Source organism: Tachypleus tridentatus, chromosome 6, assembly GCF_004210375.1.
Source record: "Tachypleus tridentatus isolate NWPU-2018 chromosome 6, ASM421037v1, whole genome shotgun sequence".
In the NCBI taxonomy this organism is placed as follows: domain Eukaryota; kingdom Metazoa; phylum Arthropoda; class Merostomata; order Xiphosura; family Limulidae; genus Tachypleus; species Tachypleus tridentatus.
The window spans coordinates 153,202,227-153,274,315 of NC_134830.1; the positions used below are offsets into that span (position 1 = coordinate 153,202,227).

The following is a 72,089-nucleotide window of genomic DNA, read 5'->3' on the forward strand; positions in this document are numbered from 1 at the left end:
CGTTAAACCATCTCAAACTCGATCACATATTTACACAAGTCCTCTAAGAAAACGTTATTTCTACAACACTTGGACCAGAATTTAATAAATTTTGTTTCAGTTTTCATCAATTCCCTAAAATTCCGTTTTCATTTAAACACAATTATATTAATTAAAATTGTTCAGTTTATGACGTGTACTTTGTTTGGTTGTTGACTACGAAGCAACATGATGGGCTATCTGAGCTGTGCCCACCACGAACATCGAAATTTAGTTTTTAGCGTTATAAGCCTTCAGATAATCTATAACATGTGACGTACTTGCTATATACACATCTCGCTCATTTACATTAATTTTTTTGCTCTTTTAGGAAAATAGCATCTTACAAAGAAACATTTTATACCGTTTATACAGAATTTTTAAGGCTTTGGTAGCCATTTTGCTGGGGAGGGGGACCGACCTTAATGCTATGAAGAGAACCTCAAATGACAATTTTTAGTCTAGCTGGATTAACATATACACGTAAATTATGTCGTAGCATATTTTTCCAGCTGTAGTGAAGAGCTCATGCGAGGTTAATCTTCCTTGCACACTACTAAGCCTTTTGTGAAATGACGCTTCTGCATCTGGCTCTTGAATTTTATTTTCCATTGTAATTTGTTTCTCGCTATCGTTCTCCTTGCCATCCTTCTCCATAACTCTCTCTATATATAAAATTCAAATACCCCATTTTTATCAGAAAAGTAATTAAGATCCACGGTTTCTTCTCGCATCTTTTTATCAACCAAACACCATAACAGATAGACCAAATTCGAACCATATACGCCTTCAATCGTTTTCTTATTTCAAAAGTAAGCAGTTGTCCAAGCCCTAGGTTGTTAGTTTCAGTGGTTAAAATACATTCAAAAATATTTTATTTTTCCACCAAGTCGATGAAGAAAGTTTCTTAAATATCATAACAGAAATGACATTCCATTTTTCTTTCAAGTAAAGTGACCACTTTTTACCTTAAAATTGATCAACCATGTAGGTAATATAAAGTCAAATAATAAATCAACCTCTTCATTACTTTAATTCTTTCCTTGGTAAACTGATACACCACATGCATTGCATTGTGGGATGGGGGTAACTATTTGCTTCTATTGTCCTTGGATGTTGTTCACTTGGGTGTACTTACTTGTGCAGCATTAGATAATATAGTTTTGTCATCTGATGACCACGTCACAGGATGAAGAATCTGGTTTGAGTTTATTTATAGCAAAGCCACATCGGGCTATCTGCTGAGTCCACCGAGGGGAATCAAACCATAGATTTTAGCGTTGCAAATAATAGACTTACCACTATACCAGCGGGTTACGACGAATCTGGACAGATTTTGCTCAGAGAACACTCTTCTTTGGAAATATGAGTTTAGAATACAGAAATGGTCTTTTCTAAGCCGTTGATGGCTGCTTTTTTCTTTTTGAGGTCTTTGGGACATTTAATGAATGAAGCCGATTGAATTAACCAAGACTTACCAAGTGTTTGTGGAATGAAATGTTAATGTAAGTTTTAAGGTATTTAAATAATTTTTTTTACTAATGCTATGACGCCAGTTTTCTAATTTTCTGCATTGCCTTGGGATTGGTACCTGTGCGAAACACAGTCTCACAGCACTGTTGTGTGGATCTTCATTAATTAATATTTCTCTGGTAGTCTTCATATGAGTTACGTTAGTTATCATAATAATCGTGTTTCCAAATTGATTTCCAGTGTAATTTGTGCTAAGGTTTGTCAGTGCTAGTGAATGAACAAAAGACCGTCTATTGTGTGGTTGCCATAAAACTGATTACTCTTGTTTTCAACACTGGGATCCTCAGAAAAGTTTTACTAATTAGAACTGTGATGTTTTGTTGGGCATTCTACTCCGAATAAGAACGTTTCCTGCTAGAAGTTTATAGTTAAAAGGTTTGTAGGTTGGGTACAGCTTGTGAAATAAGTCCTTTGTAGAAAAAGGTACCGTGTGCATAAGTAGCATGAGAAAATTTAATGATCAACTCTTCTGGTCAGCCAACACTCCGTCCACGAACCCAACTTAAGATTTTTTCCACTTGGTATCTTACAGTGATTTTAAAAGTTAATGAAATATTTTCATCTCATCCATGTGTACTAGTACTTATATAAATGATTAATTTCAGTAAATGTACTCTGTTTAGGAATGGTTAAGTTGCTCCTGTAGAAACAGGAGTTGAAAGAAGTATTAGGAATGGTTAAGTTGCTCCTGTAGAAACAGGAGTTGAAAGAAGTATTAGGAATGGTTAAGTTGCTCCTGTGGAAACAGGAGTTGAAAGAAGTATTAGGAATGGTTAAGTTGCTCCTGTAGAAACAGGAGTTGAAAAAAATATTTTGTGATGAGTTCAGTTTGTTACAAGCTCAACTGAGTAGTCGTGCACTTTTAAATATGTTACTGTCTTAACACTGATTAAAAATATCCAAAACACTTGGGATTCAAACCCGCAACCCTCCAAGCTCAACTGAGTAGTAGTGCACTTTTAAATATGTTACTGTCTTAACACTGATTAAAATATCCAAAACACTTGGGATTCAAACCCGCAACCCTCCAAGCTCAACTGAGTAGTAGTGCACTTTTAAATATGTTACTGTCTTAACACTGATTAAAAATATCCAAAACACTTGGGATTCAAACCCGCAACCCTCCAAGCTCAACTGAGTAGTAGTGCACTTTTAAATATGTTACTGTCTTAACACTGATTAAAAATATCCAAAACACTTGGGATTCAAACCCACAACCCTCCAAGCTCAACTGAGTAGTAGTGCACTTTTAAATATGTTACTGTCTTAACACTGATTAAAAATATCCAAAACACTTGGGATTCAAACCCGCAACCCTCCAAGCTCAACTGAGTAGTAGTGCACTTTTAAATATGTTACTGTCTTAACACTGATTAAAAATATCCAAAACACTTGGGATTCAAACCCGCAACCCTCCAAGCTCAACTGAGTAGTAGTGCACTTTTAAATATGTTACTGTCTTAACACTGATTAAAAATATCCAAAACACTTGGGATTCAAACCCGCAACCCTCCAAGCTCAACTGAGTAGTAGTGCACTTTTAAATATGTTACTGTCTTAACACTGATTAAAAATATCCAAAACACTTGGGATTCAAACCCACAACCCTCCAAGCTCAACTGAGTAGTAGTGCACTTTTAAATATGTTACTGTCTTAACACTGATTAAAAATATCCAAAACACTTGGGATTCAAACCCACAACCCTCCAAGCTCAACTGAGTAGTCGTGCACTTTTAAATATGTTACTGTCTTAACACTGATTAAAATATCCAAAACACTTGGGATTCAAACCCAAACCCTCCAAGCTCAACTGAGTAGTCGTGCACTTTTAAATATGTTACTGTCTTAACACTGATTAAAAATATCCCAAACACTTGGGATTCAAACCCGCAACCCTCAAATTACAAACCAAGTGCCTTAACCACCTGCCCTTGCTGGGCCTTAAACTAAGTGACTAGAAGAAAGACAGCTAGCTAGTCAAGATCACCCACTGCAAACTCTTGGGCTACTCTAACTGAATAGTATAATTTGACCAATGTGCTTTTAAAATATGTCTATGACCAAAAAGTATGAAGTGAAAACCATGGGTCCTCAGACCCACATTCCAGCACAGAATCACCAAGTTCTTTTCAATCTATTCAGTTCAGTATCTTTCAAAGTGATTTACAGAAACACTTGATAATAATGAAATAACATGTGTATTTGTTATTAGTTTATTCAACATAAAACTGAGATACAACATATACATAAATTAACACAATCTGTGCTTCACACGCTTGTATTACTGATCCCATTGTATATAAACAAATAAAAAGTTTCACAACACATTCTTATGTAACATTTTTCTTTTAACTAAGAATGTCTCAGAGTGGAAAACAGTTATTTACGTGTGACATTGAGTACCTATTTTTAAAATTATCATGGATAGTGGGACAGATTTTTTCAGTTTAACTTCACTGAAGCAAGAGACAAAATATGTTCTCTCTTTAGGTAATTACATTTATCAGCAAAAAAAAAAATATTCAAATTTCTACATTTTTTTAAGATCCTAAAATTATGACAATAGAAAAAAAAAACACTTAATATTTTTCTGTTGCAAGGGAAATGATAAGAAACTTTGATATAAAACATTTTCTATCTGTAAAGAGAGTATTTAGAAGTCAATTAGAAAACTAAAATACATAATGTTTGTGAACAATAAAAATTTAAATTACAATTAGACAGGTGTTCATAAAGATTGTTGTAAAGGCTTAAGGCTAACTGCCCTGTTGCAGGAATAAATACACCCATCCTTCTCAACTGAGTAACCTTTAGCAACCCAAGTTCAAATGGTTTTACTTTATTTTTCAATGCAAACATAACAGGAGTAGTCACACCTGGTGGGAAGATAGGTTAATGGAAAACACCCACCACCCATTTTTACCTTAAAAAACGAATAACTGGATAATTCAGTAACTATAAAATCCAGCAGGAGTATGAAAGTTTAATGTTTTATAAATATCCAGAGAAAAATGCACCAAAAATCATATATTTTGTCTTAGAAATCCAAGTATTATTTTTCAAATGTGCTTCTTCACCTTAACATTTAGCACCGTTATGTATACGGATTGAACCAATACTGACAAAAAACCTGTAACAAAATACAATGTACAACACATAGTTTAACAAGGTAAAATTTCACAATTACAAAAATGATTAGAGTTACTAATTCTTAAAATGTTTAATACACAATACCTTCACTGCTAACACAACCTTTCTTGCTGGTTTTGATTTTTTAGTACAAAGCTACACACAACCAGCTATTTGCACTTTATCTGCTATGGAAAAATTAGCTTCAAATATAGTGATTAAGTCCAGAAACTTATTGCTGGCCCACCAGTGGATCTGAAGGAAATGTACGATTGTGAACATGAATGAACCATATTTTGACAAAACTTAAGGGTGACAGCTGAAACGTTTTTGAAGCTAATTTACCCCCAAGTTCAAAATTGTTCTGGTTTTAAAAAACAAGCTGAAGAAAATGTTCCCATTATAAAGGAAGTGTTTTTTTGCCATTTACATCACATGCCAAAAGTACAGTCATTGTAAAGCTTATGTACTGAGATAAAGCTTACAAAAAACATACTAGTTAATGAAAAATTCCACATTTTTTCTACAATATTCTGTTAACCTCACCTTATTTTACAACACACGCTAGACTGAAATTATTTCATACTATTATTGTAACTTGGGGTCAAATTATCTAAACCATACCTATAACAGATCATAAATATAGGTTCAATGAAAAGTACTAAATGTAGAGTATAATCTGCTCCCCACAGTTTCTACTATTATAATATATTAATCCCTATCTATGAAACACCAAACACTAGAACTTGTGTCCTAAAGAAAGAGTCGAACGTCCACTTTAAGCTCTCCTATCTTCTAAAGGTCTATGATAATGAGTTAATTCTTTATCTTGAAACATTTAAATATGCAAATGTTTTTTTTTGAATTTATTTATGTCACCATGAAAATATGAAACATTAATGGCCTTGTACCCCAACATAAGAGATTGATGTTAGCTGAAAACCTTGTAACTTAAAAAAAAGGTTCACAAGTTTACAAAATACCTAGAGGAAGTTTACAATACTTTTGTATTTTAACATGAGTAAACTTTAGAAAATAATTCTCCTAGCATGGATCAGGATATTATCTCCTTACATGATAAATAAATAACAGCTAGATAAAACTGAAAAATAGCTCCAAACTGATTATGCTTCATTAGGTATAAACATTTCAAAGTGTTCTGGACTTTTTCATAAACTTATGAAACTTAAATGTTCTCTTAGGATAAAAGTAATAAAACAGGCACGAGATAACTTTACCACATCTTGAGTACTGACACACTAAGTGTTCACAGTAATGGCATGAACCACCAGGAGGTCAAACACTTAACTCAATCTTGTTTAATTGCAGTGCAGTATTACCTAATCAGTAACAACTGGATCTTCTAAACATTTTTCTCTTGAAGACAGTTGATGATATTAAGTTGTGAGCATTGTAAGTGGTAAGCAGTTAATAAAAAAAAACACCTAATGAACAGGTGGTGAGCTCAAGCCAGTTGACGACAAATACTGAAAGAGACTTCAATAAATGCAATGAAGGAAAGTATTAGAAACTGATAAAGACAAGATAATCTGAGTTCATCTTCTTAAATGATGACTGTAACACTTTTTCTGCTACACTAAGAACAAAATTCTTTATCATATTTTCTTTTAAAAGATCCAACAATATTTATCAATAATGTCGAAAGGTTTTTCTGAAGATTGTTTCTCACTGGATATTTATAACTTCTTTAAAATAATTTACAGTGCTGATTTTGTATTAAAGTCAACTTATTTTCTTTTACTGACAGGTGATTAACACTTGAACCAAAGCTGGCATGTCGCATTGTTAAATACCACATAATACAAACAACTATAATGTAATTAAAGGACATATTTTAAGATAATTCAAAATTGCTACAATATCCAACAGCATCATTACCTGCATCTGAAAGATGAATTCAAACACCTTTCCTACATTTTATCGTGTGTTATTTTCCAGTAATAACAGATTTATGTTAAATTTATATGCTTATACTTGAGAGTACAATGACTCATGTTCTTAAACTTATTTTACTTTTTCTAAAATTTAACCATCAAAGTCACACAGTTTTCTTCAGTTGCGGTGTTGTCTTATTTCTCTACAAATTATTATTTTCTATTAATTTTTGACAAATCTTTCCAATATTTATTTTGCCACTCTTTTCAGAAAAGTATTAAAGATGTACAAGGTCTTTACAATTACTTCCCTTTTGGAAAAACAGACATTTATAACAAATCCACCACAAATATGTATGCAAAAACGGCTTGTTTGAGTTGAGAAAATATTTTACGTAGAAGAGCGAACAGCGTTTCGACCTTCTTCGGTCATCGTCAGGTTCACAAAGAAAAAAAGTGGGTTTTCTCGACATCACTGAAATCCACCACAATATGAATCCTAGTCTGGTTCTTCCAACTTGCCATTGTCTGGAGTTGTCGACAAGGGATGGAATTCCTCAAAACCAGTACAACTCAGTGATAGGTGGTGAATTTGGTAATATCTATTTTTATTAAGCTCAAAAGACACTGATATAGAAGAAACCAAGTCTGTAAAGTAAACCAGCTGTTTCCTTCACTTGTTATCAAAAATGTTTAGATTTCACTGCCTTTCTTGATACTGGAAAATTCCACAGTTGTACAAATCATTAAAGCAACTAAAGTTTTGATCAGTGGATCAAAATACATTGTTTTAACCAACTAACAAGTTACTAATACCTCTTAAACACAACAAACAAGGAAAGATTCTTTGCTGTGCAAACTTAGCAAATAACAAAATCAGACTTACATAAGCCAGGAAACAAAAGTTGAGGGAAATGTGGATGCAAAGTTCTTGAATTTAAGCAACAACAGCTAACTGAAATACAGTAATTCATGTAGAAATGTTTCCTCATCCTCAGTAGAGATTTAATTGTATGGAAAGAAAGTTTTATGGAAGTTCTATTTTGTTACCAGGAATAAAATATATTGATGCCAGCAAATTATTATAAAGAAATTTACATGAAAATTACCTTACATATGATTATTTTATTCAGTTCTAGTGACTCTACATATTATAGAAAACATTGGTACAATTCAAAATGTTATATTCATTCTGTTGGTAGTTTCATCTAACTTTTCAAACCAGTTTAGTCACATTTTATTGTGCCGCAAACACCTATAACCAGACTGTCACCTACAAACACCTATAACCAGATAACACTGTGCAAAAGATAAACTGTTAAAAAAGGTAATGATACTTGTACATGTAAAAAGAAAATCTTAAATCCCAGCATTTCTAATAGATCACAGAGGAAATAAAAAAACACATGGAACATTTGTACAATAAAAACATGTGGTCTGATGTTCTTAGAAAAAAAACAAAACAGTCACCAGTCAATAAAGCGTAACATCGATAAAAATATAATCCCCTAAAAGCTCTTTCTGGAATGAACAGTAAATCATCATATGGACTTGCTGTCAGATTTCACTGTCTCTCATCTTTCATGGTATTGACTAATAGTGCCCTCACTCTGGTAATGTCTTCTGCTTAATGACATATGTTGATGGATATTCAATTGAAACCATTAATCATGAAACTAAAATAATAGGCATACTGTCAAAAAAAAAGTGACAGGCACATTTAACAACAGATACTGTGACAGGATGCAGTTGTATCACTCGGAACACAAAAACAACAACCAAATGTTAGAAACAAATGTGATTCAGTTGAAAGGAACATTAAAACTACACCAAAAAAATACAACTAGCATATTATTAGTCAATTTCTTACACTACTTAGTTACATATTAAAATAGAAAGTCAAACAGTAGAATAAGAAAGCATGTTACTGAAACATAGCATCCTCTTACAAGGTATTGTTAATCTTTGTAAAACTCCACCGTCTTTCAATACTGGTTAAGCATGTTTGTTTTATGATTTAAAGTTTTTTTTTCTTCACAGTTTACACCAAATAAAGTCCTTCTACAGAGCTGCCAATTGTTTTTTAATCACCATAGCAGAACCTATTTCTTGACATAGGAGCACTAATGTACATTTGTTTCATACAATTTTCACTTAACGCTTAAAAAAACAAAAAACAATTTAATGGCACGTCACCACTCTTTTAGAATGTTCCCTTCACAGGGTAACGTGAAATGTTCAATTTAACATTTTTACCTTGTGTATTCACTACAATTTTCTGTGGCCTTATTATTATCTACGATCTTGGTATAATAAATAGCTTTTTAGAGCCGTGGGTAGATTGAGCTTGTGGATGTGGTTGAGACGACTTCTCCCAATCCTCTGCCTTATAACTCTACGACAAATGTCTTTGAGGGGTAGAGGTTCAGCTGGAAAAATGTAAGAGTAAACACTTATTGTCTACTGTAGTTCTAGTATCAACAAAAATTAGGTAAATTTATAAAAACAGTTTTATTTATAGTGAATGTTACTTGCATAAAAATGAATTATACAACTCAAAAAATTAGTTACACTTCAAAAGTTAATAAATATAACTGAAATAATGTGAAGGTACAAAATTTACATACCCTATATTAAATATGACTAAATACTAGATGTAAGAAGTCTAATAACCTCAAAATATATTGTATGCTCCCAACAGATCAAAATAAGTGGACAATATATTTGTATATATGAATTTGTTAAGAAATCACTGCTATAACATTTCTTTAAAAAAAACCCAGTAAAAATACAAACTGTTATATATTGATCAATATATAAAAAAAAATATCTAGTTTTGGGACGGTGGGAATAAGAAAGGTTATTTTCATCACTAGAAAGGTAATCTAGAATATAAAAACTGCTACAAATTTTACTAAAAATATATTTTTACATTATTGAACTTGATGAAACTGAATACTTTTTACAATTTTGTTTTTAAATATGTGCAGTTAGAGAATCTGCTTTACAAAAATAACTTTGGAATACTAAGGAAGCATGACAGCAAAAGGTTCTAGAGATAAATTCTTTCAAAAAATGAATATTAAAACTACATAGCTTCTCCATTAGGATGGGAACCGAAGAGAAACTGATAATGTGCTATCAAGACTGGAGCAGATAATGTGCTATCAAGACTGAATTCTAAACTACCACATACACACGTTCTCTTTTTATAACTTTTGTAGAAACAAACAACAACTTGTTGCCCGATCTTTAACTTACAACTTGTTCAATTTATGTCTCATATCAAAGAAACATTAAAAATAACTTACTATAGCTCAAAGAAAATCAACAATGATAATAACATACAGATACTCAAATTCAGTGATGTCGAGAAAACCCACTTGTAGAGAAATATATATGCAAAAACGGCTCATTTGGGTTGAGAAAATATTTTACATAGAAGGTCGAAACGTTGTTCGCTCTTCTATGTAAAATATTTTCTCAACCCAAACGAGCCGTTTTTGCATGCATAGATACTCAAATTATATCTCAATGTTTAATGAACAGTTCAACCAACTGTCACTGAACCTGGTAGGCAACCATAGGATCACCCAGGAAGTGACACAAGAGGGCCCAGTATTCCTTTTAATCTCCAGCCTACTCTTACTTCAAGATCTGCATTTAATCATTTTTCTTTCAGTCTTCAACTTTTATGCTACGTGGCAAATAGTCTTGTAAAGTAACAAATTTTCAAAATAACAAATATATTTTGTACATTCGAACACAAACAAAGACAAAACCATTGTAAGATATATCTTGAGATAGAAGTGTTTAATGTAATAGTAAACTAAACTTGTTTACCTTGTGTTGTTCAGTTTTACTGCATGTTACATAACACAATGTAAAAATGACCTTATAACATTACCCCTATATTGTGAATTCTGAGGATTTTAAGACACAAATATATTTGAACTTTTTCAATATCAATTGTAATAAGTTACTTTTATCATTTTAAGCTAATATATTATTTCTGTTATCTGTATTGAAGAAAAACGCACTTAAAGTAAAAATGTAGCTCAGGACGGTTGGTGTTAATACCCATACTAGCTGTCAAGTAAAAATGTAGTTAAGGACAGTTAGTGTTAATACCCATACTAGCCGTCAAGTAAAAATGTAGCTCAGGACGGTTGGTGTTAATACCCATACTAGCTGTCAAGTAAAAATGTAGCTCAGGACGGTTAGTGTTAATACCCATACTAGCCGTCAAGTAAAAATGTAGCTCAGGACGGTTAGTGTTAATACCCATACTAGCCGTCAAGTAAAAATGTAGCTCAGGACGGTCAGTGTTAATACCCATACTAGCCGTCAAGTAAAAATGTAGCTCAGGACGGTTAGTGTTAATACTCATACTAGCTGTCAAGTAAAAATGTAGTTAAGGACGGTTGGTGTTAATACCCATACTAGCTGTCAAGTAAAAATGTAGTTAAGGACAGTTAGTGTTAATACCCATACTAGCTGTCAAGTAAAAATGTAGCTCAGGACGGTTAGTGTTAATACCCATACTAGCCGTCAAGTAAAAATGTAGCTCAGGACGGTTGGTGTTAATACCCATACTAGCTGTCAAGTAAAAATGTAGTTAAGGACAGTTGGTGTTAATACCCATACTAGCTGTCAAGTAAAATGTAGCTCAGGACGGTTAGTGTTAATACCCATACTAGCTGTCAAGTAAAAATGTAGTTAAGGACAGTTAGTGTTAATACCCATACTAGCCATCAAGTAAAAATGTAGCTCAGGACGGTTAGTGTTAATACCCATACTAGCCGTCAAGTAAAAATGTAGCTCAGGACGGTTAGTGTTAATACCCATACTAGCCGTCAAGTAAAAATGTAGCTCAGGACGGTTAGTGTTAATACCCATACTAGCCATCAAGTAAAAATGTAGCTCAGGACGGTTAATGTTAATACCCATACTAGCCGTCAAGTAAAAATGTAGCTCAGGACGGTTAGTGTTAATACCCATACTAGCCATCAAGTAAAAATGTAGCTCAGGACGGTTAATGTTAATACCCATACTAGCCATCAAGTAAAAATGTAGCTCAGGACGGTTAATGTTAATACCCACACTAGCCGTCCTGAGGATCAATTTTCTTATCGTATATTTTGTATCTAAGAAATGTTTAGTGACACAACCTTACACTGATAATATTGAAAACAGAAATATGAAGTGTGGACAGGTTCGTTGGAGGGTAGGGACTACGTTATTGCACATTTGTTTTGGACTTCCGGATTAATAAATACCAAAATGAGGAACCAGCATATGTAAGCTTAACAGAACCATAAGTTTATTTCAAAGTTTTACAGTCACAACTATTATATGTTTCATATTCTAATCTAATTTATTTTGTCTGTAGTTAGTAGTGCACGTGTAGCTGATTTAAAGTATTTGATAAACAAAAGTTTAGTAAACGAAGTTTTGATTTTAATAGTGGGTTAATAACTACTTCTGTTCTTTAAGTATTTCAGTAATACCCCTGATGTCAGTTCAACTACAGGAGTCATAGAAATACAATTATACCTTCGTTAGGCTTTAACAATCTGTAATACAATACGTTCTACTATCTTAGAACATAAGAGTTCAGATTACTGCAAAGAATAATGAAATTGCTTTTACGTTATAATTAATTCCATTAAACTGTATTTCCAGAACGTCTAAATTAACAATAATGCATTAAGAGCTTCCTACATAAAACTATTCTATTTTGTGGTTTTTAGTTTTAATGGTTTCGATCTGTAAAAGCAGACGTTTTGATTTTTTTTCTTTCTTTCTAATCTCACACGTGATGAATGTGAGCTGCTCACGCTAGCGACACGCGACTAAACCGAGCTAGCATTATAGCCTATAGGCGCAAACCAAGGCTTTTAACGCCTAAATTAACAACGAGATTTCCTGCGATGCCCAGTTACTAACCCTTACACACGAATGAAGTAGCAATATGCAAGAATATTTATGTAAGTGCTGTTTGTGCTGCAGGTGAAGTACTGTGTATTTAGGAAAATAATAAGAAAAAAACATCATATGTCGTTATAACCCGGGGAGACGGTTAAATGCAGCGCTATTATAAACCATGTGAGAAATAAACATGAAAAATGCTCAAAAACAAAATTACTACCCAACTATTCACTAACTAATTATTTACATATTAGAGTTAAGAAAAATCAAACAAACATTAAATAACTACGAACTGGGTAATTTCTGTTTCAGGAAATATAGTTTAAACAGCGGATTACGTCCCATATCTAATAATCCTGACAAACTAAGAGAATTCTGTGTAGTACGTGGGAATAACTGTCCCTAATTAAGGATCTCTGATATAATCTGTGTGTTTTTCTTATAGCAAAGCCCCATCGAGTTATCTGCTGAGCCCACCGAAGCTGATATAACGGCCGCAGTCGAATTTAGTCGAAAAGCGGCCAGTTAAAAGCAACCGCCGCCTACAAGGGTGCTCCAAATGGAAACGACTGTAATTTTTTATATAACGCATCAACAGATGAAAATTCAGAACAGGTTCAAAGACATATGACGGGCTCGAACCTTGAGCCTTTTCGTTTCGCAACCCGGCAAGCTAACCACCACATCACACTAGGTCAACACAGACACATGAACTGATTTTCAAAGTTCAACTCAAGCCGTTATCTTTAAAGTTCAGTGTCAAAAATAATTTTTACTCAAATCCAGACTTATTCAGAGACAAGTTTGTAATTCGAAAAATATTAACTCGTATCACGTGGCGAAATATTGATAGCGAACTGAAATCTAATTTAAGAGTTTTACGTTAAGGACTTTCACCCAGCAATTTCTACAAGGTTCTAACTGAGAATCATAAATCCGCGAAAACAAACTTACGAAAAGAAAAACAAAAAGACAAAAAACATCAGGGAATAATGTTAGCTCAGAAAATGTAACATCTTCAAAGGTTACGAGGCGAGTATGTTAAATGGATAATTACATAGATAAGATATACAACGTATAACAACACTTGGTGACATCAACTAAGTACAAGTTGCACAGGAGTTAGCTTACAGATGTCCTGATATTCGTTATCTGAAATAAGTCTTAGTGAAAAGTTTAGAAAAAACACTCATTACACTTCAGGTATACATAACTTTTCATTACAGCCAACGTTTTGTCTTTGTGTATATTTACCCCGATGAATCCGCAAAGGCGAAATGTTTGTTGAATGTGTTTTAAAATCTTTTATATACGTTTGTAGGATCCACAGCATCCACCGCTAACTTTTGACTTACTCTAACCCAACAGTGGGACTTCACTGTCGCTCTTATAACGCGATCATGGAAAATGCGTTTTTCGTTTTTTTTTTCGTAACAAAACGCCAATAATCGACAGTCCGGCATGCCAACACTTGGCTGCGTCCAGGATCCAGATCACAAGATATTCTTGGTAGCAGTGGATTTTTCTCAATTGATTTACATGAAAGAACGGATATAACCGTTGCATTTGAACTTACGAACGTACGATTTAGACAAGTCTGTGTACAAATAGTCGTTTTAAGATCTATTTAACTTTCGACAGTAGAATTTATATAACCACGTGAGGTTGTTTTGGAAACAGAAGTGCAATTAGTGACACGCGCGCAGAATACATTCAAAGAAAGAATACGCGCGCATCAATCCCTAATGGAAGGTAACTTCAATCCTTTTCTTTTTCTCCTTTCAGCGCCACCTTTGATGAATTACTGGAACGTTGCATGAAATCTTTATATAGTTAGAGCCAGTTTCAATGCAGAGATGTCAGTAATACAAGAAATATCTCTCACAAAAGTTAGGATAGGCTGTTAGATGGAAGGTGTTAAGTGTTAAGATAGCCCAACAGTATCTATTATACGAAACTACGCTAAAACAACGCATTCTTTCATGGCCCAAGAGAACACCTACACAGGGATCGAAATATAACATTCCCATATTCCCGGTGAATTCCATCTTTTTCAGTTGACTTTCCTGATCGGGAAGAAAAGGTACATCCATAATCCTTTATTTATGACCAAAGAAAGTGAATTTACACGAAAATCAATTAGCGAGGAAGTACAACCTTTCTTAACAGCTGCGCTGACAGCTCTCGTGTAGCTTTGGCGAAATTAAAAAACAAAACAAAACCAGCCCTAACAGCTTTCCCTCGAGTGAATGTAATCTTCATTATTTGTATCGCTGTTACACGTTATAAACAAGCCTATTTGTTCGTTAAATTCCGCGGAAAGCTGTTCTACGGCTATCTGCACTTGTCATCCCTAACTGAACTTACAATCTACAGGAAAGGCAAAACATACACTGCCAACTCTTGAGCTACTCTTTACCATCAAACAGTGTGGATTGACTGTTATATTATAACGTTCCCCACGGTTGAAAAGAGTGATTGCGTTCGTGGTCGGATTTCGATCCAACTATCCTCAGCTTGAGGTGGGGGTTGAGCTTTTTGGTTTTTGTTTTGAATTTTGTACAAAGCTACACCAGCCCTAACAGCTTTCCCTCGAGTGAATGTAATCTTCATTATTTGTATCGCTGTTACACGTTATAAACAAGCCTATTTGTTCGTTAAATTCCGCGGAAAGCTGTTCTACGGCTATCTGCACTTGTCATCCCTAACTGAACTTACAATCTACAGGAAAGGCAAAACATACACATACACTGCCAACTCTTGAGCTACTCTTTACCATCAAACAGTGTGGATTGACTGTTATATTATAACGTTCCCCACGGTTGAAAAGAGTGATTGCGTTCGTGGTCGGATTTCGATCCAACTATCCTCAGCTTGAGGTGGGGGGGTTGAGCTTTTTTGTTTTTGTTTTGAATTTTGTACAAAGCTACACGAGGGCTATCTGTGCTAGCCGCCCCTAATTTAGCAGTGTAAGACTAGAGGGAAGGCAGCTAGTCATCACCACCCACCGCCAACTCTTGGGCTACTCTTTTACCAACGAATAGTGGGATTGATCGTAACATTATAACGCCCCCACGGCTGAAAAAGCGAACATGTTTGGCGCGATGGGGATGCGAACTTGCGACCCTCGGATTACGAGTCGCACGCCTTAACACGCTTGGCCATACCGGGCCCAGGTTGAGCTACACATCAGCTCACCAATACCTACAGTGAGGTATAAACAGCGAACGCAAGAGCAGATTTCCTGCCCAGGACTGATGATATTAAAGAATAAATGTTATTGAATACTCGTGCGTCAAACTACTTTTACGCCAACTATTTAGCAAGACCACAAACAGCAAACTTTACATTTTAGTTACCAAAGAATCCAATTCCTATTTATGGATTTGGATAGATAACCCACCAGCGTTGTCAAATAAAACAAAAAACCACAGAGTCGCCATTATCTCGATTAGCTACATCGCTATCTATTTACCTAACTACTGCTAACCCGATCCTCTCCATGCTAATAAATAAGTTTTTGACAAACAGTATTAACTATTCAACTATAAATCAAAGTATGCTTACGATCTAAGCCGCCGATGTATTTCATGGTGATCTCACAATGTCCCCAAACTGCACTGACAACAGGATAAAGTTTCTTTCCTTTTAGTCCACGAAAAGCCACACCTAGGTACTGACCATCCACTACAAATGATAACGTGCCCTCGTCCATGTCTAAAACCACTAGGAAAGAGTCTGGAACCACGAACGTTTCGTCACGTTTCAACAGACACGGGTAAGTAATTCCCGAATTGTTCTTCATGTCATGATACAGCTTGTTCCGCCCCAGATCCCAGCCCCAGGACTCTGGGTTACTCCCCACAAGCGATTGGTAACCTACACAGTGAAGGGACGCCTCGCGAGTGGCCACCCCCACAACAGCATGTGTTCCCCTCTGTCGAGTACTCCAGTGAATTTCCCATACGTGGATACCCCGAGTGTAGCCAACTTTCCCACGAATGCAGTCAGTGCTTTGGGCCACTGGGTGTCGGTGGAAAGTTAACTTGTCTTCATCTTTCACAAATATATTGATGGACCGATCCTCGGAATTCCATGCGTGCTTTATTTGCTGCTCATGGCTAACCGGAGGCATGTCCAAAAGCATGTCCAGTCTGGCAGGTCTCTGTATATCTTGGTTTATGGCCAATTCCCGAGTATGAGATCTGTAGTGAGACGCACCAGAAGAATCTCTGGTAATTGTTTTGACACCAACCGATGCCTTCTGCCCCATATTCATCGGCCAAGCGGCGATGACTTGGGCAGAAGGGACACTTTCCAGAAGACGTGAAGATGTTGGCACTATGGCCACTGGTTGATAGTACACCCGACGACCAACAAACAAAGGACTGTAGATGAAATACCGTAATTTACGTTTAAAATGACTAGATCTTATAGGTCTGCCAAAGGAAGACTTCAGTCGATATGATCTTACAGACGCCAAATCGGGCAAAAAAAGTTCATAGCCGCTGTACGCAGCAGCTACCGATAATTGCTGATTAGGTAAAGTATCCCAATGTCCTTGAACCTTGGATCTTCCAGCTTCTTGTCTAGACCTGTGGAAAATATGTAACAATATGTTAACAATTGTCCTGTAATACAACACACTCAATGTTTAAAAACCGCTCACCTTGGAATGTAGAGGTATATTTAAATTATAAAGACTCTTAGAATAAATCGTTCTTGAAATTAGGGTTAGTCAATGTTTATTCGTTTTGAAATTCGCACAAAGCTACACAAGGGATATCTGAACTAGCCGTCCCTAATTTAGAGGAAAGGCAGCTAGTCATCACTACCCACCGCAAACTCTTTGGACTGCTATTTTAACAACTAATATTGGGATTGATCGTGGATTTAGAACGTCCGCACGGCTGAAAGGGCGAACATGTTTGGTAGGATGGAGATTTGACCGCCATCCCCATATTACGAGTCCAACAACCATACCACCTGGCCTTAGTTTTAATGATATTTCGTAAGTAATAGTTTATTGAAAAACGATACAAACCTGGAATCCTTTGCCCCAAACTACCCAGTAGAAAATTTTTCCTTTTTTTAGTCTCTTCCTCACATCCCCACTGCCCCATGGTCCTTCCGGTTTTATTAATGTCCATATAAAGGCTGGTTAATTTCTCATTTCTAAACCATGGAAGGAAAATAAAGGTCCAGAATCAAAAAGGTCACAAGTGTTAAGGTCCTAAAAAGGACGGTATGAGTTATCTTTAAACGTTCATCACTCCACTCTTCACGAAACACATCACAAAAAAAAAAAAAAAAACACCAACTAAGGAATAAATTATAATAAGGGTAAGTGTCGATTTTCTTTATTTGGGCAAATTCCATAAGGGTGGGCCCACTTTGAACACATAAAATCTGAATAGGTAATGAAGCCTTTTTCACAAATTTAACTGCAATAAAATAATATTCTTTACCCAATTGGCAGTCTTGTAACTTTATGTCTCCGGTTACAAGTCTCTCCTTAACAGTTTAAAAATAGGCAAAATCGGTTATTATGCTCTCATAAACACATAACCATAGAAAAGAAAGTTTTCAATGAATTGTTTAATGTTGGTAAATGGCCTTTGTGAACTTGACCTTTCTGGGTGTTTGGTAATGATGTCATCTTTTTACAACTCAGTCTTTGGGCACTAAATAGAAATAAATGGTAGCGTAAAAGCTTCAATATATTCTTGGGTATTTTATTTACTTATAAAGCTCCGAGTTTGTATCCTAATTTTCTTTTAATTCTTTTTACCATGTATTTCTTTAACACAGTACAAATAGAATTATTGATGACGGTCGACTTTGAACGGTTTGCAGTTAGGGTATGGAGAAAGAGATGAAAGGCGGCTATAAGATGTCGTTTGAAAGTACATAGGTTGAAAGAGAAGAAATCCAGTTATTTATGTAGTAAATCTTCATATTACCAATTACGATGTTTGGCACTCTCCCCATTATGGAAGCACGACATTCGATTTTTTTTTTTTACAACCTGTTATTTCTGGATTTCACAAGCTGAAATAAAATTCACATACTTAAAACACTTGTGTGTGTTTTAGATGGAAAACGGATATATCACACAATTTAAGATTACTTACAAAAATGACTCGGAGTTACTGTATCTATCTATAGCCAGTGTAAACTAATATGTTCAATAACTGACAAAAGCAGATTCAATTTTCAAAAAACATGCCCACACATTCGTACTGTATTATACGTTTATACAGAAAGGATGTTAAATATTGTGAATTGTTAACATGTTGACGGTGAATTAACAAAGTGAGCACCTGAGAAAATGTTCGTAACACAAATGCTCAAGAAATGGATTCAGTCTCATAAAGGCAGGGCCAAGTGATTAGGGCGCTCGACTCGTAATCTGAAAGTCGGAGGTTCGAATCCCCGTCGCATCAAACATGCTCGCCATTTCAGCCGTGGGAGCGTTATAATGTTACGGTCAATCCCACTATTCGTTCGTAAAAGAGTAGTCCAAGCCTTGGCGGTGGATGGTAATAACTATCTGCCTTCCCTCTAGTCTTACACTGCTAAATTAGGGGCGGCTAGCGCATATAGCCCTCATGTAGCTTTGCACGAAATTAAAAAAATAATGGATTAAAGTTAAATAAATTGGAAATTAGTTTGTTTTAGGAAATACAGAACGTTGGAAAATACGGAATTATTTTGCCGCTGCAGATCATATTAATTTTTTTTTTCTGATGGACATGACGTAAGCATTTTAATTAATTATATAGTGATCGGGTTATAAGTTTTTTTTATCGTTTTACATTAAGACTTCTTGAACCTAAGTGTTTTTTCCGAAATGACACCATAAAAATTTCTTTCGTCGGTACTGCCTTGTGTTTGAAGAAATCAACATTAAAACATGGAAATGTTTTGTACACTTTCATACAAATACATTTGATAATAAAGTCGACTTCTCTTGTCATTGTATGGCCCAGCTTTCTAGCACATGACCCCAATTCAACTGGTGTGCAAATAAATTACCAGGCGGTTAAAGATCGCGGGGTGGCCATGCAGCAGAGCTTTGTATTTCGGTGCTTGAGAGCCTGATTCGATTATTTTAAAGTCGTAGGTGCGTTAAAAAAGTGACAGTCAATCCCTTGGCGTGGATGTACAGGCTGTTCGGAAAGTCACTGTGCACTTACATATTTATTAACAGACATGTTTCAATATAGAATACAGGAGGTAAATATGAATGACAATTATAAACAATATTGAAAGTGACCCCTGTTGGCATCAATACAGGCCTGGATCCTTCTTATTTCGTTTCTAAACACCGCATTCAGTTGCTGGCTTGAAAATAGACTGAATAAAATATGATTACAAAACTGCACACTGACTTTCCGAACACCCTGTAGTTTCCGCCCCTATGGTCAGCAGTAAAAATCAAGGACAGCAGCAGAGAGCATTTGATACCAATACGAAGTACAAGGTTATATCACACGTAAAGCAACTGCAAGGTCTTTGGTCAAGACCTTATCAACAATCTTATGCGTGCGTAGATGGAAAATGAGCAAGTATACAGGTATAATTACCAGTAACAAACAAATGATTCTCACAATGAAATGCAGTACAAAATACGTCACATACAAAAACAAGCATTATACTTCCTATAATAACGTCTTTCCTGCACTACTGCACACTGAATAAAAACAAACTCCTCAATGAATATTGATTATGTTTCGGAACTTTGATAGCCACACGTTTTTATGTCGTGGCAGACAAGTATCAAAAGCCCCAACTTCATAAACTGGAAGATATACCTTCGTGATTTAGGTCAAGTGCTTTGACACTTGGAAAGTTTTCTATTGTGAGGAAGCGCGCTTGTAAAAGAAAGTTATACTTTCCAAAGACGTAATTCTACAACAATGGTTTAAAACGGGGGCTGATGTTTGGGTTTCCTTAGTACAGTTGGTATGCAATATTGTTTATGCTACTTTTGTTGGCAGTATTCCTTATAATACTTAGTATTAAAATTTTTGTTTCGATTTGTTGTTTATAAGTATACTATTATATTACAAAGATTGTTCTGCAATATTAATTTAAAATATATGCTTGGGAATAACATAAATCTCCTAAGTTGTTCGAACTTCAAGAGATATTGTTGGGATGACGGCCGAAAATACCGTGATAAGAGTGCCCAACTTAATGAAACAATTCTTGATGACGAGAAACCCATTTGAAATAAAACTATCTCAAAACGGCTGGTATGGATACAAACACTTTTATTGATAAGTAGAGATTGTCTGTTTGTTTTTGAATTTCGCACAAAGCTACTCGAGGGCTATCTGTGCTAGCCATCCCTAATATAGCAGTGTAAGACTAGAGGGAAGGCAGCTAGTCATCACCACCCACCACCAACTCTTTGGCTACTCTTTTACCAACGAATAGTGAGATTGTAACATCCCCACGGCTGAAAGGGCGAGCATGTTTTGGCGCGACGGGGATGCGAACCCGCGACCGTCAGATTACGAGTCGAACGCCTTAACATGCTTGGCCATCCTGGGCCCGATAAGTAGAGAACAACGTTTCGACCTTCCTCTCTGTCAACCTAAAGATGACCTAGGAAGGTCGAAACGTTGTTCTCTGCTTATCAATAAAAATATTTATTGCCGGCCCTAATTTAGTAGTGTAAGACTAGAGGGAAGGCAACTAGTCATCACCACCCACCGCCAACTCGTGGGCTACTCTTTTACCAACGAATATTGGGACTGACCGTCACATTATAACGCCCCCCCCCAGCTGAAAGGGCGAACATATTTGGTGCGAGCGGGATTCGAACCCGCGACCCTCGTATTACGAGTCGAACGCCTTAACACGCTTGGCCATGCCGGGCCCGATACATTAATGAACCAATACTTTTTAATCTTAATAAACTGAAACGTTAGAAAAGTATATTGAATTAGCTATACAGATAGCTATGTTGAGTTTTGGTTTTAGAACAGTTATTGATATGGTAGAGAAGTAATAACAACAGCGAAATCATCAAAGGAAAAACTGTAATATCAAGAACATTTATTTCTTGGAGTGTGTTTTCCTAGAGCAAAGCCACATCGGGCTATCTGCTGAGCCCACCGAGGGGACTCGAACCCCTGATTTTAGCGTTGTAAATCCGGAGACATACCGCTGTACTAACGAGGGGCATTTATTTCTTGGAACGACAGTCGACTGTAAGAAGTATACGTATCTTAACAACCCCAGCTATCTATCCAACCAATGAAAATTATAGTTGCCTGTAATTTTATTACCTTACAATGGCGTTACACCCTATCTAAGCACGTGACCTACAATTAACCACAGCGGGAAAACTTAGTGTAAACAACAGATAAGGTTACAATGACGTGACCCAATTACTTGAGCTGGTCTCGTAAGGTTTTAAAATTTACGCTTTGTATTTACCTTCATAAGTTTATCTTTCTTCACATTTGAGTTATTTATAATATATATTTAACATTAAGTAAAACATGTACTGAAAAACAAAAGATTCTGAACTCACTTTATAACTGGCCTATAAACACCTACTCATGAAGGTATTTTTTAGGACTATATTGGTTCTTCTACAGTGACGACAACAAAGAACTTCAGATATATTTTAATATTATATTGAACCTAGAACTATATATATATAAACAACAGACATTAGAATAGAACGTTCAAAAACCAATATAATTTTTTACCTCACTTTCAAACTAAACCAATACAGGATAAAAAATGTTAGCTACGTAGAACAGAAAAAAAAAAAAACGAAACCAAGGGTAAGGATTCAACTTACCGGCTGCAAAACGACAGAACAGCATAAAAAATTTGCACTAAAAGAAATCCTGCTATTTCTATGGGTTATAAATAATCCATAAGCAATGTCAGAAAGGGAGACATTATTTGAAAGACAGAATGACATGGGAGAGGAATGTCATGTGGGCTTGATATATCTTCACATGCAAGGTTCTAAATTTATATTCTGGCTTGTCAATATCCACAGTACGTGTTTCAAAGACTCAAAAACCATATAGAGAAAGGAAAACAATTTGAAACGATAATCTAAACCGCAAATGAGTCACACGACACTAATAAACTTAGAGAATTAAAATATGTCATTTTGAAATTAAAATTTACATAATACAAAAATATGACATCAATTTATTAACATAAACCGATCATAAAGTCGTTTAATTAAACTTTGAAAGCAACTCTGCAAGAAAACGTCGCGGTATGTGCCCTTTGACCCTCCCATAAGCACGAGGTTAACGCAAACTGGGTTTTACTGCAAGACATTTCTATCCGTGTGAATAAAAATAACGACCTTTATCTCGTGAATGTATATTTGTTGGCTCAATGTTTAACTGGCAGATAGATCTTCGACGAGAGCTGTTTATGGCCTACAGGTTCGTTTACAAAGTTGAAACTGGATTAACGAAACTGTAGGTTTTGGATGCCTTCTGACAATGCTGGGATGGTGAAATGTTGATGTATTAGGAGTGAATTTTATGAATGTTGGTCGTTATTTTATTTATAATGTTGGTTATATAGTGTGTATACAAATACATAACATAAAATGTTATTATAAACGTTTTAAGTTAAATATGTCTGTAGAAATGGGGAGAGAGAGGGAGCACACTCATACCCACACTACTGTACATGCATATCACACACTAAAATAAGCTGCTTGATTCGTTCACCAGCGACTCTTTTAACCTTAAGTATGATATACTGTTTACTTACTGGTTCTTTCACTTACAGTTTTGGTTGTCCTAGTCAGCATACCAAATGTCTGATTTATTGTCCACTATTATACTTTCGTTACAAATACTGCTTTGCATTGTTAACTTAAACTATGTCTTTAGGGCTAATATAAAATTAATACCTTCTAGTCTGGCCGAACCTCGCAAGGTATTATTGGTATTACAGCAGAAAATATTGTTAACACTTTAGAGAGCCCAACTAATGAAACAATAAATTCTAATCTTTGTAAGTAGAAACGTAAGAAAAGTAGATTTAATTAGCTTAACTGTAAGGATATTTCGTTTCGCTCTAATAATCCGTCTTACTATTTTTAAACTCGACTTGTAATATCAAGTGATAACGTAAAGTTGTAACATTTTTATGAGCTACATCATGTGTTCTGACTTCATAAATTCATAACAAACACATGAAATTCGGTATATTAAGAGCATAAAATGTAAAAATGATTTCATTAAACAACGTTTAATATCAGAGATGAAACAAAGTAAGTACTCGAGAAAACAAAGGCCAAATGGTTTGTCTAATTAGAGAGAAACTGAAATTAATTGAAGGTTCCAAAACATCCAAACACATACCAGCGTGACGTATAGGTAACCGTTTAGGCAACCAGAGATACTGCTACACTTTACGACAAACAATGACCACTAAAACAAGAACAGATTCATATCAACCTTTCCATATTCTAACTTTGCCCCTTTCACCATCTGACCTGACCCTCGCTTTTAAATCAATTTCATCAACTAAACGTAGGTTTAAAATAATTTACTTTTTACTAACGTCGAGGTTCTACAAATAAACCTTAGTTGGGGAACTTGATTTCACTGAGGTGCTGAACGTACACCCACAAACATATCCAAAGGCACTGCATAATTATAATAAAATCTAACAGTATCTGAATAGTTTTGTATACAAAGAACACCACGTCTTTTTACTTGCTCCCTCACGGGGTGTCTCACTTTCTATGGGGCCTTGTTGCCATGTGGTCTCATGTTCTCCTGGATGTATCAGTGATGGCGTCGATAACAGCGTTCTTGTGTCCCAGTTACCCAAAATAACGAAACGCCAATTGTATGTTAATTATCAGAAATAATACGACTTAGAACCACACGACAGAGAGTGACAATACCTATTCTAGAAGACAATCTCGTTTAGACCACGTATTAACAGTTTTAATAAAGCTTAAACTTTTTTTTTTAAAAAATAAACGTTGTTTTTACGCTCTTAACTGACTTAATATATTAATAAACTAATTTTAATACCCTCACCATGTACCAGTTACTTCGGACATCTATCACATAATGACGACTTGATGTCCTCATACTAAGAATTTGTTGTTTTTTTTAGTCTGAACGACCTAAAACAAATGCATAGCCTACTAATCCATTACAACTTTCAATAAATTCGCCACCGTTCCTCCGTGGACGGATTACGTTTATCGATTACTCATAGGCTTTCACGTGCATATTATTCCGTCTGGCAGACAAGTCTCCTAACAACACACAACCTCGAGCAGGGGGCAACATACGCACAAACCCTCAGTAATGCGCATACATACATTGATAGTTACTGTGTGTGTGCATGCTGTAGTACAACAGCCATGACACTGGATGTTTGTGCGTGTGTGTTCCGGTAATAAGGTACATTTCAGTGGACTGTTCGACAAGAACCTAAGCCACAGAGCGAAGAATCTTTATAAGTCCAATATCTTAAAAAGAATCTAAAGTCCTGTGACTATCCGATAACTTTTGTGTAGCCTGCAAACTATATGTTATACGTACTGTAAATTACTGGTTTTAATTTTATAACAAGTTACTAAATTTCCTAACTTCTTTCGGTTTTAAGGTTTCTCACAAACAAGAACTATAAGTTACCTTGTTCTAATTGCACATGAGGTAAAATTATTTACGTATACAATTTCTCTGTACTGTCTATGTTTACAAGCACGCTGTGCGCCAATATTTGTATCCATGTGATGTGTGTCTCTACCACTAGGGTTAATCGATAAGAATCACGTAGCGAACCGAGTTGTCTTTGTTCTAGGAGTCGATCAATAACAGTCTACAGTCGCAACGTTCTTTTCTTTCACTTATTTTATATTAAGAAAGCAAGCAAGAAAAATCTAGTTACCTAGTGTCCATGCTGGCCCATGGGTTAAAAGTCCACAACTGACGGTACATGACCACAGGCCTTGCAAAACCAGTTAAAACAAGACATGATGGCGGCGCGGGAAAGACACAACCCAAGTACATTGTTCCATAACTGCTAGGAGAGTCGGTTTCAGCTTAGCCCTACTTCCCCTCAGTAAAACAGACTAACGTGTGACAAGGGAAGGTCGAAACAGCTGGCACTAGGAGATCAGGAGTGAGCGGGAGGTAGCAGCTGCCCCAGTCTAGCAGCTGACAGGATAAGGGGGCATGTGTGCATACACATCACGTAAAGAACAAAGGGGCTAAAATGACCAGCTTCTCCAAACGTACCTCGAGAACAGCTATAAGATATCTAGTACACTTCACCTTTGTTCAAGTACAAATATATCTTTCTTACAATCTTTCCGTACTTAAAGACAGTAGACGTCGCAATAAGTTGAAAAAAACAACAACACAAAAAAACATTCATCGACATTTGAAGTTTCGGACATAAAATAAAGTGGTATATTTACTTTATACAGTAAAAAACATTACCTTTTATTCCTTCGGATGTTACCCTTATGAAAATGGGAGAATATAGACTGTTATTACACCAGTATAGAAGGATTTTGGTTTAAGAATTCAATTTGGGTCACTAGTTGTTGTTTTTTTTTTATAAGCACAGTGCTACACAAGAGAATATCTGAGTTGCACCCATCACGAGTATCAAACCCCGATTTATCTAATTTTTTCTTCTGAGTGTTATTGATGGGTCGAGGATGGAGGCTATACTAACGGTTAATTTTCCAAACTTCAAATGTTACGTATGTTTTAAATCACGTGCATAGGTTACTAGATTTCTAGATTAAAAAACTGGGGCATTTTTCCTATGTGGGATGACACTGAAACAGTTTAAATTACAATAACACAATTTTTGCCATTTGCTAAATAACATGATCTATGATACATCACAATTTGAAACTATACACAAAAACAAAATTTGTTAAAATCTTATCTGGTTAAAAATACTAATGAATAAATAAATAAATCCCTAATAAATCTTGAACTCACACAGGAACAGATGCCCATTCTTGTTGGTTTTTTTTTTTCACAAGATAAATTTTCAAATCTGAATTCCTACTGGTGCCCAGTATTAGATAATGAAAATGTAGCAGATGGAGAGAACACACTGCTGTGTGATCTGTCTTTGCCAAGTGATTCTTCATGTAAAATGTGAAGGAACCTTGTATAATGACAACCGATAATATGAAACTCACAATAAGAAACTGAGAAGCTGCAATAATATAATACTTTTACCATTTCTGAAATGGCTGGTAGACCCAAATTAAACAGTATGTAAAAAAAAAAAAAAAAAAGACATATTTATCAGTCTTGATAGCATGCACTTAATATACAGATAAGACTTTGTACAACATCCCCTGGTGTAGCAGCAGTTAATTCTACATACTTACAGTGCTAAAATCCAGTGTTTGCTTTTCTCTGGTGAACACAAAAGATAACTCAATACGGTTTTGCTCTAAAACAAACTTTGTACAACCAGTAAAGCGACATGGTTACCTTACACAAGTAATGAGTGATTCACACTGTGTTCCAAAATTCAGTCGACACACAACAAACTTGACCAACGAATAAATTTCAGGTCTTCATTAATTAACCTACAGTGAAACTAAATGTTTTCGTGGATTTTTCTTCTTAGTAGCTACCTCATGTGCGACAACAACACAAAGAAAGGAAACTGAAGAAACACTGACCCCTAGTTAATTAACAAATCTCACAACAGTAGGGGTAATGCAAGTCAGGAAATAAGATGACACATACCAAAGAGACTAGTGGCATTTCCATGTCTTGGGTGTAATGTTCCAAGTAGCTTGAAATAGAGGTGGGTTAAAATGAACATAATTATTTCCTTATGGTCACAGGAAAACTTAAGAGAAGCACAGGTAAGAAAGACAATAAAAGACAGTGGAATACTACCTTGAACATTCACTGATTGGTTGGTTTTAATAATTACATGAACTACTTCAGGACAGCCAGAAACATAAAAGTTAAGTAGAATGTGAACCAGTGGCTTCTAATTGTATTTACAGCTAAGCTACTAAGGCCTTCTGATGCTATCCCTAATTTTGAACTATTGAACAGATGGAAGGAATCCACTCAAGCAACATCCTACCAACCACTGTCTGGGCTGCAGACCAATACACCAGCTGTGGTAGTAGTGCACGGGTTGAACGCAGCCCCACCACAGAGCCAACCTACCCTCTGAACCAACAGTATTGTAAAAGAAACATTTCTTCTCACATATTTACAGCTTCTTTGACCATTTCATTCACATGCACACATTATCTTTCACAGAGTAAATAAGCAAATCATTATTTCCTCTCAAACATAATCATAATATGAATCCAAATATTCCAAGGTTTTTAATTATATCAGCATTATGAATATTATCAGTTTGATATTTTTCACTGCATGGTAAGCAAGTGTATAACATAGAATCTACCAACTCAGATTCAAATAAATGTAAGTTTTACTCTTGAAGAATGAACAATAAAACATGTAGAGTCAGCCAACAGTATTGTAACAGCTTTCATGAAGTGGTGCCACTTATTTGAACCACAAAATATTATGGAAAGACCTTAGATTTTTTCCCCAGCAAAAACGTTTATAACTGGCCATATGGGAGATCCAATTTAATCTTGTTCAACTTCTGAAAAATATAACTACAAACTTTTACATAAAGCAGTGCAAGTTTAATTTATATTCTAAAGTATCTTATGTTAATTTAACTTAATAGTAATGTAAAGATCAAACTATTATTGAAAAGAATGTACTTTGTATGAATGGGACACGTTTTTGTTAAACACTGAGATATCTATATGTGCTATGCTTTTGCACATTAAACAGAACTTACAGAACATTAGGACAGTATGTACTCTGTATACAGCAGCTATGGAGCATTTGAACAGTATGTACTCTGTATACAGAACCTACAATGCACTGAGACTGTATGTACTCTGTATACAGAACCTACAATGCACTGAGACTATGTACTCTGTATACAGAACCTATGGAGCATTAGGACAGTATGTACTCTGTATACAGAACCTACAGAGCATTAGGACAGTATGTACTCTGTATACAGAACCTACAGAGCATTAGGACAGTATGTACTCTGTATACAAAACCTACAGAGCATTAGGACAGTATATACTCTGTATACAGAACCTACAGAGCATTAGGACAGTATGTACTCTGTATACAGAACCTACAGAGCATTAGGACAGTATGTACTCTGTATACAGAACCTACAGAGCATTAGGACAGTATGTACTCTGTATACAGAACCTACAGAGCATTAGGACAGTATGTACTATGTACTGTATACAGAACCTACAGAGCATTAGGACAGTATGTACTCTGTATACAGAACCTACAGAGCATTAGGACAGTATGTACTCTGTATACAGAACCTACAGAGCATTAGGACAGTATGTACTCTGTATACAGAACCTACAGAGCATTAGGACAGTATGTACTCTGTATACAGAACCTACAGAGCATTAGGACAGTATGTACTCTGTATACAGAACCTACAGAGCATTAGGACAGTATGTACTCTGTATACAGAACCTACAGAGCACTGACTGTATGTACTCTGTATACAGAACCTACAGAGCATTAGGACAGTATGTACTCTGTATACAGAACCTACAGAGCATTAGGGACAGTATGTACTCTGTATACAGAACCTACAGAGCATTGGGACAGTATGTACTCTGTATACAGAACCTACAGAGCATTAGGACAGTATGTACTCTGTATACAGAACCTACAGAGCATTAGGACAGTATGTACTCTGTATACAGAACCTACAGAGCATTAGACAGTATGTACTCTGTATACAGAACCTACAGAGCATTAGGACAGTATGTACTCTGTATACAGAACCTACAGAGCATTAGGACAGTATGTACTCTGTATACAGAACCTACAGAGCATTAGGGACAGTATGTACTCTGTATACAGAACCTACAATGCACTGAGACTGTATGTACTCTGTATACAGAACCTACAGAGCATTAGGACAGTATGTACTCTGTATACAGAACCTACAATGCACTGAGACTGTATGTACTCTGTATACAGAACCTACAGAGCATTAGGACAGTATGTACTCTGTATACAGAACCTACAGAGCATTAGGACAGTATGTACTCTGTATACAGAACCTACAGAGCATTAGGACAGTATGTACTCTGTATACAGAACCTACAGAGCATTAGGACAGTATGTACTCTGTATACAGAACCTACAATGCACTGAGACTGTATGTACTCTGTATACAGAACCTACAGAGCATTAGGACAGTATGTACTCTGTATACAGAACCTACAGAGCATTAGGACAGTATGTACTCTGTATACAGAACCTACAATGCACTGAGACTGTATGTACTCTGTATACAGAACCTACAGAGCATTAGGACAGTATGTACTCTGTATACAGAACCTACAATGCACTGAGACTGTATGTACTCTGTATACAGAACCTACAGAGCATTAGGACAGTATGTACTCTGTATACAGAACCTACAATGCACTGAGACTGTATGTACTCTGTATACAGAACCTACAGAGCATTAGGACAGTATGTACTCTGTATACAGAACCTACAGAGCATTAGGACAGTATGTACTCTGTATACAGAACCTACAATGCACTGAGACTGTATGTACTCTGTATACAGAACCTACAGAGCATTAGGACAGTATGTACTCTGTATACAGAACCTACAGAGCATTAGGACAGTATGTACTCTGTATAGAGAACCTACAGAGCATTAGGACAGTATGTACTCTGTATACAGAACCTACAGAGCATTAGGACAGTATGTACTCTGTATACAGAACCTATGGAGCATTAGGACAGTATGTACTCTGTATACAGCACCTACAATGCACTGAGACAGTATGTACTCTGTATACAGAACCTACAGAGCATTAGGACAGTATGTACTCTGTATACAGAACTGTGACACTATTTATGTCTTTAGTTTTCAATGATTACATTCTTAACTACAATAAGGAGTTTTGTAACTTTCCTTTCTAAGTTTCATTGTTATCACAAAAAGCAGAAGTTCAGTTTAGTAGAATTCCATTAATAACAACTCACACCCAGCCAACCTATAATCCAATTAACTAGCCTTTCCCTAATCCGTATTGGTGTGTTAACTAGCCTTTTCCTAATCCATATTGGTGTGTTCATTTAGCTAAGCTTATAGGTGTGGTAATTTATCAAACTCATTTCAAAAATTTGTGTACACAAATTCACACCCTTTAGATAATAAGTAACACCCTATCAGAGAGAAAAAAACATAGCAGCTCGGCCATCTTGGGATCCTCATGAGAATATTCTACATTTAAAAAACATTTCTTGTTAGTCTTAGTGAAAAGTTTCTTATCTGTTTCTGGTGTCCTAATTTCTTTTTCTTTCAACCTGATCACTAGCTTCTTCCATAGTTCTATAAATCTTACACCCTATCAATTCAGCTTATGGCACTTATCTATAACATCATCTTTCATATATTTGGAATGCCAATTAGGTAGGAATCTTCCTGTCTTGCTTTATACTTTTGTTTTGTTTCTACTAACATGCTTTTGTTATATTAAAGACACTTAAAAATGCTCCATATTTACCTCTCACCATTTTTAATTATGCCGATTCACTAATAATAAATTTTGTTGAGGTTGTAAAACTGATTTACTATGTGATAAAATTAAAAAAAAGAAATATTAATTCTCAAATTTGGAAACTATAATTATGATTTGGTTTATCTCAACACTTAGAAAACCTTAAGCCTACTAAACCATGATCACTCTTCCTCATAGGGTCTCCCAACTCAACAGCAACATTGTTGGTTAGGGGTTAACAATGTAAAATGGCATTCCTGTGGTCATCTCCTTGACCATTTGATTAGAAAATCATCCTGAACCATCTTAAAAAACGTTTTTGTTTTCACTAACTGACTATGCTATTCCTATCAACATTTACAATTAAAGTCTTTTATAATTATCAAATCATACCAATTCTAATCTAATTGTACAATTTCTTATTGCCATTGTCTGTATGCTAAGGTAACACATAACAATTGCAAATTAAAAACCGTTCTACCCTTGAATCTCCTGGCTGTAATCCACATAGACTCAACCTCTTCTATGGTTTCTAGACATTGGTCCTCACTCCTCCTCACATGAAAAGTCACTTCAGCTCTCCACCCTTCTCACAAACTCTATCACTGTTAAGCAACTCATAACCCTGAATGTTAATACAGTCAAAGTCTTCCACTTTAACTTGAATGTTATGCTCATTTATTTTACTTTTCATACTACTACCATTAGAATGAACTAAGCCTATTCTCTAATCTACAATGTCTACCTTTAAATTTGATAAATTAATCTTTCAAACTATTATTTAGCTCAATATATTCTTCAATCCTCATTTTGCCATATCTGTCCTATTAATTTGTTTACTCTCAAACTCTTTGATCATTAGGTTAAATTAAACTCTTTTAACATACTTCCTTAGAGCTTTCCAAAAAACTGTGCTACTTAGCCAATGTAAATGGACCCCATCTCAAGCAAATAATTAACCCTTATATTAAAATCTATCCCAGGGTATAACTATAATCTGGTTTGTATTGTATTCTTCATAACATTTTAAGTCTTTAATTCTGCAAAAAGCTCCATCCAGCACTTTGCCCACAACTTCTGAAAGAGAGAGTTCCATCCTGCACTTAGCCTACAAATTCTGGAAGAGCTCCATCCTCAACTCAGCCCACAACTTCTGGAAAGAGTTCCATCCTGCACCTAAGCCCATAACTTCACTTTTTAAGCAGCCTTCCTAACATACATTTTCCAACACCGTTCAACCTGGCCTACAACAAGAGAATGCTCTTTGGCACCAGCACAAACATACTGTCAGTGTGTTCTATAACAACTTGTACTTTAGAGCCTAACAAGAAAAGTTTGTCCTTCAGATTACACATAACTTTATCAGTATAGTTAGTATGAACCGTCTGATTATCCCCAACCTAGCTGCTAAAGTTTCAAATATATTACTGGTTAACACCTGAATGGATCTTTGTAAACCAGTACTTTCATTCTTATCCAAATCCCTTCTTACCAGAAACTCTAATTAATTTCCTGTTTTGTTTCTTTGATTTCTGAACTAATCTATGATATTTTACCTCTATTAATGAAGTCTTCTCAAAAGTTATCTCTAACTTATCTTCAAGTAAGCAAGCACTGCCATTAAAATGAATCATATCTGTCTTAATAATTCTGACACATAACAGTCTCCTGGTGTCTTTTCCGCACCCTACAATTCAATTTCACTCACTCCTTTACTACTTCTAGGCATAATGAAGTTTCCTGATCTTTATTCTACAAATAAACAATTGAACAATACTATTTATAATTTAAAATGCTTGTCATAGAGATCAATTATAGTTCTTATTTTGGTCATTTTACTTTTTTGCTAAACCTTCTATTAAAATATTTAATTCATAAAACTGTTTTACATTTGTTTTGATTATAAAAACAGCAGCATACAGTTTATAGTCACAAGCTTACAATGAAATAAATATTTTTTATCCCAACAAAATCTTAAGCAATCCAACTTTTAAAAAATTGTTAAGCAGAAGGTTTTATTTAGTGATGAAACATAGTGCCTTCTTAGGATATCACTTAAGAGTGATGACATATCAGAATAAATATGTATAGTATCACTTTTAGCTGACCTAACCTTGGTTTCACATATCCAAAACCAGATTGACAGCATTTCAAAATAAGTTTTTAGTATGTCTTGTTTATATTAGCTCAGAACAGTTTAGAATTTCCAGTGATATATATATATAATTTTATAGATACCTAAATTAAGGCATTTAAAAATATAAGTGGCTCAAGTTAGACCCTGAGTAACAAATTGAAATACAATCTATTTAGGTTCTAAACTGGACTAGTCTTGTGTTGAAACTAACCATTTAACTGTCAATAATAGGAATCATGACAGAAAGAAAAATATTCTGCAAGATGGACAGCATTTGTAACAGAATTAACTCTAACTGCACCATAGTTCTAAACATTTTAACAGAATTAACTCTAACTGCACTGTAGTTCTAAACATTTTTAACAGAATTAACTCTAACTTCACCGTAGTTCTAAACATTTTTAACAGAATTAACTCTAACTGCACCGTAGTTCTAAACATTTTTAACAGAATTAACTCTAACTGCACCGTAGTTCTAAACATTTTTAACAGAATTAACTCTAACTGCACCGTAGTTCTAAACATTTTTAACAATTTTTTGTCATTACTCATCTGTTTCTTTTTCAACAACATGTCAGGAAAATACACATGATTAAGAAAAGCATTATACATGATTCACTAAAGGGTACTTAATAAAAGTTTTAATTATATAAATCTCAAGTAGACCAATGTTAGGTGGCAATAATGTACAAAACAAATATATTTCTATTAGTTAGTTTAAACATCAATAGCTTGCAAAACATTGCATTATGTCTGTAGTTTACAGAAATGGTGGAACAAAAAGATAGCTGTCCTGTATTCAGTTGCTTGCTCACAATAAAATTTCATTCTTACAAAATAACTGTTTGGAGTAATTAGTCGTAATATATTAGAAAACCAACTGGCTTAAAAACTGTTATAAAAAACATGCACATTATAGACATTTTTGTCTTCCACATTCTTCTAAATGTGTCCATAATAGCTCAAAACCACAGATATAAAAGAACATTTAATATAGATCTGGGAAATTTAATTAATTATCTATTAGTAGCAATCACACTGATTAGTATCAGAAACTAATTTAATTAATTGAAATTACAATTTACAAAATAATTAACTAATCTAAATTGCTGTTTGTGATTATTAATTTTCAATTATTTTAACAATCAATTAATCAAACTTACAATCAAATTGATTGTTGTGAGAATAATTAACTAAAATTAAGATTTCTAATTTGTTACTGTTTTATACCATCCCAACTATCCAAGCAATTAAAAAATATTGCATTGCATATGTTTGTTGTTAAATGCAAAGCTACATAATGAACAAGTGTGGGTATGCCTTATGATTCACAGTTCTATTCCCACTGTCACAAGATCTGAATGTCCTGTCTTTGTCACTGTAAAGCTGCTAACACCTGCCACCAATTCTCTGGCTACTTAAGAGTTGAATAGTGTAAATTTATGGGTTTAATGTTCAGTTTACTATTTTCACATTGTTCTGTCTTTCTATTATATAATACCATAACTACATTCTTTAACATTGCATAAATAGGTGCAGACCTAGGGAAAGCTCCAGGGGTGCCAAACCCTACAAATTTATTTTTCAGGAATGAATAACTGTATATATATTTGCTAATATATAAACAGGCATGGAACTAGAAGATAGGGTTCAGAGGACCAAATCCCCATCTCTCAAATATCTTTTTCAGTAATTATTATTTAATGTTCTTTAATTCTTTGAGTTGGTAAAGATCAACAGCATGGGGGCTCAAGTCCCCCTACATTTCTTTCAGAGAAAAAAAATTAAATAAAAACAAAACAGCTACTTGTCTTTAACTACTACATCGTTTCCAAAGGAAATATCAGTAGACTGATTCATTAATTACAGTAAAGTTTTTCTTTCTAGGTTTTCTGAAGTTAAAACAGCTAGGGGTCATGCAATCTGTCTATGGTCCAACAATACATTGATTATTTCTTGCCAAATACAATAATACAAACATCAGCTAAATTTTCATACCTTGATGGGTTTTTTTCTTCCAGACATGACTACAATTTGTCAAAATCTTGGATTTTTTCCCTGTCTATGTTAGTATTGTTTAGGGTACATGAGACTACTAACATACAGTTGTTCCCAAATCAATCTGCCATTGCATGAAAATTATAATACTCACAAGAAAGGTGTTTTCCTATTGCTGATGTCCACAAAGGGAAAAATGCAAGGGCCATGACTGTATATATAATTACTTCAAATAAAAGAAAGGAAGGCAAGAGTCCTCTTTATGATAATGATATTAATTCAGGTATAGACATCAGTTTCTTTTTAAATTCTTCTTGTTTTCATATTAAATCACATTAACAGAAGATATAAGCTTTAAAATTGATTCATTGTAACCCAACAGAGCTAGTCATAATGTTTTTTGAAGGCTTCCTAATTTAATTTCTTGCTGAGGTTACAAATGATGTATAAATATACATTGAAAGTAACATTACTTTAGCACTAAAATTAGTAGAGGTTTAACTGGACCCCTCCCACAACACATCCTAAATTTCCCCTTTTTGGGGTATTTTATTTATTTTAGAGCAAAAATACACAGAGCTATTTGGTGTGTTAAGAAATTAAGCCCAAGACTTTAGCATTTAAAGTCCATAAACTAACCACTAACTTCCTAGCAAGCACTAGGTCTAAAAGCATAGGTCTCTAACAATTTTTAAAATATTCACAAATGTTTGAAAAATGTTTAACACAAGTACCTTGCCTTGTGAACTCTAGCATTTCTTTAATTTTCCACAAACATCAGTATTGTTCATCAGGTCTCCTGTATTCATTTTTGAACATGCCTTGAAAAATAAATTTTAGTTTCAACAATAAAAGCAGTAGAAACTAAGTTACACATGATGTAGGCCTTCAGACAAAACTAGTCATGTTTCTTTTATGTATTTTATTGGTGATTATTTAGGGTAATAAAGTTTATTACTCTTATGTAAAAATTTGAAAATGTCATAAAGTAATATATTTATTTTTATTATTAAACATTTTGTTTAATAATTCTGTACTTTCAGTACAGTTATCTTATGGAACTTTGTAAAACTTAACCCATGGAATGTTATTATTTGTATTTTCAGGTTGTTAAAGGTTTTATGCTATAAGCACGTATAATACATTTTCATACATAATAGTTTAAAATTATTAACTTAGGCCTAAAATACTGTCCCTAAACATAGGGTTTTCTTCACATTTTTATATATTTTTGCCATAAGTTTGAAAGCAATTTCATAAGTTAATTTTAACTCTATTTAAATAATTTTAATTTAAGAATACTTTACAACTTATATTATTACATATATTTAGTGAAGTTAATGAAGAAAAAAGTGAAACAGTTACAAAGAATTTCTGACGGTAAGCAACACAACCCACTTGTTGATTTGCATTTTAAATTTTTATATCTTCTGACGGTAAGCTGTGTTTTAAGTTTTTATATCTTCTGACGGTAAGCACACAACCCACTTGTTGATCTGTGTTTTAAGTTTTTATATCCATCTGAAATAATCACTATTTTTAGATAAGAACCTAACACCCCTTCTGAATGTACCATCAATTTCTTGGTTTTCAAACATTTCCCTAGACTGTGTGAAAACACTGATTAAAACCTTGTTATGGTGCCACATGATGTGTTTGATCATTACTAATGAAACAAGTTTCTGAAAACAACTAAAAAGAAAGTTTAAACATGATTGGATAGAGCAGTAACTAGATTACGATGTCACACAAGTGTAAGTATATATCTTTAGGGATTGAATATTCATCTACAGAACCTTTTTTAAAAGAGAATACATCAGATAACTTGGGTCAAGGTGAGGTTATATCGTCTAGAGACAGGATGAATAAGTAGCAAAGCAACCTTTATCACAAGTGCAACACAGTAACAAATGTACATTGTCACCATCAGGTACAAGTAGTGTACCTCACCACCAGATTATATATATGAACACAATTACACACACACACAATAGTACGAAACAAAAGCCCCTTGAATGGAGATTGTTTAAGGCTTACTAAAGATATCTTGTTAATGTTTCATTCTTTGTTGAAAATTAGTGTTTTTACCTTTCAACAGATATACTATGGTTGTATTCAGTTACAACATTTGTAAACAATTTTTTTAATCATGTTCAAATAAAAATCGTCACAAAACCTATTAATTGTCAAGGGAGCATGGCAGACCATTGCAGAATATTCTAATAACTCTTACGTTTACTGCATACTATTTTTAAGCTTTTTCTATTAATACAATGTATATAAATAAATTGGCTAACTGGCTACTCAAATATGTGTTACTGTAGTCATGATATGTGTAAATAATATTATTACCTTTAACAGTAATGATGAAATGTGCCCTTATCAACTTATTTGATCTACAGAAGATCAGTGTGGGGTCACTTCATATCTAAGAAACATAATGACAACTGTGCAGTGGTACTTTGATAAAATTAACCATTCACTTGCCAAGTAGAAACCTCCATAAAACTAGTGAAAAAAAATTGTTTTTTAAAAATGTGTAATGGCAACCTTCAGAAAAGGTCTATCTATAAAATGAGGGTAATTTGAAGATTACTTAAGAAAACCTGAAACAACATGAATGAAAACAGGAGTGTTAATACCATATTATGGTAAAAAAGTGGTTGAAAAAGTTTATTTTTTATTCTTTGCTAGTAGAGGTTGTGGGAGGGAGGAGGGATATAAATCAATTTATGAGATTGTCAAATAACCAATTATTACAAATTACCCAGTTCAAAATTCAGGGCTATCTTTTGTCTACTAAACATTAAGATAAGAGGGATACAGAACAAAAAACACCTGCCACTTAATCTTTCTTACCACAGTAACACTGTTAGTGTTTAAAGGGGTAAGTATCCAATCACTTGAAAGTTTTATATCTGAATACAAATACTCTCATTTTACAGATTATAAGTACAGTACAAAGCTACGAAGTGGTGCCGACATGAAATAACTATTATTTGTAGTTGTTTTAACACTCACCTAATCAAAAAGACATTTTTTGGGAGTCGATCTCACACAAAATGTTTTGTACCCCCCCTCCTTTTATTTAAGATCCTGAACAGAAATTTGCTCCTTGGGATATCTAGAATCGTAACTGCTCAACAGCACAACTGACTTCATACTAGCTTCAGGCTGTAGTGGAATACCCCAACCAAAATATCAAATAAAACACATTAATGGCTGCTTATGTCACCACACACAAGATGTGGTTCCTCAGTCCTGTAACACTGCTTTCTTGAGATCTGTAGAGACAATCAAGGAAGGCTAAACAAAGCTTACATGCTTTATAAGGTGGTTAAGTGCAAGCACTTTATGTAAGAGGAACATGCACCAAGTCCTAAACTCTGAAATTTGCTACTGGATACCATCAAAAGGAGAGTACATGTGGTTTGTCAACGTTAACAGATCAAACTCATTATTATACAGACTGTTGTTCTAAACTGAATACCAGAACTGTAACAGCAGCCCCCCAATTTAATAAACTCTTTCCCATTGACTCCCACTCTGTGTTTGAAAGTACAGATACTTTTGAATACTCGGTATCAAACAGTTCAAGATCCATTCAAACAAGATAACAGTTTATCTTGTTAAACAAAGACTTTTAGTAGAGAGAAACAATAACCACACAGATTCATGTCTTTCTTAAGATTCCTTTGTTTAGGAGAGATTATATATCTTCTGTATTTTTTAATCCAGAGAAGACATGCAGATGATAAATATCTTTTTGCACATGTTGACTGATCTTGTAAACCCTTCAACTAATTTAAATACCTTTGTTTTGTAACTCTTTCAAAAAATCAGGATGCTCTTGTGTAACAAAAATTAAAAGTAATAAATGCATTATTTTTACCAAGATATCAACCAGTTACTCAGCATCCTGTACAACTGGAAAACTAAATGAAAACAAAACCAAAACTGATAAACTGGAATAATGAATTTAATCCATAACACACCTGTTGGCCAGGAATTATGTGGACTGAATACACACTGATTTTTACATTATTAAACACACACAGCCACAACAAAGTAAATAATCAGTGGTCAGAATACTTACACAACCTAAGATCAAAGAACTACCATGACAGGTATTAGGCTTACTGGTTCTAAGTCATACAAATATATGAAACTTAAAATCACTTTTCATTCTGTAAGAAACAACTTTTTTACTCCTCAAGTTGTTTTTCTCCAATTAGTTTCTTCTTTTTATTTCATATTAAAGGTTTAGATCACTCAGAAAAAAATCTCACTTCTTCATTATGTCCAACCTACAAAGTAATAATATAATACAATATAAACTTACCCTGAAAAACATGCTAATAGCAAGGAGCCAACCACCACCACCTTATAGTTAAAGTAAGATAGTACAACATTATCTTGGAACATATGCTAACCTTCAAGCAGTAGAATTAAATTGTCCCTTATCATTTGTAACACAGAACTTTAAAATATAAAACAGAATTTACAAAGTTAAGACTGGTTATCATTCATCCAGTATTCTCAAAATGCTGTAATTACTTTTCTGCTTTCTAAGAAATGTAATACAATTAAGTGTATTACAATTTTACATTAGAATATTACAAAAAACTTTAAAATTCACACACAGATATATAAAACAACAACTAACGCCCTATATTGTTTTATATGAATGTACAAAATGCAATTAAAAGTACTAAACGTAAATAGAAAACATGTTTCACTGATCTTAAATCATTTGGTTATGTCTTCAACATAACTTGTTTGTTTGTTTTTGAATTTCATGCAAAGCTACACAAGGGCTATTTGCACTAGCCATCCCTAATTCGGTAGTGTAAGACTATAGGAAAGGCAGCTAGTCATCACCAACCACAAACAGCTTTTGGGTTATTTTTACCAATGAATAGTGGGACTGACCACACATTATAACAACCTCACAGCTGAAATAGCAAGCATGATTGGTATAATGGGGATTGGAACCCATGACCCTCAAATTATGATTCGAACATCCTAACCACCTGGCCATGCTGCACCTTTCAATATAACATTTGTAGTTAGTCAACTGTCATACCATGAAATAAGCAATGCATTCTAAATACACTATTATTTGTGCAAAAATATATTTCTTAACAATAATAAAGAAAGATAAATTCTCATTCATAATATACAGTATACCAGTAAATATATAATGACTCTTCTCAACTTTATACACCTATGTATATTGTAGTACCCATAATTAATGTCTACTATACCTATAAATACTATAGTCTCCCCTCCCATAGTTTGCAACATCTCTAGAAGCATTAATTATGAGCAATACAGTACAGTAACAGAAAGTAATAAACACATTAAGGAGCAAAGGGCAGATACATCATGAGAAGTTTTAATTTCAAATAAAAAGTAAAAAAACATACATCTATTTGTAAAATATATTAATAAATTTCATGTTTTAAATAGTTATTATACTTTTTTAACAAAGTTTCATTTGAATGTTTTGTAAATTTAACCACCTTTCCAACAGCAACATGGTTACATTGGTCCACAATATTGCTAGCCAGTGTTCCATATGTTTGCAATTGGTAACTCAGTCTTAGTATGTTACTGTTAGTGTTATTAAATCCATTAACATTTTCAAGGCGTAAATGGTTTCTATAATTTATATCTAGGTTACAAACACTTCCATGTACAACTTTATTACTAGTTATTTTGTATTAAGTCAACTTTTCTCCTTCCTAGTCCTAGTTTACTAACACTATTAAACTACCATTACCAATACGTTTTATCAGGGTGATTCTTAACCACTAAATAATAATGACATTATCTTTCAATTCTGAATCTTTAATAATCATAACATTGAAAACAAAAGTTAAATCGTACGTTCACTCCTAATAAACAGCAATCTTATTTACATTTAAAAAGAAACCAAAGCTTCAAGAGGCTTGAAATAAAAATTTTATCTGGAAGGTAAAACAAAGGAATACTCACCAGTTACAACTTACATAACGATTACAACTCTTTCACGTTTATTAATACTGTGTTAGGCTTATAAATAAATTACTAGTTAAATACACATACTTACATTAATAGGTGTTCGTACTAACCCTACTGACACGTGGTAATAAATGGGAATATATATACATATATATATACAGCTATATATACAGTTATATTAGCGTCAATCTTTAATCTTATCATTATAATATCACTATCAGTACCTCTATCAATGCATCAATATTATAGAAAGAGGTTAAACAATCTCATCTTTGTTTGAATACTTACTTTTGTTCCCTTGTTGAGTATTAATAAACATCTATAATGCGTAATTTAGTAGATAATAAAGCAAATATAAGATAAATATAAATTAAATGCAAATATTATTAGCAGATACAAATGTGACAAAACAAGATGGCGTTCTTCTATGAACAGTTCTTCCGTTTGCCAAAAGAAGGCGTTCATTTAGAAATTCTATATAGCTATATATATTTGTTATACAAGTTAAAGAGTTCACTGAATATTACATATTGGTATCAATACTTGAATTGTTGTTACTGGCCGTTGGTCTAAGAAAATCTAATTTTGCTGCTGGAGAAAAAACAAGGTTAGTGATGTAAATTGATAAACGTCTGGATATGATTAACTTCGGATTATAACATTAAGTAACTAGCGATTGAATTTTGGTCTACACAAACAATTTTATTATTTCTATTATATAACTACCGCTACCTTGAGATCACTACTCAATTTAAACTCAAACGAAGTACGTTAACTCGCTTTCTAAATTAGAGAAATTGTCGTTCCTGTTAGCAGATTTTAAGACAATGTCAAGAGATAACAATCAACTCTGTGAAAATACGGTGGTATAGAATTTTAATAAGTTTACAATAACATCTATAATACTTTACTATCTTTCTGTATTACTAATTTTATTAGTATCGAGACTTACCAAAATAAACTTGGGGGAGACCTATACTAACAGTTCCAAACATTTTCTAATAGGTCCTTGATGACGAGAAACCCACTTGAAATAAAAATGTATCTCAGAACGGCTGGTATGGGTATTAACACATTTTGCTAATAAGGAGAGAAAAACGTTGTTTTCTCCTTACCAGTAAAAAGTGTTAATACCTATACCAGCCGTTCTGAGATAGGGCCCGGCATGGCCAAGTGTGTCAAGGCGTTCGACTCGTGATCCGAGGGTCGCGGGTTCGAATCCTGGTTGCACCAACTATGCTCGCCCTTTCACTATTCGTTGGTGAAAGCGTTGCCCAAGAGTTGGCGGTGGAGACAACTCCAGATACCAAACACAATAAGTACCTCAATTATTCTAACCTTGATTCTCATCTGAGACATTTCCATCAACGTCAAGACGGTTTCTTTAGGTCTCCTCATCGTTGAAAATAATTTTCTCATGAAATGATGGAAAAAAAATCACCAAACATGCTCGCCCTTTCAGCCGTGGGGACGTTATAATGTGAAGCTCAATCCCACTGTTCGTTGGTAAATGAGTAGCCCAAGAGTTGGCGGTGATGAGTAGCTGCCTTCCCTCTAGTCTTATACTGCTAAATTAGGGACGGCTAGCGCAGATAGCCCTTGAGTAGCTTTGCGTGAAATTCCAAAAACAAACAAACGTTCTGAGATACAATTTATAATAAGACCAGTAAAGGTAAGTATGTTTCTCTCATCACTTGAAATTAAAATTAAAAATGTTATAACAAAGAACATTAAAATAATAAAACATTATGTTGTCTAAATTACAAGGAAACGTAAACATCTTATACTTGTCGTCACATTATAAAGTCACATAATTGTGATTGTAATTATGTACAATTTATGTGAGAAAATCAATCTTATTACATTTTAAAAGAAATGTCTGCATTGTTGATGAAGAGACTCCAGTGTTTCAGTGATGAGTGAAGAATTACAACGCTAAAATTCGAGTTTCGATAACAGCGATTGACAGAGCACTGATAGTTTATTATGTAGCTGTGTACTTAATTACGAGAAAACAAATAAGCAAATACAAAGAAAGAATGAGACTAAACCATTTCCGTAAAATTAAAGTTTTTTATAAAAATAATATTGCTTTTGTTGTCTTGCACATATTTCCAAAACTGTTACTCACCTGGTGAGATTGTAACCAGAAATGGACAGCATAACTCCTTCTTTAGTTTATCACCTGGTGAGATTGTAACCAGAAATGGACAGCATAACTCCTTCTTTAGTTTATCACCTGGTGAGATTGTAACCAGAAATGGACAGCATAACTCCTTCTTTAGTTTATCACCTGGTGAGATTGTAACCAGAAATGGACAGCATAACTCCTTCTTTAGTTACTCACCTGGTGAGATTGTAACCAGAAATGGACAGCATAACTCCTTCTTTAGTTACTCACCTGGTGAGATTGTAACCAGAAATGGACAGCATAACTCCTTCTTTAGTTTACTCTAAGAACCTCAACCTAAATACACTCTACATTTCTACAACCTGAGCAATGTTACTGTTTTTTCAACTTCTATCAGGTTATCCCAAAAGTAATGTCTGAAAATTTAATACAGAAAGTGCATCATCATTTCTGTCTTTGCAGAAGGCTTAATGAGTAAAATATGTAGTAGAACGTGTATAAAAATGTTCAGACAAATAGAAGAAACTAACCCATCTCCACTTTTTCAAATCATTAATTAAATAAACCCTTACGAAGATAGATGTGTCTTAGGAGCACATTAAGAATATAATGTTTTATGAGTTTAAAAAAGGCAATACAGCAGCAGAAACTATACGAAACATTCAAGGTGTTTATGGTGCAGAGTCTCACAATGAAAGAAAATGTCAAAGGTTGTTTCAGAAGTTCAGATCAGGTGACTACAAATTAAGTGATGTGTCACATTTAGGTCGTCCTGTTGAGTTTAATGATAACTTGCTGTTGGCTGCACTTGATGAAAATTGTGCTGTAACAGTTGAAGAACTGGCACAGAAGCTTAATTTAACCCATTCAACAGTTCACCGTCATCTGTAACAGCTTGGAAAGTGTCAAAACTTTGGAAATGGGTTTCCCATGATTTTACAGAAGCCAACCTTAGAGTAAGAGTGGACATTTGCACTTCTCTGCACTCTTGTGAACGTAACTCACCTTTTTAGAACAGGTTAGTGATTGGAGATGAAAAACGGATATTCTATAAAAATGTTAAGCGCCGCAGATAATGGTTCAGTGCAGGTAAACTTGTTGAAGCACAGCCCAAAATTGACCTCCACCCTAGGAAAGTCTTGTTTAGCATTTGGTGGTATATTGTTGGTGTGATCCACTTTGAGTTGCTACCACTTAATGTAACAATTACATCGGACTTCTATTGTCAACAGTTACAGTGCTTGAATGTTGCACTGAAAGAAAAGAGGCCTGCTTTGATCAATCATAAAGGTGTTGTATTACAACAGGATAATGCACGGCCCCATACAACAAGGATCACATCTGTAAAGATTGAAGAACTAGACTGGGAAAAACTTCCACATCCTCCTTATTCTCCAGACCTTGCCTCATCTGATTATCATCTATCCCAAAGTTTGCAGAACTATCTTGATATAAAAGAGCTTGGAACATATGAAGATGTCAAAACTGCCCTCTCTTCATTATATTCCTCCAATTCCCAAGAATTTTATAGAAGTGGCATTCAGAAACTTGTGAATCGTTAGCAGGAAGCAATTAATAATAATGGATCACACGTTATTGATTAAATAACACTAAAAGCATTTGAAATCCTTTCTCTTTTTCTGAGCCTAAAATCGAACATTACTTAAGGGATGACCTTACATAAAAAATATTATCATTTTCTCCAATAAGTCATCATTTTAAAATATCTTAAAATCTTCCTAACATTTACGTATTCATCGCTTACCAGTTTCAATGCTATCCGATGTGTTAGGCCAGGTGATTAAGGCACTCGACTCATAACACTTTGTAACAAAATTTTTACTTTTTCTTGTTCCTGGGCAGAAAGTATTATTTCTCAAATGCTTATGCCTAAAGTAAATGGAAAAGACCTATTTTTCTCTTCAAACTTTGTTTGCAAACTGGGTAATGAATATTTCAAATTTACTCATTTTCCAGAACATTCCAGGTAGGTTCAGTGCTTAGTAGCTGATAGAGAATTTTATCGAGCTTACAAGAATTTTCAAGAACTTTCTAGAATGTTGTACAACTTAGAATAATTTTCTAGAATATTGTAGAACTTCACTCGTCAAAATGGGCTTTGCTTCTGCCACAATGATCCGGTCTGTGCGAGGCAATTGGAATTGCCTGTAATCCGAACGAGTGGCGTCTTTCATTGATAGCTTGTCCAGAAGCCTCAAAGTTGTGCTGCTTCATAACGGAAATAAGTATCCGTCTCTTCCCCCGGCTCATTCGGTGCACCTCAAAGAGGAATACAACAGCATCAAGATCTTGCTAGAAGCCAAGAAGTATGATGAGTATGGCTGGGAGGTTATCAGAGACTTCAAAATGGTGGCATTCCTGATGGATCTCCAAGTAGGCTTTACCAAGTTTCCCTGTTATCTTTGCCTGTAGGACAGCAGGGACGCCGCAGCGTACTACAACAGGAACACTGACCGCAACGGACCGAGTTCTCTGTAGGGAGGCACAATGTCAAGTGTAAGCCACTAGTAAACTTCCAGAAGGTGTTGTTCCCACCATTGCACATAAAATTGGGTCTAATAAAACAATTTGTCACAGCTCTTTATAAGGAGTCTGCAGCCTTCAAGTACCTTCGACACTTCTTCCCTCAGCTGTCTGAGGCAAAGGTCAAAGCTGGTGTGTTCGTTAGACCACAAATAAAGAAGACCCTGGAGTGCATAGAATTTCCCAAGAAGCTCAGTTAGAAGGAAAAAAAAAGCTTGGGGCAGCTTTGTCGCAGTGGTTCGGGGATTCTTGGGCAATCACATGGCCGAAAATTATATAGAACTGGTTGAGGCTCTGTTGAAGAACTACAGCAAAATAGTCTGCAGGATGTTCGTGAAAGTCTATATCCTTGACGCTTATCTTGATGAATCCAAGGAGAACATGAGAGCATACTCAGAGGAGCAAGTTGAGCGCTTCCAAAAAGATATACTGAACATTGAACGCCGCTACCAAAGAGCGTATAACGAAAACATGATGGGAGACTATATTTGGGGGCTGATAAGTGAAAGTGATTTACATTACAGTTGAAAATCTCGGAAGACTACTAACTTTTAGACATTTTTGCTCATTTTTGTACAATTTTAGAATATATACATGTAAATATTAATTCATATGTTGTTTTATTTAGATCTTATGTAAATAAAAATGTGCAAATTTGTCCGTTTTTACATAGAAAATAAGTTCATTTCTAAATTTTATTATCCAGGTCACAAAAACAAAGTTTGAATGGAATAATGGCCATTACTGTACTTTTACAACATAAGCAATTAAGAAATAACACAAACTATCCAGAAACAAAATTTGTGTTACATAGTGTAATCTGAGGGTCGTGGGTTCGAATCCCAGTCGCACCAAATATGCTGGCCCTTTCAGCCTTGGGGGCGTTATATTGTGACGGTCAATCCCACTATTCGTAGGTAAAAGAGTATCCAAAGAGTTGGCGGAAGGTTCGTGATAACTAGCTGTCTTCCCTCTAATCTTACACTTCAAAATTAGGGACGGCAATAGCAGATAGCCTTTGTGTAGCTTTGCGCGAATTTCAAAAACAAATAATGCTAACCAACGGATTCATTGAAACCAAAGCCTTTTATCTTAGCAACTTATGAAAAGATTCCTTACCTTATTTCAGACTTCCCTAAGATTAACTAAAATGTTTATGTCTATCAGAAAAAAAATAAAAATATTGAAAATGCTCTTTAGTGTCAAAGTATTTCCGTATTTTGTAACGTTATATATTTCAGGAAACAAACTAATTTCCAATTTATTTAACTTTAATCCATAATTTAAAAATTTCGCGCAAAGCTACACAAGGGTTATCTGCAATATCTCCCCATAATTTAGCAAACTAGGTCCAGAGGGTAAAAAGATAGTCTTCACCACCTACCGCCAACGCTTAAACTGCTCTTTTACCAACGAATAGTGGAATTGGTCTTCACATTAGAACTCCCTCCCACGTCCGAAAGGGCAAGCATGTTTGGTGTGCCGGGGATTCGAACCTGTTGCCTAAGATCACAAGTCGAGAGACCTAACCACCTCGCCATGCTGGGCCCCTGAAAATTATATATCATATATTTTAAAAATAGTTTAATATGATTTGTTTGTTTGTTTTTGAATTTCGCACAAAGTTACTCGAGGGTTATCTGTGCTAGCCGTTCCTAATTTAGCAGTGTAAGACGAGAAGGAAGGTAGATAGTCATCACCATCCACCGCCAACTCTTGGGCTACTCTTTTACCAACGAATAGTGGGATTGACCGCACATTATAACGCAACCACGACTGGGAGAAAGAGCATGTTTGTAGAAACGGCGATACGAACTCGCTACCCTCAGATTACGAGTCGCACGCCTTAACACGATTGGCCATGCCGGGCCTGTTTAATATGAATCAATCAAATTGTCACACAGTGAAGGTTCAGTAGCTGTTTACAGACAGTTTACTGTAGGATGAGAAGCGTTTCCTTACACATAGTGTAACATGCTATCGGCTTTATCGATAACTTTGAACAAAATGGAAATAGGAACTCCTCACAATCATCTCAAGAACTAATTAGTTCTTATAGAGTCATTAACCATTACTTAGGTATCAATGGCCTCCCAGAGGCACAGTGGTAAGTCTGAAAACTTACACACTAAAAACCGGGTTTCCATACCAGTGGTGGGTAGAGCATAGATAGCCCATTATGTAGCTTTGTGCTTAATTAAAAAACAAAAACAAATAGCTATCAAGTAACTGTTATAGTTCGCATTGAGCCATTAAACATTACTTAGGTATCAAGTATCTGTTATAGTTCTTATAGAGTCATAAACCATTACTTAGGTATCAAGTAACTGTTATAGTTCTTATAGAGTCATTAACTATTACTTAGGTATGAAGTTACTGTTATAGTTCTTATAGAGTCATTAACCATTACTTAGGTATCAAGTAACTGTTATAGTTCTTATAGAGCCATTAACTATTACTTAGGTATGAAGTTACTGTTATAGTTCTTATAGAGTCATTAACCATTACTTAGGTATCAAGAAACTGTTATAGTTCTTATAGAGTCATTAACAATTACTTAGGTATCTACTAACTGTTATAGTTCTTATAGAGACATTGAATATTACTTAGGTATCAAAAAACTGTTATAGTTCTTATAGAACCATTAACCATTACTTAGGTATCAAGAAACTGTTATAGTTCTTATAGAGTCATTAACTATTACTTAGGTATGAAGTTACTGTCATAGTTCTTATAGAGTCATTAACCATTACTTAGGTATCAAGTAACTGTTATAGTTCTTATAGAGTCATTAACAATTACTTAGGTATCAAGTAACTGTTATAGTTCTTATAGAGTCATAAACCATTACTTAGTTATCAAGTAACTGTTATAGTTCTTATAGAGTCATTAACCATTACTTAGGTATGAAGTAACTGTTATAGTTCTTATAGAGTCATTAAAGATTACTTAGGTATCAAAAGACTGTTATAGTTCTTACAGAGTTATTAACCATTACTTAGGTATCAAGAAAATGTTATAGCTCTTATAGCATCATTAACCATTACTTAAGTATCAAGAAAATGTTATAGCTCTTATAGAGTCATTAACCATTACTTAGGTATCAAGAAACTGTTATAGTTCTTATAGAGTCATTAACCATTACTTAGGTGTCAAGAAACTGTTATAGTTCTTATAGAGTCATTAACTATTACTTAGGTATGAAGTTACTGTTATAGTTCTTATAGAGTCATTAACTATTACTTAGGTATGAAGTTACTGTTATAGTTCTTATAGAGTCATTAACCATTACTTAGGTATCAAGTAACTGTTATAGTTCTTATAGAGTCATTAACCATTACTTAGGTATCTAGTAACTGTTATAGTTCTTATAGAGCCAGTAACCATTACTCAGCTATCAAAAAACTGTTGTAGTTATTATAGAGTCATTGAACATTACTTAGGTATCAAGTAACTGTTATAGTTCTTATAGAGTCATTAACCATTACTTAGGTATCAAAAAACTGTTATAGTTCATATAGAGTCATTAACCATTACTTAGGAATGAAGTAACTATTATAGTTCTTATAGAGTCATTGAACATTACTTAGGTATCAAGTAACTGTTATAGTTCTTATAGAGTCATTAACCATTACTTAGGTATCAAGAAAATGTTATAGTTCTTATAGAGTCATTAATTATTCCTTAGGTATCAAGAAACTGTTATAGTTCTTATAGAGTCATTAACTATTACTTAGGTGAGAAGTTACTGTTATAGTTCTTACAGAGTCATTAACCATTACTTACGTATTAAATTACTGTTATAGTTCTTAAAGAACCATACTCAGGTATCAAGTTATAGTTTTTATAGAGTCATTAACCATTATTCAAGTATGAAGTTACTGTTATAGTTCTTATAAAGACATTAACCATTACTTAGGTATAGAGTAACTGTTAGAGTTCTTGTAGAGATATTAACCATTACTTAGGTATCAAGAAACTGTTATTGTTTTTATAGAGTCATTAACCATTACTTAGGTATGAAGTAACTGTTATAGTTCTTAGGAAGTCATTAACCATTACTTAGGTATCAAGTAACTGTTATTGTTGTTATTGAGTCATTAACCATTACTTAGGTATCAAGTAACTGTTATAGTTCTTATCGAGTCATTAACCATTACTTAGGTATGAAGTTACTGTTGTAGTTCTTATTGAGTCATTAACCATTACTTAGGTATGAAGTTACTGTTATAATTCTTAAAGAGTCATTAACCATTACTTAGGTATGAAGTTACTGTTATAGTTCTTATAGAGTCATTAACCATTACTTACGTATTAAGTTACTGTTATAGTTCCTAAAGAACCATCAACCTTTACTCAGGTATCAAGAAACTGTTATAGTTCTTATTGAGTCATTAACCATTACTTAGGTATCAAGAAACTGTTATAGTTCTTATAAAATCATTAACCATTTTTTACGTATCAAGTAACTGTAATAGTTCTTATAGAGCCATTAACCATAACTTAGATATCAAGAAACTGTTATAGCTTTTATAGTCATTAACCATTGTTCAAGTATGAAGTTACTGTTATAGTTCTTATCAAGACATTAACCATTACTTAGGTATAAAGTAACTGTTAGAGTTCTTGTAGAGATATTAACCATTACTTAGGTATCAAGAAACTGTTATAGTTCTTATAGAGTCATAAACCATTACTTAGTTATCAAGAAACTGTTATACTTCTTCTAGAGTCATTAACCATTACTTAGGTATGAAGTAACTGTTATAGTTCTTATAGAGTCATTAAACATTACTTAGGTATCAAGTAACTGTTATAGTTCTTATAGATTCATTAACCATTATTTAAGTATCAAGAAAATGTTATAGTTCTTATAGAGTCATTAACCATTACTTAGGTATCAAAAAACTGTTATAGTTCTTATAGAGTCATTAACCATTACTTAGGTATCAAGTAACTGTTATAGTTCTTATAGAGTCATAAACCATTACTTAAGTATCAAGTAACTGTTATACTTCTTATAGAGTCATTAACCATTACTTAGGTATGAAGTAACTGTTATAGTTCTTATAGAGTCATTGAACATTACATGGGTATCAAGTAACTGTTATAGTTCTTATAGAGTCATTAACCATTCCTTAGGTATCAAGAAACTGTTATAGTTCTTACAGAGTCATTAACCATTCCTTAGGTATCAAGAAACTGTTATAGTTCTTATAGAGTCATTAACTATTACTTAGGTTTGAAGTTACTGTTATAGTTCTTATAGAGTCATTAACCATTACTTAGGTATCAAGTAACTGTTATAGTTCTTACTGAGTCATTAACAATTACTTAGGTATCTAGTAACTGTTATAGTTCTTATAGAGCCATTAACCATTACTCAGCTATCAAAAAACTGTTGTAGTTCTTATAGAGCCATTAACCATTACTAAGGTATAGAGAAACTGTTATAGTTCTTATAGAGTCATTAACCATTACTTACGTATTAAGTTACTGTTATAGTTCTTAAAGAACCATCAACCTTTACTCAGGTATCAAGAAACTGTTATAGTTCTTATTGAGTCATTAACCATTACTTAGGTATCAAGAAACTGTTATAGTTCTTATAATATCATTAACCATTACTTAGGTATCAAGTAACTGTAATAGTTTTTATAGAGCCATTAACCATAACTTAGGTATCAAGAAACTGTTATAGTTTTTATAGAGTCATTAACCATTATTCAAGTATGAAGTTACTGTTATAGTTCTTATCAAGACATTAACCATTACTAAATATAGAGTAACTGTTAGAGTTTTTGTAGAGATATTAACCATTACTTAGGTATGAAGTAACTGTTATAGTTCTTAGGAAGTCATTAACCATTACTTAGGTATCAAGTAACTGTTATTGTTGTTATGGAGTCATTAACCATTACTTAGGTATCAAGTAACTGTTATTGTTCTTATTGAGTCATTAACCATTACTTAGGCATGAAGTAACTGTTATAGTTTTTATCGAGTCATTAACCATTACTTAGGTATGAAGTTACTGTTGTAGTTCTTATTGAGTCATTAACCATTACTTAGGTATGAAGTTAATGTTATAATTCTTAAAGAGTCATTAACCATTACTTAGATATCAAGTAACTGTTATAGTTCTTAAAGAGTCATTAACAATTACTTAGGTATCAAGTAACTGTTATAGTTCTTATAGAATCATAAACCATTACTTAGGTATCAAAAAACTGTTATAGTTCTTATAGAGTCATTTACTATTACTTAGGTATGTAGTTACTGTTATAGTTCTTATAGAGTCATTAACCATTACTTAGGTATCAAGTAACTGTTATAGTTCTTATAGAGTCATAAACCATTACTTAGGTATCAAGAAAATGTTATAGTTCTTACAGAGTCATTAACTATTACTTAGGTATGAAGTTACTGTTATAGTTCTTATAGAGTCATTAACCATTACCATTACTTAGGTATCAAGTAACTGTTATAGTTCTTATAGAGTCATTAACAATTACTTAGGTATCTAGTAACTGTTATAGTTCTTATAGAGTCATTAACCATTACTTACGTATAAAGTTACTGTTATAGTTCTTATAGAGTCATAAACCATTACTTAAGTATCAAGTAACTGTTATACTTCTTCTAGAGTCATTAACCATTACTTAGGTATGAAGTAACTGTTATAGTTCTTATAGAGTCATTGACCATTACTTAGGTATCAAGTAACTGTTATAGTTCTTATAGAGTGATTAACCATTACTTAGGTATCAAGAAAATGTTATAGTTCTTATAGCGTCATTAACCATTACTTAGGTATCAAGTAACTGTTATAGTTCTTACTGAGTCATTAACAATTACTTAGGTATCTAGTAACTGTTATAGTTCTTATAAAGCCATTAACCATTACTCAGCTATCAAAAAACTGTTGTAGTTCTTATAGAGCCATTAACCATTACTAAGGTATAGAGAAACTGTTATAGTTCTTATAGAGTCATTAACCATTACTTACGTATTAAGTTACTGTTATAGTTCTTAAAGAAAAATCAACCTTTACTCAGGTATCAAGAAACTGTTATAGTTCTTATTGAGTCATTAACCATTACTTAGGTATGAAGTTACTGTTATAATTCTTAAAGAGTCATTAACCATTACTTAGATATCAAGTAACTGTTATAGTTCTTATAGAGTCATTAACAATTACTTAGGTATCAAGTAACTATTATAGTTCTTATAGAGTCATTAACAATTACTTAGGTATGAAGTAACTGTTATAGTTCTTATAGAGTCATAAACCATTACTTAAGTATCAAGAAACTGTTATAGTTCTTATAGAGTCATTAACTATTACTTAGGTATGAAGTTACTGTTATAGTTCTTATAGAGTCATTAACCATTACTTAGGTATCAAGTAACTGTTATAGTTTTTATAGAATCATTAACCATTACTTAGGTATAAAGTAACTGTTATAGTTCTTATGGAGTCATTAACCATTACTTAGGTATCAAGTAACTGTTATTGTTCTTATTGAGTCATTAACCATTACTTAGGTATGAAGTTACTGTTATAGTTCTTATAGAGTCATTAACCATTACTTAGGTATCAAGTAACTGTTATAGTTCTTATAGAGTCATTAACAATTACTTAGGTATCTAGTAACTGTTATAGTTCTTATAGAGTCATTAACTATTACTTAGGTGAGAAGTTACTGTTATAGTTCTTATAGAGTCATTAACTATTACTTAGGTATCAAGTAACTGAAATAGTTCTTATAGAGCCATTAACCATAACTTAGATATCAAGAAACTGTTATAGTTTTTATAGAGTCATTAACCATTATTCAAGTATGAAGTTACTGTTATAGTTCTTATAAAGACATTAACCATTACTTAGGTATAGAGTAACTGTTAGAGTTCTTGTAGAGATATTAACCATTATTTAGGTATCAAGAAACTGTTATTGTTTTTATAGAGTCATTAACTATTACTTAGGTATCAAGTAACTGAAATAGTTCTTATAGAGCCATTAACCATAACTTAGATATCAAGAAACTGTTATAGTTTTTATAGAGTCATTAACCATTATTCAAGTATGAAGTTACTGTTATAGTTCTTATAAAGACATTAACCATTACTTAGGTATAGAGTAACTGTTAGAGTTCTTGTAGAGATATTAACCATTACTTAGGTATCAAGAAACTGTTATAGTTTTTATAGAGTCATTAACCATTACTTAGGTATGAAGTAACTGTTATAGTTCTTAGGAAGTCATTAACCATTACTTAGGTATCAAGTAACTGTTATTGTTGTTATTGAGTCATTAACCATTACTTAGGTATCAAGTAACTGTTATAGTTCTTATCGAGTCATTAACCATTACTTAGGTATGAAGTTACTGTTGTAGTTCTTATTGAGTCATTAACCATTACTTAGGTATGAAGTTACTGTTATAATTCTTAAAGAGTCATTAACCATTACTTAGGTATGAAGTTACTGTTATAGTTCTTATAGAGTCATTAACCATTACTTACGTATTAAGTTACTGTTATAGTTCTTAAAGAACCATTAACCATTACTTAGGTATCAAGAAACTGTTATAGTTCTTATTGAGTCATTAACCATTACTTAGGTATCAAGAAACTGTTATAGTTCTTATAAAATCATTAACCATTACTTACGTATCAAGTAACTGTAATAGTTCTTATAGAGCCATTAACCATTACTTAGATATCAAGAAACTGTTATAGCTTTTATAGTCATTAACCATTGTTCAAGTATGAAGTTACTGTTATAGTTCTTCTCAAGACATTAACCATTACTTATGTATAAAGTAACTGTTAGAGTTCTTGTAGAGATATTAACCATTACTTAGGTATCAAGAAACTGTTATAGTTCTTATAGAGTCATAAACCATTACTTAGTTATCAAGAAACTGTTATACTTCTTATAGAGTCATTAACCAATACTTAGGTATGAAGTAACTGTTATAGTTCTTATAGAGTCATTGAACATTACATGGGTATCAAGTAACTGTTATAGTTCTTATAGAGTCATTAACCATTACTTAGGTATCAAGTAACTGTTATAGTTCTTATAGAGTCATTAACCATTACTTAGGTATGAAGTAACTGTTATAGTTCTTATAGAGTCATTAACATTACTTGGGTATCAAGTAACTGTTATAGTTCTTATAGAGTCATTAACCATTACTTAGGTATCAAGAAACTGTTATAGTTCTTATAGAGTCATTAACCATTACTTAGGTATCAAGAAACTGTTATAGTTCTTATAGAGTCATTAACCATTACTTAGGTTTGAAGTTACTGTTATAGTTCTTATAGAGTCATTAACCATTACTTAGGTATCAAGTAACTGTTATAGTTTTTACTGAGTCATTAACAATTACTTAGGTATCTAGTAACTGTTATAGTTCTTATAGAGCCATTAACCATTACTCAGCTATCAAAAAACTGTTGTAGTTCTTATAGAGCCATTAACCATTACTAAGGTATAGAGAAACTGTTATAGTTCTTATAGAGTCATTAACCATTACTTACGTATTAAGTTACTGTTATAGTTCTTAAAGAACCATCAACCTTTACTCAGGTATCAAGAAACTGTTATAGTTCTCATTGAGTCATTAACCATTACTTAGGTATCAAGAAACTGTTATAGTTCTTATAATATCATTAACCATTACTTAGGTATCAAGTAACTGTAATAGTTTTTATAGAGCCATTAACCATTACTTAGGTATCAAGAAACTGTTATAGTTTTTATAGAGTCATTAACCATTATTCAAGTATGAAGTTACTGTTATAGTTCTTATCAATACATTAACCATTACTAAATATAGAGTAACTGTTAGAGTTTTTGTAGAGATATTAACCATTACTTAGGTATCAAGAAACTGTTATAGTTCTTATAGAGTCATAAACCATTACTTAGTTATCAAGAAACTGTTATACTTCTTATAGAGTCATTAACCAATACTTAGGTATGAAGTAACTGTTATAGTTCTTATAGAGTCATTGAACATTACATGGGTATCAAGTAACTGTTATAGTTCTTATAGAGTCATAAACCATTACTTAAGTATCAAGTAACTGTTATACTTCTTATAGAGTCATTAACCATTACTTAGGTATGAAGTAACTGTTATAGTTCTTATAGAGTCATTGAACATTACATGGGTATCAAGTAACTGTTATAGTTCTTATAGAGTCATTAACCATTACTTAGGTATCAAGAAACTGTTATAGTTCTTATAGAGTCATTAACCATTACTTAGGTATCAAGAAACTGTTATAGTTCTTATAGAGTCATTAACTATTACTTAGGTTTGAAGTTACTGTTATAGTTCTTATAGAGTCATTAACCATTACTTAGGTATCAAGTAACTGTTATAGTTTTTACTGAGTCATTAACAATTACTTAGGTATCTAGTAACTGTTATAGTTCTTATAGAGCCATTAACCATTACTCAGCTATCAAAAAACTGTTGTAGTTCTTATAGAGCCATTAACCATTACTAAGGTATAGAGAAACTGTTATAGTTCTTATAGAGTCATTAACCATTACTTACGTATTAAGTTACTGTTATAGTTCTTAAAGAACCATCAACCTTTACTCAGGTATCAAGAAACTGTTATAGTTCTCATTGAGTCATTAACCATTACTTAGGTATCAAGAAACTGTTATAGTTCTTATAATATCATTAACCATTATTTAGGTATCAAGTAACTGTAATAGTTTTTATAGAGCCATTAACCATAACTTAGGTATCAAGAAACTGTTATAGTTTTTATAGAGTCATTAACCATTATTCAAGTATGAAGTTACTGTTATAGTTCTTATCAATACATTAACAATTACTAAATATAGAGTAACTGTTAGAGTTTTTGTAGAGATATTAACCATTACTTAGGTATGAAGTAACTGTTATAGTTCTTATGGAGTCATTAACCATTACTTAGGTATCAAGTAACTGTTATTGTTCTTATTGAGTCATTAACCATTACTTAGGCATGAAGTAACTGTTATAGTTTTTATCGAGTCATTAACCATTACTTAGGTATGAAGTTACTGTTGTAGTTCTTATTGAGTCATTAACCATTACTTAGGTATGAAGTTAATGTTATAATTCTTAAAGAGTCATTAACCATTACTTAGATATCAAGTAACTGTTATAGTTCTTAAAGAGTCATTAACAATTACTTAGGTATCAAGTAACTGTTATAGTTCTTATAGAATCATAAACCATTACTTAGGTATCAAAAAACTGTTATAGTTCTTATAGAGTCATTTACTATTACTTAGGTATCAAGAAAATGTTATAGTTCTTATAGAGTCATTAACCATTACCATTACCTAGGTATCAAGTAACTGTTATAGTTCTTATAGAGTCATTAACAATTACTTAGGTATCTAGTAACTGTTATAGTTCTTATAGAGTCATTAACCATTACTTACGTATAAAGTTACTGTTATAGTTCTTATAGAGTCATAAACCATTACTTAAGTATCAAGTAACTGTTATACTTCTTCTAGAGTCATTAACCATTACTTAGGTATGAAGTAACTGTTATAGTTCTTATAGAGTCATTGAACATTACTTAGGTATCAAGTAACTGTTATAGTTCTTATAGAGTGATTAACCATTACTTAGGTATCAAGAAAATGTTATAGTTCTTATAGAGTCATTAACCATTCCTTAGGTATCAAGAAACTGTTATAGTTCTTATAGAGTCATTAAATATTACTTAGGTTTGAAATTACTGTTATAGTTCTTATAGCGTCATTAACCATTACTTAGGTATCAAGTAACTGTTATAGTTCTTACTGAGTCATTAACAATTACTTAAATATCTAGTAACTGTTATAGTTCTTATAGAGCCATTAACCATTACTCAGCTATCAAAAAACTGTTGTAGTTCTTATAGAGCCATTAACCATTACTAAGGTATAGAGAAACTGTTATAGTTCTTATAGAGTCATTAACCATTACTTACGTATTAAGTTACTGTTATAGTTCTTAAAGAACCATCAACCTTTACTCAGGTATCAAGAAACTGTTATAGTTCTTATTGAGTCATTAACCATTACTTAGGTATGAAGTTACTGTTATAATTCTTAAAGAGTCATTAACCATTACTTAGATATCAAGTAACTGTTATAGTTCTTATAGAGTCATTAACAATTACTTAGGTATCAAGTAACTATTATAGTTCTTATAGAGTCATTAACAATTACTTAGGTATGAAGTAACTGTTATAGTTCTAATAGAGTCATAAACCATTACTTAAGTATCAAGTAACTGTTATACTTCTTATAGAGTCATTAACCATTACTTAGGTATGAAGTAACTGTTATAGTTCTTATAGAGTCATTGAACATTACATGGGTATCAAGTAACTGTTATAGTTCTTATAGAGTCATTAACCATTACTTAGGTATCAAGAAACTGTTATAGTTCTTATAGAGTCATTAACCATTACTTAGGTATCAAGAAACTGTTATAGTTCTTATAGAGTCATTAACCATTACTTAGGTATGAAGTTACTGTTATAGTTCTTATAGAGTCATTAACCATTACTTAGGTATCAAGTAACTGTTATAGTTTTACTGAGTCATTAACAATTACTTAGGTATCTAGTAACTGTTATAGTTCTTATAGAGCCATTAACCATTACTCAGCTATCAAAAAACTGTTGTAGTTCTTATAGAGCCATTAACCATTACTTAGGTATAGAGAAACTGTTATAGTTCTTATAGAGTCATTAACCATTACTTACGTATTAAGTTACTGTTATAGTTCTTAAAGAACCATCAACCATTACTCAGGTATCAAGAAACTGTTATAGTTCTTATTGAGTCATTAACCATTACTTAGGTATCAAGAAACTGTTATAGTTCTTATAAAATCATTAACCATTACTTAGGTATCAAGTAACTGTTATAGTTTTTATAGAGCCATTAACCATAACTTAGGTATCAAGAAACTGTTATAGTTTTTATAGAGTCATTAACCATTATTCAAGTATGAAGTTACTGTTATAGTTCTTATCAATACATTAACCATTACTAAATATAGAGTAACTGTTAGAGTTTTGTAGAGATATTAACCATTACTTAGGTATGAAGTAACTGTTATAGTTCTTATGGAGTCATTAACCATTACTTAGGTATCAAGTAACTGTTATTGTTCTTATTGAGTCATTAACCATTACTTAGGCATGAAGTAACTGTTATAGTTTTTATCGAGTCATTAACCATTACTTAGGTATGAAGTTACTGTTATAGTTCTTATTGAGTCATTAACCATTACTTAGGTATGAAGTTAATGTTATAATTCTTAAAGAGTCATTAACCATTACTTAGATATCAAGTAACTGTTATAGTTCTTAAAGAGTCATTAACAATTACTTAGGTATCAAGTAACTGTTATAGTTCTTATAGAATCATAAACCATTACTTAGGTATCAAGAAACTGTTATAGTTCTTCTAGAGTCATTAACCATTACTTAGGTATCAAGAAACTGTTATAGTTCTTATAGAGTCATTAACCATTACCATTACTTAGGTATCAAGTAACTGTTATAGTTCTTATAGAGTCATTAACAATTACTTAGGTATCTAGTAACTGTTATAGTTCTTATAGAGTCATTAACCATTACTTAGGTATAAAGTTACTGTTATAGTTCTTATAGAGTCATTAACCATTACTTAAGTATCAAGTAACTGTTATAGTTCTTATAGAGTCATTAACCATTACTTAGGTATGAAGTAACTGTTATAGTTCTTATAGAGTCATTGAACATTACTTAGGTATCAAGTAACTGTTATAGTTCTTATAGAGTCATTAACCATTACTTAGGTATCAAGAAAATGTTATAGTTCTTATAGAGTCATTAACCATTACTTAGGTATCAAGAAACTGTTATAGTTCTTATAGAGTCATTAACCATTACTTAGGTTTGAAATTACTGTTATAGTTCTTATAGAGTCATTAACCATTACTTAGGTATCAAGTAACTGTTATAGTTCTTATGAGTCATTAACAATTACTTAGGTATCTAGTAACTGTTATAGTTCTTATAGAGCCATTAACCATTACTTAGCTATCAAAAAACTGTTATAGTTCTTATAGAGCCATTAACCATTACTTAGGTATAGAGAAACTGTTATAGTTCTTATAGAGTCATTAACCATTACTTAGGTATTAAGTTACTGTTATAGTTCTTAAAGAACCATTAACCATTACTTAGGTATCAAGAAACTGTTATAGTTCTTATTGAGTCATTAACCATTACTTAGGTATGAAGTTACTGTTATAGTTCTTAAAGAGTCATTAACCATTACTTAGATATCAAGTAACTGTTATAGTTCTTATAGAGTCATTAACAATTACTTAGGTATCAAGTAACTGTTATAGTTCTTATAGAGTCATTAACAATTACTTAGGTATGAAGTAACTGTTATAGTTCTTATAGAGTCATAAACCATTACTTAAGTATCAAGAAACTGTTATAGTTCTTATAGAGTCATTAACTATTACTTAGGTATGAAGTTACTGTTATAGTTCTTATAGAGTCATTAACCATTACTTAGGTATCAAGTAACTGTTATAGTTCTTATAGAATCATTAACCATTACTTAGGTATGAAGTAACTGTTATAGTTCTTATGGAGTCATTAACCATTACTTAGGTATCAAGTAACTGTTATTGTTCTTATTGAGTCATTAACCATTACTTAGGTATGAAGTTACTGTTATAGTTCTTATAGAGTCATTAACCATTACTTAGGTATCAAGTAACTGTTATAGTTCTTATAGAGTCATTAACCATTACTTAGGTATCAAGTAACTGTTATAGTTCTTATAGAGTCATTAACTATTACTTAGGTGAGAAGTTACTGTTATAGTTCTTATAGAGTCATTAACTATTACTTAGGTATCAAGTAACTGAAATAGTTCTTATAGAGCCATTAACCATAACTTAGATATCAAGAAAGTGTTATAGTTTTTATAGAGTCATTAACCATTATTCAAGTATGAAGTTACTGTTAGAGTTCTTATAAAAACATTAACCATTACTTAGGTATAGAGTAACTGTTAGAGTTCTTGTAGAGATATTAACCATTACTTAGGTATCAAGAAACTGTTATAGTTCTTATTGAGTCATTAACCATTACTTAGGTATCAAGAAACTGTTATAGTTCTTATAAAATCATTAACCATTTTTTACGTATCAAGTAACTGTAATAGTTCTTATAGAGCCATTAACCATAACTTAGATATCAAGAAACTGTTATAGCTTTTATAGTGATTAACCATTATTCAAGTATGAAGTTACTGTTATAGTTCTTATCAAGACATTAACCATTACTTAGGTATAGAGTAACTGTTAGAGTTCTTGTAGAGATATTAACCATTACTTAGGTATCAAGAAACTGTTATAGTTCTTATAGAGTCATTAACCATTACTTAGTTATCAAGTAACTGTTATACTTCTTATAGAGTCATTAACCATTACTTAGGTATGAAGTAACTGTTATAGTTCTTATAGAGTCATTAAACATTACTTAGGTATCAAGTAACTGTTATAGTTCTTATAGAGTCATTAACCATTACTTAGGTATCAAGAAAATGTTATAGTTCTTATAGAGTCATTAACCATTACTTAGGTATCAAAAAACTGTTATAGTTCTTATAGAGTCATTAACCATTACTTAGGTATCAAGAAACTGTTATAGTTCTTATAGAGTCATTAACTATTACTTAGGTTTGAAGTTACTGTTATAGTTCTTACTGAGTCATTAACCATTACTTAGGTATCTAGTAACTGTTATAGTTTTTATAGAGCCATAAACCATTTCTCAGCTATCAAAAAACTTTTGTAGTTCTTATAGAGCCATTAACCATTACTAAGGTATAGAGAAACTGTTATAGTTCTTATAGAGTCATTAACCATTACTTACGTATTAAGTTACTGTTATAGTTCTTAAAGAACCATCAACCTTTTCTCAGGTATCAAGAAACTGTTATAGTTCTTATTGAGTCATTAACCATTACTTAGGTATCAAGAAACTGTTATAGTTCTTATAAAATCATTAACCATTACTTAGGTATCAAGTAACTGTGATAGATTTTATAGAGCCATTAACCATAACTTAGGTATCAAGAAACTGTTATAGTTTTTATAGAGTCATTAACCATTATTCAAGTATGAAGTTACTGTTATAGTTCTTATCAAGACATTAACCATTACTTAGGTATAGAGTAACTGTTAGAGATCTTTTAGAGATATTAACCATTACTTAGGTATAGAGTAACTGTTAGAGATCTTTTAGAGATATTAACCATTACTTAGGTATAGAGTAACTGTTAGAGATCTTTTAGAGATATTAACCATTACTTAGGTATCAAGAAACTGTTATAGTTTTTATAGAATCATTAACCATTACTTAGGTATGAAGTAACTGTTATAGTTCTTACGGAATCATTAACCATTACTTAGGTATCAAGTAACTGTTATTGTTCTTATTGAGTCATTAACCATTACTTAGGCATGGAGTAACTGTTATAGTTCTTATTGAGTCATTAACCATTACTTATGTATGAAGTTACTGTTATAATTCTTAAAGAGTCATTAACCATTACTTAGATATCAAGTAACTGTTATAGTTCTTATAGAGTCATTAACAATTACTTAGGTATCAAGTAACTGTTATAGTTCTTATAGAATCATAAACCATTACTTAGGTATCAAGAAACTGTTATAGTTCTTATAGAGTCATTAACTATTACTTAGGTATGAAGTTACTGTTATAGTTCTTATAGAGTCATTAACCATTACTTAGGTATCAAGTAACTGTTATAGTTCTTATAGAGTCATTAACAATTACTTAGGTATCAAGTAACTGTTATAGTTCTTATAGAGTCATAAACCATTACTTAGGTATAAAGAAACTGTTATAGTTCTTATAGAGTCATTAACCATTACTTAGGTATCAAGAAACTGTTATAGTTCTTATAGAGTCATTAACTATTACTTAGGTATGAAGTTACTGTCATAGTTCTTATAGAGTCATTAACCATTACTTAGGTATCAAGTAACTGTTAGGCTTCTTCTAGACTCATTAACCATTACTTAGGTATGAAGTAACTGTTATAGTTCTTATTGAGTCATTAACCATTACTTAGGTATGAAATTACTGTTATAGTTCTTATCAAGACCTTAACCATTACTTAGGTATAGAGTAACTGTTAGAGTTCTTGTAGAGATATTAACCATTACTTAGGTATCAAGAAACTGTTATAGTTCTCATAGAGTCATTAAACATTACTTAGGTATCAAGTAACTGTTATAGTTCTTATAGAGTCATTAACCATTACTTAGGTATCAAGAAAATGTTATAGTTCTTATAGAGTCATTAACCATTACTTAGGTATCAAAAAACTGTTATAGTTCTTATAGAGTCATTAACCATTACTTAGGTATCAAGAAACTGTTATAGTTCTTATAGAGTCATTAACCATTACTTAGGTATGAAGTTACTGTTATAGTTCTTATAGAGTCATTAACCATTACTTAGGTATCAAGTAACTGTTATAGTTCTTATAGAGCCATTAACTATTACTTAGGTATGAAGTTACTGTTATAGTTCTTATAGAGTCATTAACCATTACTTAGGTATCAAGTAACTGTTATAGTTCTTATAGAGTCATTAACAATTACTTAGGTATCTACTAACTTTTATAGTTCTTATATAGACATTGAATATTACTTAGGTATCAAAAAACTGTTATAGTTCTTATAGAACCATTAACCATTACTTAGGTATCAAGAAACTGTTATAGTTCTTATAGAGTCATTAACTATTACTTAGGTATGAAGTTACTGTTATAGTTCTTATAGAGTCATTAACCATTACTTAGGTATCAAGTAACTGTTATAGTTCTTATAGAGTCATTAACCATTACTTAGGTATGAAGTAACTGTTATAGTTCTTATAGAGTCATTAACCATTACTTAGGTATCAAGTAACTGTTATAGTTCTTATAGAGTCATTAACCATTACTTAGGTATGAAGTAACTGTTATAGTTCTTATAGAGTCATTAAAGATTACTCAGCTATTAAAAAACTGGTTTAGTTCCTTATGAGTCAATTAACATTACTTAGGTATCAAGTAACTGTTATAGTTCTTATAGAGTCATTAACCATTACTTAGGTATCAAAAAAACTGTTATAGTTCTTATAGAGTCATTAACCATTACTTAGGTATCAAGAAACTGTTATAGTTCTTATAGAGTCATTAACCATTACTTAGGTGAGAAGTTACTGTTATAGTTCTTACAGAGTCATTAACCATTACTTACGTATTAAATTACTGTTATAGTTCTTAAAGAACCATCAACCATTACTCAGGTATCAAGAAACTGTTATAGTTTTTATAGAGTCATTAACCATTATTCAAGTATGAAGTTACTGTTATAGTTCTTATAAAGACATTAACCATTACTTAGGTATAGAAGTAACTGTTATAGTTCTTATAGAGATATTAACCATTACTTAGGTATCAAGAAACTGTTATAGTTCTTATAGAGTCATTAACCATTACTTAGGTATGAAGTAACTGTTATAGTTCTTAGGAAGTCATTAACCATTTTTTAGGTATCAAGTAACTGTTATAGTTCTTATTGAGTCATTAACCATTACTTAGGTATGAAGTTACTGTTATAGTTTTTATAGAGTCATTAACCATTATTTATGTATGAAGTTACTGTTATAATTCTTATCAAGTCATTAACCATTACTTAGGTATAAAGTAACTGTTATAGTACTTATAGATCCATTAACCATTACTTAGGTATTAAAAAACTGTTATAGTTCTTATAGATCCATTAACCATTACTTAGGCATCAAAAAACTGTTATAATTTTTATAAAGGCATTAACCATTACTTAAGTATCAAGAAACTGTTATACTTCGTATAGAGCCATTAACCATTACTTAGGTATGAAGTTATTGTTGTTCTTCTTATAGAGTCATTAACCATTAATTAGGTAAGAAGTATCTGTTATAGTTCTTATTGGGTCATTAACCATTACTTAGATATCAAGTAACTGTTATAGTTCTTTTAGAGCCATTAACCATAACTTTGGTCTCAAGAAACTGTTATAGTTCTTATGAGTCATTAACCATTACTTAGGTATCTAGTAACTATTATCGTTCTAATTGAGCCATTAACGGTTACTTAGGTATCAAGAAACTGTTATAGTTCTTATAGAGTCATTAACTATTTCTTAGCTATGAAGTTACTGTTATAGTTCTTATAGAGTCATTAACCATTACTTAAGTATCAAGTAACTGTTATAGTTCTTTTAGAGTCATAAACCATTACTCAGGTATGAAGATACTGTTATAGTTCTTAAAGAGCCACTAACAATTACATTGCTATCAAGTAACTGTTATAGTTCTTATAGAGTCATTAACCATTACTTAGGTATCAAATAACTGTTATAGTTCTTATAGAGTCATTAACTATTACTTAGGTATGAAGTAACTGTTATAGTTCTTATAGAGTCATTAACCATTACTTAGGTATCAAGTAACTGTTATAGTTCTTATAGAGTCATTAACCATTACTTAGGTATCAAGAAACTGTTATAGTTTTATTCGAGCCATCAACCATTACTTAGGTATCAAAAAACTGTTTTAGTTCTTATGAAGTCATTGACCATTACTTACGATTAAATTACTCTTATAGTTCTTATAGAGCCATTAACCATTACTTAGGTATCAAGAAACTGTTATAGTTGTTTTTGAGTCATTAACCATTACTTAGGTATGAAGTTTCTGTTATAGTTCTTATAGAGTCATTAACCATTGCTTAGGTATCAAGTAACTGTTATAGTTGTAATATAGTCATTAACCATTACTTAAGTATGGAGTTACTGTTATAGTTTTTATCAAGTCATTAACCATTACTTTGGTATGAAGTAACTGTTATAGTTCTTATCGAGTCATTAACCATTACCCAAGTATGAAAAACATGTTATATTTCTTTTTGAGCCATTAACCATTACTTAGGTATCAAGAAACTGTTATCGTTCTTATAGAGCCATTAATCGTTACTTATGTATAAAGTTAATGTGATAGTTTTTATAAAGACATTAAATATTACTTAGGTATCAAGAAACTGTAAAAGTTCTTATAGAGCCATTAGCCATTACTTAGCTATCAAATAACTGTTATACTTCTTATTGAGACATAAACCATTACATAGGTATGAAGTTACTGTTATAGTTTTTATAGAGTCATTAACCATTACTTAGTTATCAAGTAACAGTTATAGTTCTAATCGAGTCATTAACCATTACTTAGGTATGAAGTTACTGTTGTAGTTCTTATTGAGTTATTAACCATTACTTAGGTATCAAGAAACTGATATAGTGTTATTCGAGCCATTAACCATTACTTAGGTATGAAGATACTGTTATAGTTCTTATAGAGTCATTATCCACAACTTAGGAATCAAGAAACTGTTATATTTCTTAAAAAGTCATTAAACATTACTTAGGTATCAAGTAACTGTTATAGTTCTTATAGAGTCATTAACCATTACTTAGGTATCAAGAAACTGTTATAGTTCTTATAGAGTCATTAACCATTACTTAGGTATCAAGTAACTGTTATAGTTCTTATAGAGTCATTAACCATTACTTTGGTATCAAGTAACTGTTATAGTTTTTATAGAGTCATTAACAATTACTTAGGTATGAAGTAACTGTTATAGTTCTTATAGAGTCATTAACCATTACTTAGGTATCAAGTAACTGTTATAGTTCTTATAGAGTCATTAACCATTACTTAGGTATCAAGTAACTGTTATAGTTCTTATAGAGTCATTAACCATTACTTAGGTATGAAGTTACTGTTATAGTTCTTATAGAGTCATTAACCATTACTTAGGTATGAAGTTACTGTTATAATTCTTATCAACTCATTAACCATTACTTAGGTATAAAGTAACTGTTATAGTACGTATAAATCCATTAACCATTACTTAGGTATTAAAAAATTGTTATAGTTCTTATAGATCCATTAACCATTACTTAGGCATCAAAAAACTATTATAATTCTTATAAAGGCATTAACCATTACTTAAGTATCAAGAAACTGTTATACTTCGTATAGAGCCATTAACCATTACTTAGGTATGAAGTTATTGTTGTTGTTCTTATAGAGTCATTAACCATTACTTAGGTATCAAAAAACTGTTATAGTTCTTATTGAGTCATTAACCATTACTTAGGTATCAAGTAACTGTTATAGTTCTTATAGAGTCATTAACCATTAATTAGGTGTCAAGAAACTGTTATAGTTCTTATAGAGACATTAACCGTCACTTAGGTATCAAGTAACTGTTATAGTTCTTATAGAGCCATTAACCATTACTTAGGTATCAAGAAACTGTTATAGTTCTTATAGAGTCATTAACCATTACTTAGGTATGAAGTTACTGTTATAGTTCTTATAGAGTCATTAACCATTACTTAAGTATCAAGTAACTGTTATAGTTCTTTTAGAGTCATTAACAATTACTTAGGTATGAAGTTACTGTTATAGTTCTTATAGAGTCATTAACCATTACTTAGGTATCAAGTAACTGTTATAGTTCTTATAGAGTCATTAACCATTACTTAGGTATCAAGAAAATGTTATAGTTCTTATAGAGTCATTAACTATTACTTAGGTATGAAGTTACTGTTATAGTTCTTATAGAGTCATTAACCATTACTTAGGTATCAAGTAACTGTTATAGTTCTTATAGAGTCATTAACAATTACTTAGGTATCAAGTAACTGTTATAGTTCTTATAGAGTCATTAACCATTACTTAGGTATCAAGAAACTGTTATAGTTCTTATAGAGTCATTAACCATTACTTAGGTATCAAGTTACTGTTATAGTTCTTATAGAGTCATAAACCATTACTTAGGTATCAAGAAACTGTTATAGTTCTTCTAGAGTCATTAACCATTACTTAGGTATCAAGAAACTGTTATAGTTCTTATAGAGTCATTAACCATTACTTAGGTATCAAGTAACTGTTATAGTTCTTATAGAGTCATTAACCATTACTTAGGTATGAAGTAACTGTTATAGTTCTTATAGAGTCATTAAACATTACTTAGGTATCAAGTAACTGTTATAGTTCTTATAGAGTCATTAACCATTACTTAGGTATCAAGTAACTGTTATAGTTCTTATAGAGTCATTAACCATTACTTAGGTATGAAGTTACTGTTATAGTTCTTATAAGTCATTAACCATTACTTAGGTATCAAGTAACTGTTATAGTTCTTATAGAGTCATTAACCATTACTTAGGTATCAAGTAACTGTTATACTTCTTATAGAGTCATTAACCATTACTTAGGTATGAAGTAACTGTTATAGTTCTTATAGAGTCATTAAACATTACTTAGGTATCAAGTAACTGTTATAGTTCTTATAGAGTCATTAACCATTACTTAGGTATCAAGTAACTGTTATAGTTCTTATAGAGTCATTAACCATTACTTAGGTATGAAGTTACTGTTATAGTTCTTATAGAGTCATTAACCATTACTTAGGTATCAAGTAACTGTTATAGTTCTTATAGAGTCATTAACCATTACTTAGGTATCAAGTAACTGTTATAGTTTTTATAGAGTCATTAACAATTACTTAGGTATCAAGTAAATGTTATAGTTCTTATAGAGTCATTGACCATTACTTAGGTATCAAGAAACTGTTATAGTTCTTATAGAGTCATTAACCATTACTTAGGTATGAAGTTACTGTTATAGTTCTTATAGAGTCATTAACCATTACTTAGGTATCAAGTAACTGTTATAGTTTTTATAGAGTCATTAACCATTACTTAGGTATCAAGTAACTGTTATAGTTCTTATAGAGTCATTAACCATTACTTAGGTATCAAGAAACTGTTATAGTTCTTATAGAGTCATTAACCATTACTTAGGTATCAAGAAACTGTTATAGTTCTTATAGAGTCATTAACCATTACTTAGGTATCAAGTAACTGTTATAGTTCTTATAGAGTCATTAACCATTACTTAGGTATCAAGTAACTGTTATAGTTCTTATAGAGTCATTAACCATTACTTAGGTATGAAGTTACTGTTATAGTTCTTATAAGTCATTAACCATTACTTAGGTATCAAGTAACTGTTATAGTTCTTATAGAGTCATTAACCATTACTTAGGTATCAAGAAACTGTTATAGTTCTTATAGAGTCATTAACCATTACTTAGGTATCAAGTAACTGTTATAGTTCTTATAGAGTCATTAACCATTACTTAGGTATCAAGAAACTGTTATAGTTCTTATAGAGTCATTAACCATTACTTAGGTATCAAGTAACTGTTATAGTTCTTATAGAGTCATTAACCATTACTTAGGTATCAAGTAACTGTTATAGTTCTTATAGAGTCATTAACCATTACTTAGGTATCAAGTAACTGTTATAGTTCTTATAGAGTCATTAACCATTACTTAGGTATCAAGTAACTGTTATACTTCTTATAGAGTCATTAACCATTACTTAGGTATGAAGTAACTGTTATAGTTCTTATAGAGTCATTAACCATTACTTAGGTATCAAGTAACTGTTATAGTTCTTATAGAGTCATTAACCATTACTTAGGTATCAAGTAACTGTTATAGTTCTTATAGAGTCATTAACCATTACTTAGGTATCAAGTAACTGTTATAGTTCTTATAGAGTCATTAACCATTACTTAGGTATCAAGTAACTGTTATAGTTCTTATAGAGTCATTAACCATTACTTAGGTATCAAGAAACTGTTATAGTTCTTATAGAGTCATTAACCATTACTTAGGTATGAAGTTACTGTTATAGTTCTTATAGAGTCATTAACCATTACTTAGGTATCAAGTAACTGTTATAGTTCTTATAGAGTCATTAACCATTACTTAGGTATCAAGTAACTGTTATAGTTCTTATAGAGCCATTAACCATTACTTAGGTATCAAGAAAATGTTATAGTTCTTATAGAGTCATTAACCATTACTTAGGTATCAAGTAACTGTTATAGTTCTTATAGAGCCATTAACCATTACTTAGGTATCAAGAAACTGTTATAGTTCTTATAGAGTCATTAACCATTACTTAGGTATGAAGTTACTGTTATAGTTCTTATAGAGTCATTAACCATTACTTAGGTATCAAGTAACTGTTATAGTTCTTATAGAGTCATTAACAATTACTTAGGTATCAAGTAACTGTTATACTTCTTATAGAGTCATTAACCATTACTTAGGTATCAAGTAACTGTTATAGTTCTTATAGAGTCATTAACAATTACTTAGGTATCAAGTAACTGTTATACTTCTTATAGAGTCATTAACCATTACTTAGGTATGAAGTAACTGTTATAGTTCTTATAGAGTCATTAAACATTACTTAGGTATCAAGTAACTGTTATAGTTCTTATAGAGTCATTAACCATTACTTAGGTATCAAGAAAATGTTATAGTTCTTATAGAGTCATTAACCATTACTTAGGTATCAAGTAACTGTTATAGTTCTTATAGAGTCATTAACCATTACTTAGGTATCAAGTTACTGTTATAGTTCTTATAGAGTCATTAACCATTACTTAGGTATCAAGTAACTGTTATAGTTCTTATAGAGTCATTAACCATTACTTAGGTATCAAGAAACTGTTATAGTTCTTATAGAGTCATTAACCATTACTTAGGTATCAAGTTACTGTTATAGTTCTTATAGAGTCATTAACAATTACTTAGGTATCAAGTAACTGTTATACTTTTAATAGAGTCATTAACCATTACAAAGGTATGAAGTAACTGTTATAGTTCTTATAGAGTCATTAAACATTACTTAGGTATCAAGTAACTGTTATAGTTCTTATAGAGTCATTAACCATTACTTAGGTATCAAGTAACTGTTATAGTTCTTATAGAGTCATTAACCATTACTTAGGTATGAAGTTACTGTTATAGTTCTTATAGAGTCATTAACCATTACTTAGGTATCAAGTTAACTGTTATAGTTCTTATAGAGTCATTAACCATTACTTAGGTATCAAGTAACTGTTATAGTTCTTATAGAGTCATTAACCATTACTTAGGTATCAAGTAACTGTTATAGTTCTTATAGAGTCATTAACCATTACTTAGGTATCAAGTAACTGTTATAGTTCTTATAGAGTCATTAACCATTACTTAGGTATCAAGAAACTGTTATAGTTCTTATAGAGTCATTAACCATTACTTAGGTATGAAGTTAACTGTTATAGTTCTTATAGAGTCATTAACCATTACTTAGGTATCAAGTAACTGTTATAGTTCTTATAGAGTCATTAACCATTACTTAGGTATCAAGAAACTGTTATAGTTCTTATAGAGTCATTAACCATTACTTAGGTATCAAGTAACTGTTATAGTTCTTATAGAGTCATTAACCATTACTTAGGTATCAAGAAACTGTTATAGTTCTTATAGAGTCATTAACCATTACTTAGGTATCAAGTTACTGTTATAGTTCTTATAGAGTCATTAACCATTACTTAGGTATCAAGTAACTGTTATAGTTCTTATAGAGTCATTAACCATTACTTAGATATCAAGTAACTGTTATAGTTCTTATAGAGTCATTAACCATTACTTAGATATCAAGTAACTGTTATAGTTGTTATAGAGTCATTAACCATTACTTAGGTATCAAGTAACTGTTATAGTTCTTTTTGAGCCATTAACCCTTACTTAGGTATCAAGAAACTGTTATAGTTCTTATAGAGTCATTAACCATTACTTAGGTATCAAGTTACTGTTATAGTTCTTATAGAGTCATTAACCATTACTTAGGTATCAAGTAACTGTTATAGTTCTTATAGAGTCATTAACCATTACTTAGGTATGAAGTAACTGTTATAGTTCTCATAAAGCCATTAACCATTACTTAGATATCAAGTAACTGTTATAAGTCTTATAGAGTCATAAACCATTACTTAGCTATCAAATATCTGTTATAGATCTTATAGAGTCATTAACCATTACATAGATATGAAGTAACTGTT

General features: G+C 32.5%; 1 protein-coding gene across 2 annotated transcripts; it reads right to left on the reverse strand.

Annotated features, from left to right (window-relative positions):
- Positions 1-3,749: 3,749 nt before the first annotated feature.
- Positions 3,750-41,445, reverse strand: LOC143254111 (protein gustavus-like). 2 transcript variants are annotated; one of them, XM_076508902.1, is made up of 3 exons: positions 41,367-41,445; positions 16,075-17,102; positions 3,750-9,005 (listed from the first exon to the last, which is right to left on the reverse strand). In XM_076508902.1, coding segments are annotated over exons 1-3 (1,167 nt in total). In that variant the 5' UTR covers positions 41,369-41,445; the 3' UTR covers positions 3,750-8,868. The 2 variants fall into 2 exon arrangements, with proteins under 2 accessions (XP_076365017.1, XP_076365016.1); XM_076508901.1 differs by lacking the exon at positions 41,367-41,445 and adding an exon at positions 25,429-25,779.
- Between the last annotated feature and the right edge of the window lie 30,644 nt (positions 41,446-72,089).

What these genes read in the sequence shown, in the direction of transcription:
- LOC143254111 (XM_076508901.1), bottom strand. Translation starts at nt 25,550, where the DNA reads ATGTACTTGGGTTGTGTCTTTCCCGCGCCGCCATCATGTCTTGTTTTA. An exon ending in TGGGCCAGCATGGACACTAG is followed by an intron (nt 17,103 to 25,428) that starts GTAACTAGATTT and finishes TATTTTCCACAG; the next exon opens with GTCTAGACAAGAAGCTGGAA. An exon ending in ATACATCGGCGGCTTAGATC is followed by an intron (nt 9,006 to 16,074) that starts GTAAGCATACTT and finishes ACATTTTTCCAG; the next exon opens with CTGAACCTCTACCCCTCAAA.